The 72,089-nt window shown below is 39.3% G+C and overlaps 3 protein-coding genes across 3 annotated transcripts; all 3 read left to right on the top strand.

The window, feature by feature from the left end:
- The first annotated feature begins 12,577 nt into the window (after positions 1–12,577).
- On the top strand, positions 12,578–29,467 carry LOC115357386 (complement factor H-like). Its single transcript, XM_030048783.1, has 17 exons — positions 12,578–12,647; positions 12,895–13,077; positions 13,942–14,047; positions 14,200–14,276; positions 14,760–14,942; positions 18,397–18,579; positions 18,714–18,905; positions 19,963–20,124; positions 20,767–20,934; positions 22,212–22,394; positions 23,628–23,798; positions 24,239–24,433; positions 24,524–24,709; positions 27,498–27,680; positions 27,809–27,963; positions 29,017–29,060; positions 29,405–29,467. Exons 1-15 carry the CDS (start codon positions 12,578–12,580, stop codon positions 27,955–27,957), a joined length of 2,391 nt encoding a protein of 796 aa, XP_029904643.1. The 3' UTR covers positions 27,958–27,963; positions 29,017–29,060; positions 29,405–29,467.
- Positions 29,468–44,805: 15,338 nt separating this feature from the next.
- Positions 44,806–45,672, top strand: LOC115357385 (complement factor H-related protein 2-like). Its single transcript, XM_030048781.1, has 3 exons — positions 44,806–44,875; positions 45,189–45,368; positions 45,647–45,672. The coding sequence occupies exons 1-3, from the start codon at positions 44,806–44,808 to the stop codon at positions 45,670–45,672; spliced, it is 276 nt and encodes a 91-aa protein (XP_029904641.1).
- A 6,869-nt stretch (positions 45,673–52,541) lies between these two features.
- On the top strand, positions 52,542–63,809 carry LOC115358237 (complement factor H-like). Its single transcript, XM_030050116.1, has 12 exons — positions 52,542–52,670; positions 53,368–53,559; positions 53,791–53,979; positions 54,454–54,633; positions 57,151–57,256; positions 57,461–57,537; positions 58,852–59,043; positions 59,303–59,491; positions 61,094–61,243; positions 61,573–61,758; positions 62,846–63,025; positions 63,441–63,809. Exons 1-12 carry the CDS (start codon positions 52,601–52,603, stop codon positions 63,629–63,631), a joined length of 1,902 nt encoding a protein of 633 aa, XP_029905976.1. The 5' UTR covers positions 52,542–52,600; the 3' UTR covers positions 63,632–63,809.
- Positions 63,810–72,089: the final 8,280 nt, after the last annotated feature.

The following is a 72,089-nucleotide window of genomic DNA, read 5'->3' as shown; positions in this document are numbered from 1 at the left end:
CCCTCTCGTGTAATAATGGTTAAATATATGTTAAAAAATAGCATCCATGCAAGGCTCCTTAAAAATCATTATTTATCCTAATAAATATTCATTAAAATATAAATGGAAGTTCATAAACGGAATTTTATATTCAGTATTCAATTTCATCATCCTGAAAAACCCCGTTTTTTTTTTGTTTGTTTTTTTTTTCATTATTCGAGTCACGGGCATTGTTGAACAATGGAGGTTGCATTTCTGCCTTGATCCATCCAAGGGTACAGCACACTGGATGGATCAATGCAGTGTGACCTCCACAACAATACATCCAAAGATAAAATGGTGCTACAAAAGGTTAACTTCACAAAATCGAGCAGTAGTTTATAGTCACTGTTGCAAAATTCCTTCTTTGTCAGGTTAATTTGCATGGTGGAGGACACCTCCAGGTAAGCCCCAATTAAGCCTGCTGGCTTGTAGTTAAGGAAGCTACTGTAGTGCCGCAACAATTATCCAAACATAACATTTGCGCATGTGCAAATGTTTTCATCAGCTCAGTAGCCAACGTTCGTTTTAGCCAATGTTGTTATGGTTAAGGTTAGGTAAAAAACATTGCTAAGGTTAGGGAAAAAGTTACTTACCATGGTTAAGGTGTTATGGCCAAGAAAAGGTTCTTCATTATGGTTAAGGCTTGGATAAGGACAGGATTATGGCCAGGAAAATGTTCTTCATCATAGTTAAGGTTAAGGAAAGGATAGCGTTAAGGTTATCAAAAGGTTCATCATCATGGTTAAGGTTTGGAAAAGGCTGTGGTTAAGCTTAGGAACAATTAGCTAACATTTGCTAAAAACAAACATCACTGTTACTTAACACAGGAATTGTTGGAGTCCCCCGAGTGAAAGTCATGTCTTTGGTTGACTCATCCACCAACCCACCTTTGTCCATACTTGGAATTTGTCCATCTATGTCACATAAAATGCCAACATTTTGTCCTGGTGACCAAGCTGATAAAGCAAATATTATTCATATGTTATTCCACAGTCACTGAGCACAATATGCTGTGGACATTAAATCCTGAGTGTAGCTCCTCAGCTCGGTGACGAAGCTTCGATCCTAAAGTAAGTGATAAGTATTTCTTACAGACACACAAGGTATTCATCACATGAATCAAGAACAAAGTTATTAAGCGCACAGGGAGAGTCAGGCGCAGCAATCCTTCCATTCTCTTCCAGACTTCTTCCAACTAATGAAGAGTTATTACTGAGGTTACTCGACCACAGGAAAACCCCGTCACTGTCTCTCTCACTGAGGAATTAAAGTTAATTGACTGTACCGGGGATTAGGTGTAGGCCACGCTTTAAAACAGAATCAGTCTGCTGTTTGAGTTGCAAAGTCATCCCACATCCTCAAATTGGAGTATTACTTTCAAGCTAACATCACTGTCCTGTGCTGTTTTGTAACTTTTAACACCTCCCAGCTCCACTTAGGCAGCTGAACTATGTTTATTTCTTTTCTGCCGTTTGTCTTACATGATGCTTTAAAAAACACTTTCTCATTTCATACTTTTCCTTAAGGACAGTAATTCAGCAGTTAGCCTCACACAGTAATAATCAATAACTCATTCCAGCTTGGTATTTTATTCCCCAGTGTCATGCTGCCAACTGCTTTGCCATTGATAAAAGACTGTTGAATTAAAACGTTGTTACTGTCCACTGAAAGAGAGCAGAACATTAAACAAATTTTTCATAATTGTCAGTGAAACCAGGTGACTTAGGAAGACTCAGCTTTACCAAAGTGTGCTCTCTGTGCGTCTGATTCTGCCTAGTGAGGTCCACAAGCTGAATATTGGCTTTATTGCCCAATATGAGCCCTCAGGTGTGTAGTGATTTTGCAGACAGGATGTAATAGAGGTTATCTTACACATACAGCACACAAACTGCACATGGTTTTCAGGGCATGCAGCCAACCCAGTCACGCAGCAAATCGTGAATGTATTCTGATCACGGAGCAAATCATGAGGCCTGAGTGACTTGCTCAAGGGTGCATAGCTGTAATGTAGCATCTTCATAGGTGACAGGTCGACAGCCCGGCCTTCCAGAGACACAGTCAGGACTCAGGTGGTGACCCAGCTCATGGACATCAACATGTTTCCATTTTGCTTGTTCTGTCAGCTCTCTGACATCAGGAGAGATCAAACCAGCGACCTCTCCTTTACCTGTCTGCTTCTCCGATCACGAGGCCACCATCACCTCTGCTCCTCCGGGCATCAGTCGAGACACATTTTTGATTACATCTGCAAAAGGATTTTCAAACTTTGGCTTACAGCGACTATAATACATTGACCAATTTGAACTTGTCATGGCTCACACCAAAAACTCACATTTTTAAACTGAAGCCAATAGAATTTTGTGCCAACAGAAAATGTGTCTAATTTTGACCATTTTCATGTACAGAATGTATTTCTTGGCAGGCTGGAAATGTGACACAGGGTTACTGCCTGTCAAAGCATTTGGCATTGGGAAATAAAGTTAATTTGATTACAGCAGCTTTACATGCTGTAATGTTGAATTATTACCACTGACTGCTATTCATTTATTTATTTTGAACATAATGTATAAAGGACAACAGACAATGCAACAACAGCATAATAGAAGAAAAAAGTTTAAAAAGCACATGTTCAAAAGGGAGTAGGAAGAAGTTATAATATATATATATATCTGTACATACAGTACAGGCCAAAAGTTTGGACACACCTTCTCATTCAATGCGTTGTCTTTATTTTCATGACTTTTTACATTGTAGATTCTCACTGAAGGCATCAAAACTATGAATGAACACATGTGGAGTTATGTACTTAACAAAAAAAGGTGAAATAACTGAAAACATGTTTTATATTCTAGTTTCTTCAAAATAGCCACCCTTTGCTCTGATTACTGCTTTGCACACTCTTGGCATTCTCTCGATGAGCTTCAAGAGGTAGTCACCTGAAATGGTTTTCCAACAGTCTTGAAGGAGTTCCCAGAGGTGTTTAGCACTTGTTGGCCCCTTTGACTTCACTCTGCGGTCCAGCTCACCCCAAACCATCTCGATTGGGTTCAGGTCCGGTGACTGTGGAGGCCAGGTCATCTGCCGCAGCACTCCATCACTCCCCTTCTTGGTCAAATAGCCCTTACACAGCCTGGAGGTGTGTTTGGGGTCATTGTCCTGTTGAAAAATAAATGATCGTCCAACTAAACACAAACCGGATGGGATGGCATGTCGCTGCAGGATGCTGTGGTAGCCATGCTGGTTCAGTGTGCCTTCAATTTTGAATAAATCCCCAACAGTGTCACCAGCAAAACACCCCCACGCCATCACACCTCCTCCTCCATGCTTCACAGTGGGAACCAGGCATGTGGAATCCATCCGTTCACCTTTTCTGCGTCTCACAAAGACACGGCGGTTGGAACCAAAGATCTCAAATTTGGACTCAGACCAAAGCACAGATTTCCACTGGTCTAATGTCCATTCCTTGTGTTTCTTGGCCCAAACAAATCTCTTCTGCTTGTTGCCTCTCCTTAGCAGTGGTTTCCTAGCAGCTATTTGACCATGAAGGCCTGATTTGCGCAGTCTCCTCTTAACAGTTGTTCTAGAGATGGGTCTGCTGCTAGAACTCTGTGTGGCATTTATCTGGTCTCTGATCTGAGCTGCTGTTAACTTGCGATTTCTGAGGCTGGTGACTCGGATGAACTTGTCCTCAGAAGCAGAGGTGACTCTTGGTCTTCCTTTCCTGGGTCGGTCCTCATGTGTGCCAGTTTCGTTGTAGCGCTTGATGGTTTTTGCGACTCCACTTGGGGACACATTTAAAGCTTTTGCAATTTTCCGGACTGACTGACCTTCATTTCTTAAAGTAATGATGGCCACTCATTTTTCTTTAGTTAGCTGATTGGTTCTTGCCATAATATGAATTTTAACAGTTGTCCAATAGGGCTGTCGGCTGTGTAGTAACCTGACTTCTGCACAACACAACTGATGGTCCCAACCCCATTGATAAAGCAAGAAATTCCACTAATTAACCCTGATAAGGCACACCTGTGAAGTGAAAACCATTTCAGGTGACTACCTCTTGAAGCTCATCGAGAGAATGCCAAGAGTGCAAGGCAGTAATCAGAGCAAAGGGTGGCTATTTTGAAGAAACTAGAATATAAAACATGTTTTCAGTTATTTCACCTTTTTCTGTTAAGTACATAACTCCACATGTGTTCATTCATAGTTTTGATTCCTTCAGTGAGAATCTACAATGTAAATAGTCATGAAAATAAAGAAAACGCATTGAATGAGAAGGTGTGTCCAAACTTTTGGCCTGTACTGTATATAGTATATATATATATATATATATATATATATATATATATATATATATATATATATACATATTAAATAATATTAGTCCTAGTACTGACCCCTGGGGGACGCCACACTCAATGTATTGATAATCAGATTCGTTATCTCCAATCTTTACAAATTGTTGACTGCTCTTCAGGTAATTCCTCACCCAATTCGAAGCGGCCCCCCGAATCCCATAGTGTTCTTTCCTCTTGATCAGTAATTCGTGGTTCAGTGTGTCAAAAGCTCTTTTTTAAATCTATGAATACCCCAATGGCTATTTTCTTATTGTCTATGGAATTGGTAATTTCTTCTATGAGATTGGTTAAGGCTAGTGAATTTGACCGGTTTGGTCTGAATCCATATTGACTATCAGTGAGTAATTTGTGTTTACCTATGAATTTACCTAATCTATCATTAAATAGTTTTTCTAGGAATTTGGAGAATTGTGGGAGTAGTGGGACAGGCCTATAATTTGTAAAGAGGTGATTGTTGCCAGTTTTGTTTGGTATGATCTTTTCTGTTTTCATTTTTTTTAGGAAATTGTCCAACTTGGAATGATAGGTTACAGATGTGAGTTAGTGGTTTAGAAATACCCTCAATTACCCATTTTACTGTTTTCATGTTAATGTCATCACAATCAGTGGATGAAAGCGTGTGAGAGCCATGTGTGCTTTACAAACTTCTAGGCTCTTCCAGGCTGTCAGATCAGAAACTTAGACTGACAGAGAAAAGGTCTAGACTGGAGTTTGCCTGTCACAGGATTCTGAAGTCTGATATTTTTAGGCAGAAGTTAGCGATATTTTGGGCTGATATTTAATATCTTTAAATGGGAACATTTTCATGTCCTCCAGAATTGCGTTCTTGTCAGCTTGGAAAATCCGATAAAACAGTTAATGAAACCTATACTCCTGATAGAGGACCTTTTTGTTGTACTTGGTCATATTGGTTCTTATCTCTACCTAGCAAAGGGTTCTGTGCAGTTCCATAGAGAATTCTCCTTTCAAAAGTCACAGAGCTCTATAACGAAAAACTATATTTAATTTCACTGAGCCAAACAGATGTCTAAAATCCTTCACTTGTCTACTTTCATCACAGTTACGGCACCACTGGAGAAAGAAACTTTTAGACAGCAGTTCAGGACATGTATACCCATCGTAATGAAATCAAAGATGGCTGACAGACAACCTCAGCTTCTGTGCTGGTGCTTTACTTCTGAGTAATACGCTTTCTGCAGCCCCTGAAGTAGCTAAAACATTACAAGAAGCCATGCCTTACATGGTTCATAAATGTATTTCTTCAGTATTTATGAATGCATGATATAGGATAAACTAATTGTCTTTAGCTACATGTGAAAGTTTATTTCTAGGAGATGCAGTACATGTCAGCCTGGTGAGGGCAGACAAATAAAGGATTAGTGACGTTTGGTTAAGTCAGATTTAATGCAGCTTTTTCATGACACAACTGACTTTTGTAGGGTGAATTCTCTGTGGAACAGCACGGGACCCTTCATTAGAGACAAAAACTGACCAGAGATTACCCAAAGTTTGTGTATCGTCTGCAGTGAAACCCAGACTAAGGATATTTTTGGGCGGTTTTGTGGCTCTCTGAAGCAAGACAACCCACTATGTCTATTGAACAGTGAGGAGACTCTGAAACTGAGATTGCCTGTAAATGAACAAATCATTTCCAAAGGACAGAACTGAACAACTAATATTCACAAAGCCACACTCTGCATTGTCTACACTGCTTGGACAACATTGACCAGCCAATCAACAATCATTCTGAAAAATACCAAGCCGATTTATCAGCAAATCAACTTATCACTCACACATTGTTTTGACTGTTTGGCTGTATTCTTCCCTACTTGCTCTATTGACATCTGTCTCATTGCCCGTCTTCAAGCTATTTCGGACCACTCACTGTGATTGTGAAGGTGCTGCTCTGTCTGTCTACAGCCTCTGAATAAGTAATGTTCCCTGTGCCTTGATGGGCCGCATTTGGGCTTTTTGAAACAAGGGGCTGAACTCGGCAGCGACCTCCCGTTTCATCACTGAATCATTCATTATTCCTTTGTGAGCGAGGAGCTGCAGGAGGCTTAGCAGCAGAGGAGAGATGGATTGGCTTTGAGTCGGTCAGCCATGTGTTTTAGCAAGGCCTCGTTTCTTGACAGTCCACTGTAGGAAACATAAGGATCAAAGTCACAGAAGCACAGGAACGTAAATGAGTATCGACTCGGCAGAAAAACGACGACAGCCAAGACTAAGCTCGCCATGACAATCTGTCATCTTTACACATCAGCCTTTGCGATGTTTAACAGGAGGGAAGGATCTCTTGGTCGGCTCCAACACACCCATTTCATTAACCTGTGAATAAATGTGTCTACTTACTGTTTATCATCAACATTCAGCTAAAATCCTAAGGGAGGGCTGGCTGTTTGTTTGCTGTGGGCTTAAACATTCATGCTTATACTGTTGAATAAACAGATTGTCATAGCAGCCAAAGAAAAAATATACATGTTAAATGCTTCAGTAACAGCATCAAACACACCTACCATACCAAGAACCACTACTCCTCAACAGCATTACAACATTTGCTATATATTTTTAGGGATACAAAAATGTTTAGCTTTCATCTGACTCAGCCTCACTGAGTTTCATTCAAAAATGAGATTTCCACCATGTGCGGGAAAGTTACCCCAACAGTAGGGAAGTGTTTGATTGCACAGATTATGGTTCTTTTGGACAAACAATGTAAATCCTTACCAACGTCTGGATCAAGTATACTTTACACATATTGAATTGTGAACTGAGAGAATATTTTCCCCTAAATTGGGTATCACATTTGAAATTGCTCTTGCGTTTGCTTATTCGAAACTACATTTGCATTTTGTAATGAGGTTGCTGGATGTGATGATACCTTGAGAAATAATAATAATAATAATAATAATAAAACAGCAACAACATTGCTAATAGTAATAAAATAGGACCATTTCTCTCTTTGCCATGCACTGCTTGCTCAAAGTTCCTGTCGTCATCATCACATGTCCACTAAAACTGAGCAGAGAAACTGTGCTCCTGTAAATAGACATACACTATGAAGGTTAAAAAACAGCCATAGCCTCATATTCAATTTTTGTATCTTTCCCAAAGCGCATCCAAATCTAACAACTGTCCCCAGACAATATTCAGTTAATGTCAGGTCAATAAGAGGGGTACTGGAGATAATAAAACCAGCAGGTGACAAGTTGTGCTCTCATCTAACCATGCAAAATCACAAATGGGAAATCTGCTATCTAAAGTGTTCCTGTTTTTTTCTTTTCTTTTTTCTTTTTCCCCCCCTCAGTTTGCTGCTCTGCTGTCCGTATGGATCACTTCTGTCCTCTAGTGGAGAAAAATGACGAGGTTGCAGACACACCCAGACAAGTGCTTTGAAAATATACCAAATGCCAAATGCATACAGTATCATGTGTGAAAATAATGCCACTGCTGGATAGACTTGTGCAGATTATTCAGTAAATCTAATTCCGACACCAGTTGTCTGTTTGTCAAGCAGTAGGTTTACCTTTTAGGCATTTTGTAATTAATGCAAGAGTGTACTCTTTTGTGCAAACAGCAGCCTTTTTAAAGCAAGACCATCTGTGTTCCTGGGACACAGGCCCTGTCTGACCCTTTGGTAATCCATATGTAGGTGGATGTTTTTATCCTGTGCACCTTATCGTCAACACAAGTGCACTGCATACATCTTTAGGACGGTGGCCCCAGTGGGAATTGAATTAAGTGTGGGTGCCCCAATGGGATTTCAATCCCCAACCCCTTGCAGTGCTCTCGCCATGCTCTACCAGCTGAACAAGACAGGACCGTGAAAACCGGGAAAGCAACATCACTGTCAAACTGAATTACAGAAATTCAGTTGTGCAGCAATCTTTCCCCAGCATTGTTTTGTCCTCAATTGGCATGCAAGAGGGAAATAGAGCCATTCAATTGTTTTTGCAGCCAAATAAATTAATGGTCACACAGAAAAGCACATGATGCGACTACATGGTTTGCACAATAATTGCTGCTTAAATAGGAAATGTTTGTTTTTGACTCCTTGGCATTTTGACAGGAATTTTTTAACTGCATATGTGGCAATGAAAATAACTTGGCAGCTGATACAACCAAACACATTTGGAACTGTTATCATGAAGGTGCAATTAAATTTTGAGAGGCACATATGGAACAATATAATCCGATAAGGTTAGGACATACATACCAGAATAAAACATACAAAACCAGTCATGGTGGATGATATAATGGCTATGTCCTCCAAGATGTCCAGCATTTTAATACAGCATTTCCAAAATATGTTATTTTCATTGTTCAGTCTTACACTTCCTTTTAGACTGCAGTAACTTTTGAAGCTTGAACATATTACATGTCCTGTTTACAAGTTTTCAAGTTGCCAGTAACATCAAATGGCTGCATATTTAAGTTAATACAAAGATCTTAAAATGCAAATACGCACGAAAGCTAGAGAGCTGCTTCAGTGTGGTGCTTGATGTGCTGTGAGCTTGTTTTGCAATTTACTCAAAGTTGTAATCCATGAGTTCCCGGTTTCTTTTACTTTGTGGCTAAATGCTCATTGCAGTGGTGTTTCTGCGCTGCACATTCCAGAGATCACCTGCCAGGCACTTTGAGTTTCTGTAGGTGGTGCTCTTTTCTTTGTCTATTAGGCTATGGTGGCTATCACTACCCATGTTACCCTGTTCTTCTTATGTGTATTTCAAACAAACTGGAAATGTAAGACACATCATCTCCTGTGCAGAGGTTTTTTTCCCAAGGAAAAGCAACCAGAGACTAAGTGCTTATAAGCTGTAAATGTAAAAGCTGTCATAAACTGGATATAGACTGGAACACTGACAAATAGAGACAGTGGGCATCAAAATGAACCTGTATTTATTTGAAAATGTTGCAGATTGTTACTCTAACAGACAAGATAAACAGATTTGATAAGAAACTCTTATTCTTCTTTCTGCCTTTCTGTCTTTCTATTATTGTAGAGCTGACTTTACCATCTTATCTCAATTAATCGCAATCATATGAAATACCAGCAGATGGCACATTTCGGGTAGTAGGAATAAACACATTGCTTTATATTTGTCGCCCCTTAATGGTCTATAATTGCCCCGCATCAGAATATGCACAGCCTTTTGTTTTAACTCTCACATTATTTCCCATTTGTCCCATCAGCTGACTTCCTAAACTTGATTCAAGCATCTATTGCTGTGTAAGGCAAACACAACATACACTATATGGACAAAAGTATTGGGACTCACCTCTTAATCATTGAATTCAGGTGTTTCATTTGGTCCCATGGCCACAGGTGTATAAAATACAGCGGTTAGCCATGCAGTCTGCCTTTACAAACATTTGTGAAAGAATGGGTTGTTCATGGTGCTGTAATAATAAAGTAATAGGATGCCACTGCTGCAACAAGTCAGCTGGTGAGGTTTCTTTCCTCCTTGATATTCTACCATCAGCTGTAAGTGGTATTATTACAAAGTGGAAGCGTTTAGGAACCACAGCAACTCAGCCACCAGGTGGCAGCACCACATAAAGTTACAGAGCAGGGTTGTGTCAGATGGAAGCGGTGTAAAGCATGCAGCCACTGGACTCTGGAGCTGTGGAAATGTGTCCTGTGGAGCAACCAATCACGCGTCTCTATCTGGCGGTCTGATGGACGAGTCTAGGTTCGGTGAATACTAGGAGAACGTTCCCTGCCTGACTGCATTGTGTCAAGTGTAAAGTTTGGTGAAGGAGGGATAACGGTATTGGTTTGTTTTTCTAGGGTTAGCCTCGGCTTCAAGCTTTGTGTGAACAGTTTGGGGAGGGCCCTTTTCTGTTCCAGCATGACTGAGCCCCAGTGCACAAAGCAAGGTCAATAAAGGCATGGCTGGCTGAGTTTGGTGTGGAAGAACTTGACTGGCCCGCACAGAGCCCTGACCTCAACCCCATCCAATACCTTTGAGATGAACTAGAATGGAGATTGCAAGTCAGGCCCTCCTGTCCAACATCAGTGTCTGACCTCACAAATGCTCTTCTGGATGAATGGGCAAAAGTTCCTACAGACACACTCCAAAATCTGGTAGAAAGCCTTCCCGAAGAGTGGAAGCTGTTATAGAGGCAAAGGGGGACCAACTCCATATTAATACCTATGGATTTAGAATGGGAGATCATAAAAGGCCTGATAGGTGTCGGTAGCCCAATACTTTTGTCCATATAGTGTGTGTACACTATAAATCAATGTTAACTTGGATCATGCCAACATTCAATTGCATGACCAGTATAAATAGAAGTTAAAATAATAATAATAATAATAAAAACGAGGCTTTCATGGTGTTTCAGGAGGAAAAGACAAAACGGTGGCAAATCGTCCTCCAGTATCTGCAGGATGTGTTGGTCCTCAAGTTTATCATGTGTCTTCTGTGGAGCAAAACCTATTCTCTTCCTCAAGAGGTCAGTGTTGAGCAACTCACAGCACTCGCTTGGAGCTGTACACACCCGTTTTCCTGCTGTTCATGTGTATGTGTGTATCCATGTGTGTTACTTTGAGCTACACTGAGTTACTTTGATATATTAAGAGGGCAATGGTCAGTGTCACCGACTATGAATATGTGTTCCTGTCCACACCTAAATAAAAACAGACTGTAAATGTAATGTATTCTTTTAATTGCACTTTATTGATTTTTGAATATGCTGAATTTATTACTTAGTGGGTGGGTCAAATCACCCTGGCCTAAATAGCTGCAAGGAGAATTTCATTAACCTGTTTCACTTGAGAGTTTTTGTGCCACATGATGGTCTAAATTCTGTTTCAGAGGCATTTCCATCTTAACAAGAACAAAATTCTGCACTGAGTATTTTTTTTTTTTTTTTTTAAGATACAGAATATTAGCACTCAAAATATTTGTTGTCAGTAACTGCTGTCTAAAAACAAAGGCCTTTTTCAGTAAAACCTCATCTTTCTGCTCAGTCAGCAGTGCTTTGGCCAAGAAGGCTGCAAATCACACGTACACACTGTCGCTCAAAACACTCAGCAGTAATAATTTAATGATACAGCACGCTGATGTGACCAAATTAACTTAGAGTTTCAGTGCCATTTTTTTTAAAGATGGTAGATGGCTCTGTGTCATTTAGTATTAATCAAAAGAGAAGGCAGGGTTAGTTACTGTATAATTTTCCTGTAAGGCAGAAAGGCAATGAATAAGTTATTACCAAAGGAAAATTGTGGAATGCAGAAAGCAAAATATCAGCTGTGAACACATTTCAGACTGACTTTTTATTTGGAATCTGATTTGGTGACTTTCAAATGGCACAGGCACACATTTAGTTAACAACAATCAGTTTAATGAAACTGATATGAAGCCACATTGAGTAATAAAGGCAGACCCCACATTGCTCAATTGCTATATTTTTTGTTGTTTTTTTCCAAACAAACTCTGAATTGTTGCCATCACTGATAACTACGCACATATAGGCAACCTTTGTGGATTTCAGCCAAAATGGAAGTTGTCTCTCATTTCACAATATCAAATCAGATAGTTTTAATATAAATTTGATAAATTTCCCTGTTATTGGACGCCACACAGAGGGTGAGAGCCGGCGTTAACTTCTGGAGAACTACATTCCATTTTATTTGCTCAATTGACTGCTGCAAATGATTACCAGAAGGGGCAAAAAACAAATAAACCTTGCTCTGCTTACTTACTGGATGATAAACATGTCAAAGCCAGACTAAACAGAAGGCATGAATCACTGAAATACTCATTACAATGCAGTTATACACCAAAACAAAACAAAACAAAACAAAACAAACAAACAAAAAAATCCATGAAAAAGTCTTGTGTATTAGATTAGTGTCTGCCTGATTGGTTATTATCATTATTTTTTCCCTCATATCCAATATCCCATTAGCTTTTGTTGCATTATAATCCACTATTATGTGAGGCAGTACGTCCACAATGTGTCCAAACTCCCTCCTTCCCGTCTGCTCTGGAGCCAGTGTGTCATATAAGGTGTTGTGTGGTCACTTCCTCGTTTTATCTCTTCCCTGTTGGCTGGAGAGTGTTTTGGGGGACTGGAACAGACTTGCATAAATCATTGAGCAACTCTTTTCCCTGTGAAATCCACAGCTCCTGCGGTGCATTTCTCTCTCAAGAGTCAAGCTTTGCCCAGCTGTTTTGGCCAATGAAGATAAAATGCATCTAATAGCTCGAGGCTGCGCTCTACTTCTGTGGATGCATACACTGACCGTGGTGAAAAGTCAAGGTAAGGCCTTATTCTTGAACAAATGCTCACATTCACGTTTGAGTCTCAGTAATTTGTATTGCTATTGCTGTTTGAATATTTGTTTTCTGATGTTTCTGTTAAGAAAAGTGAATGAAAGTGACAAAGCGCATTTTAAATGTTATGTTTTGCACAAGCTGGAACATGACACCGTCCATGGTGATCTGACAAATTATTACTGAAAGTAATTTTTTTTTTTTTTTTTTTTGTCTTTACTCTTGTCCCACAGAGTGCACACGTGCCCAGTTTGTAAATGGGCCACTGTATGATGAAAATTTTGACACCACCAACCTGGAGGAGAAATATGATGGTGGAACACAAGTGCGAGTGAACTGCAATGTTGGCTTCACAGGATTTTTCAGAATAATGTGTGTAAGCGGTAACTGGATGCCTCGTGGGTCTAAATGTCAACGTAAGTTAACGTCTTATGCTGTTTGGAAACCAATATGTATTCATTACTTCATTACATCATTATAGTGATAAGTTGTAAACAATAATACAGCCTACATGATGTAACACATTAGTGCTTTGCCCATGTATTTGATTTAAGAAAATTTGAATAAGTGCATATTACTTAAACGTAAACTGCATTTTTATTTCAACATGTTAAAATGAAATGCTCATTACCGGAAAATGAGCGATATTCACGCTGATTTTGATCCTATTAACTTTTTTAAATTTTTATTTATATTTGTCACGAAAATTCTTGAGACCCTTTGTAGGTTAAATCAACAAGACGGACACCCAGCTTGATGAGTAATATTCTTTTACTTGCAAGGAGTGAGCAGCTTAATACAATGCTCAGCTTCCTCTCACTGCAGACCTTTGTCTTCAGCGAATACATTTATACACATTACACCATACACATTTATACACGTTACACCCTGACTTTCTGCTAGCAGTTCAGTGGTTAGTTTTACTTCCTCTTCTTTAGCGGGGCTTTCCTGTTGATGATCTTGCCTCGTTACATAATCACTTGCATAGTTTTACACAACACAACACATGCATTATATTTCATCTCCTTAAAGGAAATAATGATAATCCTCACATCTGATGCTTTTATAACAATATTTTACATTCTTATTTTTTTATTTTGATCCTTTGTTGTCTGTTTTGGATTGAAAATGCCATTATCCATCAGCGTTGCTCATATATCATACACAAGGTTAGGTTTAGGATGATGAAAGGAGGATTTAGTTTGTCAGTTTGTCGCAAGTTTAGCTTTATTGCTGCCATACTCGCTCATACTCACTCTCAGCTTATTTCGCATTTTCAGCAAGATCATGTGGTCATCCTGGTGAGGCCCAGTTCGCTGAATTTCACCTGGAGAAGGGAGACGATTTTGTCTTTGGGTCAGAAGTTGTATACACCTGTCAGAAGGGGTATGAAATTAATATATTTATGATAACAGCGTTGTGTGTCTCTGTGCTTGTTTCTGCACACTGAACAAAGCGTTTTTGTTTTTTTTTTAAAAAAAAAGGTGTGTTCCAATGGAACATCTCAATTTCCCATTTCTGTGTCATTCTCTTTTCAGTTACCAAATGGTCAGTAGGACAAACTACCGCCGGTGCATGGCAGAAGGCTGGGATGGTGTTGTCCCTGTCTGTGAGGGTAAGAACAGAGAGTGCAGGGCTGTATTCAGGTGGAGAAATCACTCTTTTTGTCTGTTTCATAGTTTGTTTCATCCACCAAGATATCTTGCAAACATTGCAGGTACAAGAAACAATCCCAAACAGGCAGGGTGATCAAAATAAATCCATGACCTTGCATTAGGCACTGCCAGGCACAGGAGATTACCATTATCTCACTGCCGTGTTCAGACTGCTGTTGTGTTGTGTAGTGTTAAGGTTTACTTTTTTGTTTTATCATTTCTTTTGACTGTGTTTTTATTGTGCCTGTTTACTTTATAGTAAACCTGCCCAAGCTGCCCAGGGACTAAACATTGCACATTTACATGTAGTTGTATGTATTAAAATATAGATTCAATGTCCACTTTCAAACAAATAGGCTAAAATGTGAACTTGTAATACTTACATTTTAATCCTTTTGAGTTTTTTTTGTTCATCCATGTTGCTATTTTTTAATTGATTGTAGCCCAGCAGTGCCCAGTGATTAATGTGGAAGATGGCGTCCAGGTGATCGGGGACCCTGAGGAGGCAACCTATGGCAATGTGCTCCGATTTCGCTGCACGTCAAACTCTTTAGTCCTGAATGGATCAGCAGAGATTCACTGTGATGAAACAGGAGAGTGGAGTGGCCCAGCTCCAACTTGTGACGGTAATGTGGGTTGCAGTAATCAAAAACAGAGAGAGCAGCAAAATAGAAGCAGGCGAAGATTTAAAAGGGGGCGATCATCTTATTTACCACTATTAATCACCTAGGAACAATCTAGTGACACTATAACAAGCATTACAAATCAATCAGTCACCCCCTATTCCTTTTACAGAAGCTCCAACACCAGTTACATGGTGCTGGAAATGCATTGTGAAATTTTGCTCAAATTGTGAAGCTCTTTGTATGTCGGCTTTGCTGTGTGAGAGCCATGGCTGCTGTAAGACACAGAGCTGGACTCAAACCTATGCCATGAGCTCATGATTTTGTTATTCAACTTGCACAGTTCAGCATAAACTGAAATCCTGATTGATTCTTAACAGATGGGATTTAGCATGAAATCACAGCAAGAGCACAGAGCTTTCCTATTGCCAAAAATAATATCAAGCAGACAGGAAATGCACATGGCACTTGTAGCAGCATTTCTCAAAGTGGAGGCATTACACGGGGGACATGCATGACCGTGGGGGAAATGTGGTGCGGAACTAACGTTTTGACATCTGAATCTTTTCCACGGTGGAACAATAAACAGATAATGCTTTCTCATTAGCAGCGGTGTTCATTCACACAGAGAGTCTGTTAGAATAAATGACAGATTTTTGACAGGAACAAAAAGAAAAACTGATGATGCTTCCAAGACAAACAAGACATAGGGCTCTATTTTAACGATCTAAGCGCATGGTCTGAGGACCATAGCACAAGTGTATTTGGTGTGTTTCCAAGTCCACTTTTGCTATATTAATGGCGGAAAAATTGTTACTGCGCCAGGCACATTGTTCAAAAGGGTTGTACTTAGTCTCTCCGTTAATCATGGGTGTGTTTTGGGTGTAACATGCAATAAGCCAATCACAATGCCATCTGTCATTCCCTTTAAAAGCCATAATGTGCTTGCACTTTTTGGCAGATTGTTATTATAATGGTGCATTTGCCAGGTTAGTTAGAACACTTCTTTGCAGAGGAAATGGATCTGCTCATGCACAAAGTAAAAGTGCACAAATAACACTGCACCACTGATGTCAGACCTGGTTTTTGCTGGTCAGTCGTACAATCATTTTCAACTGCCCCAAGATAGCAATGCACCAACAGTGTGCCTGACCACACCTCATTTTAAGACCATGCAAGTGCTTTTGCTGTTTACGCAATGTGGGCACCGGACAGATAAAAGACAACTGCACCGGTTGGAGACTAGCAGACATTGCAATCAATTTTATCGCCTGTCCCATCTCCTCACAAAGTGTGTGCAGATGAGCTGAGACAAGCACCTTCCTCACCCAGCAGACAAGATCATCACATTCACCCACACAGATGTGGGGCAGGCAAATTGATCGAGGAAACACTGATTCCTTTGAGAACCTGAGTGAATTTGCTGAAACCAGTGACTCTGGAGAGACCACAGTGATTCCATGCCTTCATCTCTCCCCGAGATGATTCTTTCAGAAACACTTCCCAAACAACAGTGCTCAGTATGATCGGGTGTGACTCAAGAGAGAACATCCACTCATAGGGCTCTAGTTTCGCAGACCTGGCGAGGCGGGGGTGTAGCGCAGATGCGCTTCGCCAACTGGGTGTGGCCAGGCAGATTTTCCAAGTTTGGCACGCCGTTCTCGGTGGCGCAAGTACTCCGCCGTCCCTCCTACCGGCGGAGGGGAGGAGAGAAGGCGTGGAGTAGGTTTGACACAGCCGATTCACATTTAACCAATCAAATGAGCCCCTGTCCTTGCCTTTAAAATGCGCTGCGTGAAGGCGTAATGAAAGTTTACACAGCTGACATGGAGGTCTATTGCCGCAGGCGGAGCGGAGCCCAGGAGACAGGCGCGGAGCGGAGACCGGCGATCAGTGCGGACACGTCACCAAAACCTCACAGGCAGGCTTCCGGAATGTCAGACACATGAACAATGCAATAAATACCGAAAAAAACACTATTCAATGCTACGATCACAATCAGCACATACATATATCTCCATATCAACTGTCCCGTCACAACTGATGTCAGATCAAAGGAGATTGGCACCGTTTGTGCTGATTGTGAGGTTTTGGTAATGTGCGCCAGTCAGCCAAACTTCCACTGCGCCAGCTCCGCTCCGCCTTGCGCTGAAAGTAGACGTGGTTTCAGATGGCGAGCTTTTGGCGCACCTCGGCGAAGCCTTTTGGCACGACACTGTCACTGCGCCAAGCTGAATCTGTCGGCACCTCCCCCCGCTGCGCCACCACTCCCATCTCGGCGCACGTCGGTCTGCGAAACTTGGAAACTGTCCGCCTCTCCCGTTTCGCCGGTCGAAACTAGCTCTGCGCGGGGTTCGCCTCACTGCGCCACCCGCGCTGCGCCGGGAAATTAGAGCCCATAGGGTGAGGTACAGATCTAAGCTCAACATTGAGCATTACTTGAGAGTGGCAGTGTAAATCCTGCAGCCCCTTTTTGAAAAGGTTTGCTCATTGCACCCACTGATGTACTGGCAAGACTTGTGTCCTCAGAAACCTCCTCATCTTTCTTGCCAAATATCTGCTTTTTCGGTACAGATTGCCTTCTCTCTATTTTTGAAAAAGCATTCAAAGTCTGATAGAGCCATATAGCAAAAAAGTTGAAGTGAAAGTTGCTTTCTTTTTGCACAACAGAAATCACAGATAGAAAGGAGTAAGGAATCCTCATTAGCTTGATGTTATTTCAAGTTAAATCTGACCTTTTTTGTCATTATTTCAATGGAGCTGGGTACATGGAAAGTTTTGCAAGTGGAGCATGGCAGAAAAAGCTTGAGCCTGGCTTAAAGGTGGTGCTTCACCCTCACATAGATCCTCTCACTGACCTCAGAGCTGACCAGTGAGTCTTCTACTCATCAACACTGAGCTGCTCCGCTGCAGCAATTTGAGTTTTTATGGGTTTAGGACCTTTTCACGCATCAGTTCACTGCTAGTGGTATCAACTTACATCATTATTTAACTGATGTCAGCATGTGAGAGTTTACATTTAAATTCCTTAAGTGTTTTTTTTTTTTTTTTTTTTTTTTTGCCACATAAATGATAATTATAAAATTCACATGCGTATTGAGTCATGACTGGACATTTTGCAGTAAATAAAACTGAACATCGGGAGGCTGGATGTACATTTGGCATTTTATAACATAATCCTACAGCATGTCTTATTTTCAAAATTGCTTATAATGTTCTGCTCCAACCCGGTCACCAGAAGAAAATGATGCAATTTTACCACTTTTGTTTGCTTTGTTTACTTTGTTAGCCGCCAAAACTACTTAGTTAAAGTTAGTAAAAGGTAATGGTTCAAATTAGGGAAATGTTTGCTGTCATTTTTCCTCCAGATGTTTAAATGTTACTATTTATGTGCCTCTTCATAATCAAATGACAATGTTATATTTATATATGTGGCCATGCATTTTTTCTTCAACAGAGATAATATGTGGACCACCAAGGATTGAACATGGCAGAGTGCGTGGAAATGCCAAGGAGTACAAAGAAAACGATGTCTTGCATTTTGAATGCGATGTCAACTACAAACCTACTCAAGGAATACTTCCAAAATGTACAAAAGTAGGCCCCAGAGCAGAGTGGAGGCCCACACCTCTGTGTGAACGTAAGTATCATGTACAGAGCTACTCAATGATTTATTTAGATCTGGTTTAAAATTAACAGCATGATGTCTTTATGATATTTCCTCTTGTTACAACAAACTAACATAATGCTTATTTGATTTCCCAACACATGCAGAGGTAAAATGTACAATACTGCAATCAATCAGTGGAACCAGGTATGAACCTGAATCCAGAAATGTGTTTTACCCTGGCGACAGACTAACAGTCATATGTGGAGAGGATTACTGGTTTTTCTCCACAAAAGAAACCTCCACAGAGGTTACCTGCCAGCAGGACGGAACGTGGACTCACGACCCAGTATGCTCAGGTACAGAACTGCAGGAGCTTGTGTCAAAGAAACATTTAGTGATTGTTACGTTTTAATGTGAGTGTCAATCAGCTCTCAACTGGGTGGGTGGGTCCAAAAACCACTGTGTACAGGCAGTCAGGATCAAACACTGTCAGCCTGATTTACGAAGGCTGTCGGTGCTACGGAAAAAAAAAGAGCTGCAACTATTACCAATTTAGTGAGTGAGTTACTAACAGCTGACATTTAAATGAGTTCTGTCACAATTTTGGTGCAACAAACCAACGAGAAAACTACAATCACAACAAACCTGATGGTAAGAGCCACGTCTTAAAGGTATAAAACAAATTAGATCTATTGCGTCTGACTAATCCAATCCAAAAGATTAAGTATTATTAGTACATCTTGTTCAAATATAGCCTACAGTAATTACACACCATTTATATTATAGATTTTATTTTAAACAATCCTTATGGTGAACAGGCCATCCATGAAAAATCTTGTATGCACCTGCCATCCTTATCTTTTATCCCCTCTACTTCTTCCTCCACATCCACATCCTCATCCTCATCCTCAGCCTAAGAAGTTAACAGTGTGCACAATCCAGGATTAAATAAACTGTTTTTCTTGTAGTAAATCAGGCGTTAGGAGCTATTTAGAGTAAAACCCTCTTTCATTTTTGCGCTGTCAGGCTGGCACACCATAAAATACATATTCTTCAGGTCTATAAGGAGCTAAATGTTTGTACCTTCAGTTGCATGTGCAATATCAATCTGTGCACTGTTAATGAATCAGAATTGTTGCTTTTTACAAAGTGCCATTACCGCCACCGCAAAACCTCAGTATATCAGGGGGTGTATTTCTTACTGTTTTCTGCTACACTTATCTTAGTTTGTTTATCATTTGGTTTTCCAAAAAAAAAAAAAAAAGAAAGAAAGTTTTTAACTGAGGAAAAGATTTGAAAGCGAAAAAAAAAAAAACATACACTATATGTTATACAGAGACTGTGCATCATATTGCTAAAATTATCACCAGTCACAGTGTACAATGCCTCATTGTTTTTTTTTTTTTCTTTCAGAGATAAAATGTCCCAGACTAAATATTGAACATGCTTCCACTCCTCGCAAGTGGAATTACAAGAACAAAGAAAAAGTCCGGTATGTCTGCAGGGGTGATTATGACGGAGACTTCACTATCACCTGTACAGCACGCGGTTGGCTGGGGGTTCAGACCTGCAGAGGTAAGGACCTGCACCAAGTATCGTTCATGTGTAATACTGAAACCCCTAATACAGGACATTTTGGGAGTTGTACTGGTTGGGCTATACCCTGATTTTCCATTGGATTTTCCATTGGAACAAAATAAAAAATGGCTGCTTCACCTTAACATAAATAAATAAATAAAAATGAAAATGTTTTTAACAACTGCTTTGAAAGAAAAAACTATTATCTATTATCTTTATTTTTGTTCATGATTGTTATTAATAGTAGTAGCAGTAGTAGTAGCAGTAACAGTAGTAGTAGTAGTAGCAGTAGTAGTCGGAGTAGTAGAAGTAGTAATAGTAGTAGTAGCAGTAGCAGTAGCAGTCGCAGTAGTAGTAGTAGCAGCAGTAGTAGTAGTAGCAGTAGTAGTAGTAGTAGTACTAGTGGTATGAATGACAAAGTCTCATTGGTTCTCCTCTGATCAGCTTTTAAAGCAGCTATTAATAATTAATCAAACAATTAGTGACAGAAGAAAAATCCTAAACTGAAAACTTTTTTCCACTTTCAAAATATAGACAAAACCATATCACTGTGTAATACAGAGGCTGTGTATCATATTGCTAAAATTATCACCAGTCAGATTGTACAATGCCTCATAATTGCATATTTTTTTCTTTCAGAGATAAAATGTCCCAAACTTGATGTTCAAAATGCTGAAATTGTTGGCTATGCAAAGTCAGAGTACACAAACCGAGAACGAGTCCAGTATACCTGTAAGGGTGATTATGAAGGAGACTTCACTCTCACCTGTAAAGCAAGTGGTTGGCATGGGGCTAAGAGCTGCAGAGGTAAGGACCTGCACCCTGCACCAAGTATGGCTCATGTGTAATACTGTAGTGTCTGATACAGGACATTTTGGCAGTCTTTGGTTGTACTGGTTGGAACAAAATCAAAGATGGCAGCCTCAGCTTCTTCAGTGAGGCTAAGGCTGAAGCTGATTGACTGCCAAAAAAGTCCAGCATCAGGGCAAACTGAATCCCTCACCAGCCGTTCACCAGCCAGTCAGAGTGTAGAATGCTTCCTAAGTGCATTTGAATGTTTTTAGAGATAACAACTGACAAACAAAACATAAAGAATGCTGAGATCATCGGTCCTGAAATGTCGGTACACAAATATAATGCACGAGTCCAGTATGCCTGCAGGGGTGATTGTGAAGGAGCCTTTACGATCACCTGTACAGAGCGTGGTTTGCACAGGATTCAGAGATCACCATACAAAAAATATGGCTTTTGACTGTGCAAAAGGATTAATGCTCCTGAGCACAGGTCATATGCTAAAATAAAAGAATTATTGGTAACACTTTCTATGAAGGTCTATTGTATAATTCATTATGAGCGCATAAAAATAATATGAACTGCTGTAACACATCATAAGAAATAATAAATGCTCAAATTCTGAAATGGAATGATACCTTTTAAACATCAATAATGTGTTAGAGGATGACTTTGTGAGCTTAAAGTAAAGTGTCAGCACTTCTGGAATAATGTCTAATAAACATCAGTAATGTGCTATAGGATGACTTTGTGAGCTCTAAGTAAAGTGACAGCATTGTGTAAGGTTATTAGCAATTATATGATACTATAATACTATAATACAATTAATTAATTTATTTTTATAACTGGTAGTTATAACATGGTATAGCACCCAGGACTTCAGATTCTTCCATAAAACACTGTTGTCACTTTGCCATGAAGGTATAAAACATTATGAATGATGAGCTTATAACACATTATATCCACCACTTATAATCATTTATAAACCTTGTTATAAGTTGTCATACATGATTATGAACATTTATAACATGTTGTATAACGCATTATAAATGCATTATAATGCCTTATGAATGCGCTCATAATGCATTATACAATAGACCTTCATAGAAAGTGTTAACAAATTATTTTATCCAAACCTATTGTTCAGATACAGTGCAATGCGGAAAGTAGTTATTTGTATTTATTTGGTCGGCAATGCAAACAATTGATGAATAGTTTCCACTCTGTGCAGTGTGTCTTGTGTTTTAATTTCATGTTTTACATAACAACTACATCTTTCTCTATAACCTTAGAAAAAACTTGCACCATACCACATGGCTACGATCTGATTCAAAATTTCAAAGAACAGGAATGGAGGAGGAAAACATTGCGTGCAACAAAAAGATATACCTGTAGAGAAGGATATAAAAGCACGGGTGGCAAGGGTGTTGCCACCTGCACAGCTAATGGATGGACGCCAGACCCCCTGTGTGAAGGTAGTGTATTCAAGGTCTGGGAAATAATAATAAATGATTTTTCTCAAACACGATGTGATATTCTTGATGATAAGAAATATACATATTGCAATAAAGGAGAAAGATCACCACAGTTCTCTGGCTTCTGTCTTTCAACCTTCTGCAAAGAGAGTTGTTATCTTATATACTGTAGTTAAAACAACATAAGCCGAGCATATGGAAACCATTATTTCTCCTATGCAAGACCACCAAAGCCCCCATCTATATTCTCCCCAAGCCAGAAGGTTAAAGGAGACCTATGCAGCCTGCTGGACTACAGCAATACAGAACCAAGATGCAAAATTCTGGTAATAATATGGTAAATGATAAATAAAAGTGACTTTACTTTTGCATAATTGGGTACAAATAGTGAAAAAGTACCTGGCTTTTGGCAACTTTTTTAATCACACTGCATTTCTTTAAAAAAAAAAAAACTATTGTATTATCTGTAAACTGCATTAGTTATTCTTTTAAGAAAACAATGTAATACATAGATGAGGCAAGACTGCAGCAGGACAATTCCAGGAAGATGTTTTAACAATTTTTTTAAGGCAAAAGATCCCTCATCAGAGCACAATACAATTTTTTTTTTTTTGTAATTTACTCTATAAGGACAACAAATTCTCATTACCAGGTTGGCAAATACCTCAGTTTTGTCACGCCGCATTCACATCTGATATACCAAAGTCGCCCTTCAGCATCAGGATGAGACTTTATCGCTTTTATCACAGGTGTAATGTGGTTAGGTTTAGGCAACAACACCAGTTGGTTATGGTTAGGGAAAGTTTGGGTTTAAGCATTAAAACCAGTTGGTTCAGGTTAGGAAAAGATCTGGTTTAAGCATAAAAAACAGTTGGTTAAGGTTAGGCAAAGGTTCAGTTATGGTAACAAAACTGAAATTGTACACATCTCTGTCCCCATCTCTGTCTCCCTGGAAGCGGGAATCAAATTCTTCCAGACTGTCTTTCTCTTCATATTACGTCACCATCCCTCATGTCTCATACTAAGGCCAAGGAGTGCCTTTGGTGCTGAAATCAGATGAAGAAGAGCATGACCAAGCCCTGGGATATGGCATCTGTCCCCCTGGGAATGGGATTTGAAACAAACACAAAAGACACAAAGATATTTTGTATTGTTATTGTTGTAGAACGGTGGTTTCTTTGTTTGAAGTGACGTTTGGAACAAATCTCATTCATATGTCTGTTGTTTTAACAGATAAAACCACCTGTTCAAAACCTCACGTTGAGCATGGATTTGTAGTTGGGCCATTTGCAGTTGGGACGTTCTACTATACCTGTAATGAAGGGTACAAGCCTTTCACCAAAGGCTGGTGGAGGGAAATCAAATGTCACGAGGGCGTGTGGTCTGAAAATCCACAATGCATTGGTAAGAGATCTTTAATATCCACAGGCCTTGTTATAAACAAGCATGAAATAAAACTAACCTGTACATCTCAAATATATCTTTCAATGGCTACAGTGGGTTATGAACTGAGAATTACTCGCTCCAGCTTCAACATCCATCTGGCATCATCTCAAACATCTATGTATATCATTAAGTTCATCATGATCCCTTAATATAATTACTGTAAACAAACTAATCCATGGTACGGATTATTAGTAGTCTCTGTCCTGCACCAGAGGCCATTATTAGTGCGAGTGAGGATATATGTGTTGGAACTGACTTTCCCATCATCCTGTCTATCCTTCACGCATCTGTCATTGAAAGAATCTCCATTGATGTTGTTTGTACATTGCCAGCCTTGCTTTTACAATATTGTTTGCCACAATACAGTGCTTCTAATTATTTTTTCATATGCACCTTAGATACTCAAAACTGTGGACAAATCCCTGAGATTGCTCATGCAGTGATCGAAAAACCTGCAACAGATGACTATAGAGACCAAGATTACGTCATAATTAATTGTGAGAAGGGATACAATTCTAAGTATGGATATATAACTTGTACGAGAGGACAGTGGGAGTTAAATGACCAAAAAACACCCGAAACCTTCTGCTCACGTAAGTCAACCTCCATCTAATTTGACTGGCTGTTGATACTTGAAAAGAAAATATAAAGTGTTAGCTGTTAACGATTTACATCTCTTACAGCTCGTGAAAAGTCCTGCAGTCCTCCACCTAAAGTTGAGAATGCAATCATTGTGAAGTCCAACGAGAACGAATACTTGTCTGACACACAAGTAACTTACCAGTGCCGTGATAAATACGCAATCAAAGGAGCAGATAGCATTACGTGCAAAAATGGAGAATGGGAAATGAATAACATCAAGTGCATACGTACGTATTAACAATTTCCACAAAGTATTTCACACCAACACAATGAAACAAAAGTCTTTGTTACCACAGTGGACATAACATATTTATGTCACATGACTACAGCATATATACATATTCTCAAAATACAGATACATACACTACTCACAAAAAGTTAGGGATATTTGGCTTTCGGGTGAAATTTACGGAAAATGTAAAAAGTTCACGATACAGTGATATTATATCATGAAAGTAGGGCATTTAAGTAGAAGCATGCACTGGTGATTTCCTCATCTCAAACAATTTCTTGAAACAAAAGCCAACAACAGTGGTGGGTATACCACAACAAAAAATGTCAATGTCTCAATAACTTGTCATGTGCCCTTGAGCATCAATTACAGCTTGACAACGACGTCTCATGCTGTTCACAAGTCGACTTATTGTCTGCTGAGGCATGGCATCCCACTCTTCTTGAAGGGCGGCCCTCAGGACATTGAGGTTCTGGGGTACAGAGCTCCGAGCCTCTACACGGCGACTCAGCTGATCCCATAGGTTTTCTATGGGATTCAGGTCTGGAGAAAGTGCAGGCCACTCCATTTGAGGTACCCCAGTCTCCAGCAACCGTTCCCTAATGATACGACCTCGATGAGCTTGAGCACTGTCGTCCATGAAGATGAAATTAGGCCTGTGTTGTTCATGCAGGGGCACAATGACTGGATTAATGATGTTATTCAGGTAGTATGGGCTTGTCACTGTACCATTAGGGCAGTTCTGTACTGACTAGACACACCTAACCACACTGTAACACCACCACCACCAAAGGCTCGTCTGGTGACAACAGTGGCTGATGCATAGGGCTCTCCTTGACGTCTCCAACATCATTGGCGGCCATCATTTCTGCTCAACATGAATCGGCTTTCATCAGAGACCAGCACTGAGGCCCACTGGTCCCTCGTCCAGCGTAAATGCTCCCTGGTCCATGCAAGACGATGACACCTGTGCCTGGTGGTGTGGTCAGGTACCCTTGCAGGTCGTCTAGCACACAGACCATGCTGATGTAAACGGTTTTGAATGGTCTGACGTGACACTTGGGTGCCTCTCACCTCCCTTAAACGTGCCTGGAGTTGAGTGGCATTCATCATCCGGTTCCGCAGGGCACTGTTCACAATGAAGCTGTCATCAGTGTGGGATGTGGCCAAAGGATATCCACTTCTATGCCTTTCTGTGACTCTTCCAGTCGCTCTGTATCTCTGTTGCAACCTGCTGATGACACTCTGTGACACTCTAAGCTCAGTGGCCACTTCCGTCTGAGAACATCCTGTTTGAAGCCTCGCAATGGCGAGGTGCTGCTGATCAATTGTTAGGTGTCGTCTTGGTCTCATGATGTCAAAATGTGAACAGCATGATGAGGAGGACTGTTTAAATACCAATTCTAATTGAACCAGGAAATTTATTGGTCGATTCATGGATCAAACACCTGTTGTGAATTTTGCCGTTAAACTCCTTGTTAGAGAACAGCAAATTGTGCAAAAAGTACTGAAACATTGAACAGTTGGACATGTGCATTCAAAAGTTTACAGAAGGTCACATTAAGTTCACCTGTAAAGGTTATAATGCATTTTAGGTTCATCCTGAAATTTCACCCGAAAGCCGAATATCCCTAACTTTTTGTGAGTAGTGCATAATGAACATGCTAATGCCTTCACTGTTGTCACTGAATAACACATGTGCACCGATATCAATTTTATGTGCAGCATTCAGTTTGGAATGATGAACAGCTTTTTGAATAAGAGTCTAACTGAGGTCTGTTTATCTCTTTCTGTTGAAATGGCAACAGAAACAATGACAAAGGGAGAAGTGTACTTTGTAAAAGCCTGCATAAAAATGTACAATCACAAGTCACAATGCTGGCTGGGAAAAAAACAATAAATAAAATAAAAATAGTCAATCTGAATGCTTTGATAATGCAAGAAAGTCCATGTGGGATGCAAAGATGGATTAAAAAATGAATGCCAAAAGTGAGATGACCAGATTTATAGGAACAAATCTACAAATACTTAACCCTGTAAACATATTCCAGAATCTTAAAGAGATTATAAAAAAAAAAAAAACATAAAACACAAACAATATTCTGTCTAGATTGCATTGAAATCATTCATGTGTAATGTACTATTATACCCTGGAAATACTAACCCTATCCAAAGACCCCAAAAGGTCTAATCTAACTTAAACTTATTTTCTTACTTTTTTTTTTTTTTTTACTTGAAGTCTGTAAATTAGGGATCCACTTCTGAAATATGTGCAATTTATTTAATAGAAGAAAGTATACATCTTCCATGTCACCCAGCATCATCATACCTGCCACACACACTTAACTCACCTACATTGTTATTTGGGAATACCAATGCCAATCAGAGAAGGGTACGATCCAGGATATTTCCTGGAAAATGGGGAGTTCAGGTGCACCCTGATCCAAAGTTGGAAAAAGGGAGCTCTGTGCTGTCTAACCATACTGAGTTACCTTGATAAACTAATTTAGTTTTACCATTTATATGTTCAATTTAATTTTTGAGTAACTTTTTGACACACAGGGTTGCTTGCAGGTAGCTGACCTATGCTGGCCTTGTCCATTCAACCTGTTTAACATGGTTTAAGAAGAGTTAAAGACTCTATTGTTAAGTCCTACATTTATTCCTAAGACTACTGAAAGCTTAATGGTGCAAATACATTTTCTAACCCTTTCATCTCAAAGAAAACTGCTACAAGTCTTTGATCGGATTTCTTAGACACTGAATTTTTCATACATTTCCAGAGCGCTGTGAGACTCCTAAAGCTGACCAGCAGACACTGATTATCGTGGCAGAGAAAGACAAATACGTCAATGGGGATGTCATAACATATGAATGCATCATACAAGGGGGAAAGTTTGATGGTAATGCTACATGTGTCAATGGCATGTGGACTGAACCAATTGAGTGTAAAGGTAAGGACTGGGGTAAGTGGAGCAGGCTTCAAAACTTTTTTCTTTTTTTTTCAGTAAGCCTTCCTTGAAGTTTTCATATTGGCCTGCCAATATAATGCCTTCTCTCACTCTGCTTTCTTGCTCTCTTGCTGGCTTGGAAGACACAGAAGTAAGCAGGGACAAGCCGGTGGAGCAGGACCAGGGACGGCAGGTCAAAGAGCCGGAGCCAAACCAGAAGTCTACAGACCAGAGCGACGTCCAGGCAACAGACACAGACACAACCAGCCAAACAGACCAAGGAGCAGTATGAGAGCGGGTTAGTAACCCGTTTACCTGGCACTTCAAGATTTGCTCCTGGAAAATTTTGACTGCATGATGGCATTTTAAGAGTAAAAGCTTCAGTACCGTGTGTTACGGTAACACTTAACAGTAAAAACAAGTTACCGCAAATTCAAAGATATTCATTCATGACCTCACACATAGACAGCAAAATGTTTACTAAGGTAAGTACATCATCATGAATTGTGATTGATTATGACTCATTGTTTGCAAAACCTCTTGACTGCTGAATCTAAACCAAGCCACTACAACACAGAGCACATCACCAATATCATTATTAATTATACATCAGTTATTCATGAATTCATCAAGTTTGTTGCCCTTCAAATAAAGTGGCGAACATTTGATCTTTGTCATGTTGTCAGGTACTTTCAGCATTTAGTTGTTCATTATGTCTGATTATTACAAAAGATAGGATGTCCCATTATGAATTATGAAGCAAGATGTTTTCCTGTCCAGTGTATGGTGACCACCACCTAAACCACAACGACTAAACACTGCATAGGTTAAAAAAAAAAAAAAGCTTAAATTGGGGGAAAATAAAGCAGAACAAACAACTTCTTAGATTTGTGTTTGTAACTGTTGCAAATACCTGCTGACATTACAGGCAATAAAGCGATCAGCTCTTTATTTGCAGGGTCACAACTATGATGAACTCATGAATAAATGATAATTAATTAGGAATGATTTCATGTTGAGCTCTGTGTTGTGGGTTGCATTTGGTTTAGTGGTCCAAATATTTTGGGGAAAACCCCATCAAGCTCAAAAAATCACAATTAATTAAGATCTACTTACCTTAGTTAATGTTGTAAGTCATGTTTTGTTCATGCATGAAGGTCATGGGAGGTCATGAATGAACATCTTCAAATTTGTGTTGATTCCTGATCATTCCTGCGATATTAATGCATAAAGTGATGCACTTTCATGCATGAATTCAAACATGAATCATGTCATGCACCCTTACCTTAAAGTGTGACCTGTGTTACAAATTGGGAGTCACAATGGTTGTATGTTTTTCTTCTTTTTCCAGTTTAACCTGTGTTGTATAAGGCTGACAGGTAATGACGTGCAAAGGTACGTTTATAGGAACTATTTGAAATAGCTCTCTTGGCACTGTGACCTATAATATCAGAAACAATGTATTATGGTTAAAAGAAGACAATCTTTGCAAGACACAAATTTCTGTAATCCACAATTATGCATGATTCAGTGGCCCCATTTAAAAAAGGAGTTGTCTGTATTCAAACCACTTTTCAGAATGACGAGATGACCAATTTTGACATGCTGCTGTTTGATATTTGCTCTCATAACAGTTGTATTGAAAACCCTTTGCAGGCTGTGTTGAACTGGATGCAGCATTTAAACCCACTGTATGTTGAGATTTAATTCTGATCAGAGGTATTTATTTTCTCCCACAGCTCTCACCCTGATACTGATGTTATTCCAATCCTGCAGAAGTCTCAATAAAAAACATTTAAGGCATAAAGAAAACTCTGTTTTTTGTTGTTGTTTTTTTTTTTCATTTAGCCATCACCCAGAGAGAAAGCAGACATTTTATCATAATGCAGGACTGTGTAAGTCTTAACAGCCTATTGACGGTTCAGCTGTGATCAGTGATGATATTTTTGTGACTACACAGGTTTCTGTACTTTAAGGCTTACAGTACAAACCTTACTGCACACCCCAAGAAATACAGTCAGGTCCATAAGTATTTGGACAGTGACATAATATTTATAATTTTGCCCTTGTACACCACCAACAGTGGATTTGAAATGGAGTAACCAAGATGTGATTAAAGCACAGACTTTAAGTTTTAGAGGTTTTAGGGGTTGAACTGAAATATGACATTAACCTTTTAGGAATTACAGCCAGTTTTATACATTGTCACCCCATTTCCAGAGGCTCAAAAGTAATTGGACACTTGACTAAAAAGCAGTTTCATGGCCAGGTGTGGCCTTTTCCCTCATTATTCCATGACAAATGAAGAAAATAAAAGGTCTGGAGTATATTCCAAGTGTTTGCATTTGCCTTTGGTTGTTGTTTATCAGAACCCACAACATGTCATCCAAAGAGATGTCTATGCAGGGGAAGGAGGCCATCATTAGGCTAAAAAAAAAAAAAAAAAAAAAGCTGGACCTGTACTAGACTGATGGAAAGTGAAAAGTCTAGAGAATGAAAGGAACAGCTGAGGATCCAAAGCAGAGCACATCATCTGTCCAGCATGGAGGAGGCAGTGTTATGGCATGGGCATGTATGGCTGCCAGTGGAACCGGGTTACTAGTTTTTATTGATGATGTGACTGCTGATGGAAGCCGTAGATGAATTCTGATTTATAGGGCTATACTGTCTGCTCAGATTCAGCCCAACTTCACAAAACTGACAGGATGGCGCCTCACAGTGCAGATGGACAATGACCCGAAACGTACTGTGAATGCAACCCAAGAGTTACTGAAAGCAAAGAGGTGGAATATTCTTCAGTTGGTCAAGTTAGTCCCCAGACCTCAACCCAGCTGAGCATGCGTTTCACTCGCTGAAGACCAAACTGAAGGTAGAAAGACCCACAAACAAGCAGTAACTGAAGGCAGCTGCAGTAAAGACTGCAAAGGATTTTCCTCCAAATATTGAATATAATCCTTAGAATTATAGTTATGTATGTTACAGTTTGTCCAATTACTTTTGAGCCTCTGACAAAGGGGTCACGATGTATAAAACTGGCTGTAATTCCTAAAAGGTTGATGCCATATTTTTGTTCAACCCATTAAATTAAAACTGAAAGTCTGCACTTCAATCACACACTGATTGAAATGTGACCACTGCATGTTATTGTTAGGTTAACTGACCTTTAAAATTATGGTTAAATCAACATTCAATTCCCGTTAACAGTCTGTTTGTAACTGACTGGACTTTGTGTTTGTGTGTGTGTATGTGTGTGTGTGGGTGTGTGTGTGTGGGTGAGTGGGTGGATGGGTGGGGTGGTTAAGATTAGCACAAATTAGCGCAATCTATTGGATCTTTTGAGGATAAAAAGGGACTCCTCCGCAGATAGTGATTCTGTTTGTGGACTAACGGGTTACAGCAAGTCAATATCCTGCACGGCCACCATGATTTTCTCTCTGCTGCTCTGGTCTCTTGTCCTGTGGATGAGCATGGATGCTTCTTTGTCACAGATTGGTAAGAATGAATACCTAATACTCTGAGAAAAGAAAAAAAAATGCCAGTTGGGTAGGACAATATTACTTGTTTCCAATGCACACTTATTTCAACAATTATTCTAAGTCAAGTGTCCCTTTCTTGAAACTGGAGTCCATTTAATGTGCTTTGTTTCAAGATCCTAAAAACCTATTTTGTTCCTAAAAACATAATTAAACATTAATACATTAAATGTATTAATGCATTTAATGTTTCAGCATGTTACATAATCACCATTTCATCAAAAAAATCAAGCTTCACATATCAACCCTGTTTTAGTTGCTCATCCATTAGAAAAACACACTCACATACAGTTGTCTTCACAGGTAATACTGTGTCCCCACCTTCACAACACACACACACACACACACACACACACACACACACATTCTTTTTTTTTTTTTAAACACATGCATTTTATAAATGATGAATTATAAAATTTATTGTTTAAAATTTTCACTTGGAAAAAAAGAGCCATTAGGCTGTAACTGATTATCTTCAACATCTATCCATGGTTCCCCATTTGCATTATTAATTATATGGTCTGTGTAAAACATTTGAGCTGTGTTTTTGCCTCCCTCCCCCTGGGAATAATACAGTCAAAAGTTTGGACACACCTTCTCATTTAATGTTTTTTCTTTATTTTCATGACTTTTACATTGTAGATTCTAACTGATGGCATCAAAACTATGAATGAACACATATGGAGTTATGTACTTAACAAAAAAAGGTGAAATAACTGAAAACATGTTTTATATTCTAGTTTCTTCAAAATAGCCACCCTTTGCTTTGATTACTGCTTTGCACACTCTTGGCATTCTCTCGATGAGCTTCAAGAGGTAGTCACCTGAAATGATTTTCCAACAGTCTTGAAGGAGTTCGCAGAGATGCTGAGCACTTGTTGGCCATTTTGCCTTCACTCTGTGGTCCATCTCATCCCAAACCATCTCGATTGGGTTTAGGTCAGGTGACTGCGGAGGCCAGGTCATCTGGCGCGGCACTCCATCACTCTCCTTCTTGGTCAAATAGCCCTTACACAGCCTGGAGGTGTGTTTGGGGTCATTGTCCTGGTGAAAAATAAATGATCGTCCAACTAAACGCAAACCGGATGGGATGGCATGTCGCTGCAGGATGCTGTGGTAGCCATGCTGATTCAGTGTGCCTTCAATTTTGAATAAATCTCCAACAGTGTCACCAGCAAAGCACCCCCACACCATCACACCTCCTCCTCCATGCTTCACGGTGGGAACCATGCATGTAGAGACCATCTGTTCACCTTTTCTGCGTCGCACAGAGACACGACAGGTGGAACCAAAGATCTCGAATTTGGACTCATTAGACCAAAGCACAGATTTCCACTGGTCTAATGTCCATTCCTTGTGTTTCTTGGCCCAAACAAATCTCTTCTGCTTGTTGCTTTTCCTTAGTAGTAGTTTCTTAGCAGCTATTTGACCATAAAGGCCTGATTTGTGCAGTCTCCACTGCACAGTTGATGTAGAGATGTGTCTGTGTGAGATGTGTGAGGGCATCCTTGAATTGTTCAAGGAAATCAAGGAAAAATGATTTGAAAGCATTCCTTTTGGGTATACTTGTGTCTTTGGTGATTTGTAAATTGTTTTTACCATATTAAGAAATAGGTAGGTAGGTAGATACTTTATTCATCCCGCAGGAAATTCACATTTTCTTCAGCAGTATCCACAGATTACAGATTAAGTAAATAAAAAAAATAGAAATAAAGAATAAGATTTTAGTATAACAGAATAAGAATAACCTAACAACAGAACAACAGAATAACCTAAGTACAACCCAGTGTGCAAAAAGCAATGTGCAACAAAAAAAAACAGAAAAAAACGTGTGCATGGGTGTATAAAATGTGCATAGAGGTAGGTCAATGTGCAAATTTAGAAGAAATATACAGTATACACATGATAAATAGCAGTAAGCAATATAAACACTATGAACAAGGATTATAAAAAGATAGGAATATGAACTTTATATATGAAATATGAAATTTCACTAGAAACTCTTCAACCTCTAGCACTTTATACAAATGAGACTATTCAAAAGCTTTTTCTGCATCAACCACCATTAGTGTTACATCTGTCTTTTATCTCTTTAAATATAATATAAACATGTTCAAGTAATGAATAATATTTGGCAAGATTTATGTCTGTTATTTATGGCTTTAGTAATATTTTTTTTTATCACAACTGATTAAACAAATCTAAAATCAGAGGGCCCATCACAATCTCTACCTGATTTTGGTATCACAGAAATAGTTGAAAGATACGTTATTTGTGGAAGCATGTGATTTTTTGGGGACAGAAATTACGTCTAAAATAAAATTTAAAAAAACAATTTTGACTTAAGTTGTTCCACCAACTGCTAAATTTGCTGCTGCTTGTTTAGCTTTAGTGCTCTCATATTAAGTCATACTAAGGTTTGTTCATGTGACTGGACAATGATGATGGTTGGTACAATCACCTGCTACATGTTTTATGAGCACCTGTTTCTGCAGCCGCATCTACAAATAGTTTGAACCCGACAGCGCCCACACTGTTTCATGAAGTAAACAGCTGAAATGAAATCAGAGAGTGCTAGGCTTTGTCAGGCTAAAATTTACCTTATCATTCTCTAATTGCCCATCTTTTAGCACCATGGGATTGTGCAAGTCCACCGCCACTTGAAAATGGAGACATCACGTCCACTGTGAAGCCGATTTACAGCGAGGATGAGACTGTTGAATACAGCTGTCATAAGAACTTCACTCTGGATGGTCAGACTCATAAAACCTGCAGCAATGGTGAATGGATTGGAGAGACAAGATGCCTCTGTAAGTTTCAATTCTCCCTCAGTATTTCTTAACTATTTCTTGGTATCAGTATGGATTTGTGTAATCAAACTGAAGGAATAACGGAGCTCAGTTACACTAAACATTTTCTCAAAGCCGATGTTTTCCAGTACAGAGTAGAGGTTAATATCTACGGCTGTAAATGTACCAATCGCCGCGGTGATTTCTTTTGCCCTGTTTGAATCAGTAGGACAAAACTGCGCCTTGTGTGTTGACAATCATGTTCAACTGAGGGGCGTAGCTAAATGAAAACTGATGTGTTCGAGACTGAAATGGAGATTATTCAAATGCAGCTGCTCAGCTTTTAACAAGAAATAAGAATAAGAGCTCAATTTTAGCTTCTCCCTTTTTAGAAACCATTTAAAGCACTGATGCTGCCTTTTAGAGCCTTGCATGGTCAAGCAACTTACATACAAAACCATACTCAATATAATGTATTATTACCATGATTGTTAGGATCACATGCAATAATTATTAATGCCATTGCAACTTCTGAATTCAATGTATAGTTGTTTCTGAAATGAGTCAAAATTTAAATCCAAAATGTCACTGTTTATCTAAAACAAAGTCAAACAAAAATCTATGTTAATCAGTTTTTGTTTTTGTTGTTTTTTCATCCCAAAAACAGCTACTTGCATAGACCCACACAACAGCACACGTGTACGCAACGGCACTAAGATAAAGGTTCAGTGCAGCCGTGGAATGATTGCTCAAGGAAGTCCACAGATTGAATGTTTAGAAACCGGGCAGTGGAGTGGTCCATATTCATGTACAGGTAAACCCTCTTGTGTGTCTCGCATCTTATTTTATGGACTCCAAGGAAAAGGTGATCTGTGACTATTGTATTATTTCATCCATGTTGCTATTTTTTATTGATTTCCTCGATGTAGCCCAGAAGTGCCCAGTGATTCATGTGGACGATGGCGTCCAGGTGATCGGGGACCCCGAGAATACAACCTATGGCAATGTGCTCCGATTTCACTGCACGTCAAGCTCTTTAGTCCTGTATGGATCATCAGAGATTCACTGTGATGAAACAGGAGAGTGGAGTGGCCCAGCTCCAACTTGTGACGGTACTGTGGGTTGCAGTAAACAAACAGAGAGAGCAGCAAAATAGAAGAAGGCAGGCTATACTGACAGCAATAAAGACTGCTTCTTCATTGCTTGTGTTCGCTTTGTCATGTCAGAGTGACGGTGTGAGGGTTTGCTGTGTCACAAGTACATCCCTGGAAGAGCAACAACTGATGGATTTGTTAAGATTTTTGACTGTCAGTTGACAGAAAATGGGCTGAAATGAAATGGCATAACTGTGTGGGCATTTTCACGGATGGTGAACAGATGCCTCTTCATAAACGAATGGCAAGGTTATATGTGTGTGTGTGTGTGTGTGTGTGTGCGTGTGTGTGCCCATGCATTTAATCTTCAACAGGGATAAAATGTACAGCACCAGCAATTGAACATGGCAGAGTGCGTGGAAATGCCAGGGAGTACAAAGAAAACGAAGTCCTGCATTTTGAATGTGATGTCAGCTACAAACCTACTCAAGGAATACTTCCAAAATGTACAAAAGTAGGCCTCAGAGCAGAGTGGAGGCCCACACCTCTGTGTGAATGTAAGTTTCATGAAAATTAACAGCATGATGTCTTTATATTTCCTCTTGTTACAACAAACTAACATAATGCTTATTTGATTTCCCAACAAATGCAGCGGTAACATGTACAATACTGCAATCAATCAGGGGAACCAGGTATGAACCTGAATCCAGAAATGTGTTTTACCCTGGCGACAGACTAACAGTCATATGTGGAGAGGATTACTGGTTTTTCTCCACAAAAGAAACCTCCACAGAGGTTACCTGCCAGGAAGACGCGACGTGGACTCACGACCCAGTATGCTCAGGTACAGAACTGCAGGAGCTTGTGTCAAAGAAACATTTAGTGATTGTTAGGTTTTAATGTGAGTGTCAATCAGTTCTTAACTGGGTGGGTGGGTCCAAAAACCACTGTGTACAGGTACTTAGGATCAAACATTGTCAGCCTGATTTACGAAGGCTGAAAAAAAAAAAAAAAAAAGAGCCGCAATTATTACCAATTTAGTGAGTGATTTACTAAGAGCTGACATTTAAATGAGTTCTATCACAATTTTGGTGCAACAAACCAACGAGAAAACTAGAATCACAACAAACCTGATGGCAAGAGCCACGTCTTAAATGTATTAAAAAAAATTTAGACTAATCAAATCCAAAAGATTAAACGTGCGCTCCACCAAATTTGTGATGCTAATCTAGCCATTGCTGTGTCTCTGCTCTGCAGGGTAACAGGATTTGGCAGACGTGTCAACAGCCACGATTGTAAGGTGTATGTTAGTCTCCTTGTAATATGAAATAAAACACATTGCAGTCAGGTAGAAGGCTGCCGGTACATTTAAAAATTGTTTTCATGTTTGCAAAATAACTTGCTTTCACAGGGCAGTGTGCACAATTCTGGATTAAATGAGCTGTTTTTCCTTTAGTAAGGTGTTAGGAGCTATTATAATAATTATAATAAACCCCTCTTTCATTTTTGTGCTGTCAGGCTGACATAAAATACATATTCGTCAGGTCTTTAAGGAGCTAAATGTTTGTACCTTCAGTTGCACATGCAGCATCAATCTGTGTACTGTTAATGAATCAGAATTGTTGCTTTTTACAAACACAGTGCCATTACCGCCACCGCAAACCTTTAGTAAATCAGGGGGTGTATTTCTTACTGTTTTCTGCTACACTTATCTTAGTTTGTTTATCATTTGGTTTTCAAAAAAAAAAAAAAAAAGAAAGAAAGTTTTTAACTGAGGAAAAGATTTGAAAGTGAAAAAAAAAAAAACATACACTATATGTTATACAGAGACTGTGCATCATATTGCTAAAATTATCACCAGTCACGGTGTACAATGCCTCATTGGTTTTTTTTTTTTCTTTCAGAGATAAAATGTCCCAGACTAAATATTGAACATGCTTCCACTCCTCGCAAGTGGAATTACAAGAACAGAGAACAAGTCCGGTATGTCTGCAGGGGTGATTATGACAGAGACTTCACTATCACCTGTACAGCACGTGGTTGGCTGGGGGTTCAGACCTGCAGAGGTAAGGACCTGCACCAAGTATCGTTCATGTGTAATACTGAAACCCCTAATACAGGACATTTTGGGAGTTGTACTGGTTGGGCTATACCCTGATTTTCCATTGGATTTTCCATTGGAACAAAATAAAAAATGGCTGCTTCACCTTAACATAAATAAATAAATAAAAATGAAAATGTTTTTAACAACTGCTTTGAAAGAAAAAACTATTATCTATTATCTTTATTTTTGTTCATGATTGTTATTATTAGTAATAGCAGTAGTAGTAGCAGTAACAGTACTAGTAGTAGTAGTAGTAGTTGTCGGACTAGTAGTAGTAATAGCAGTTGTAGTAGCAGTAGCAGTAGTAGTAATAGTAGTAGTAGCAGTAGCAGTAGTAGTCGCAGTAGTAGTAGTTGCAGTAGTAGTAGCAGCAGTAGTAGTAGTAGCAGTAGTAGTAGTAGTACTAGTGGTATGAATGACAAAGTCTCATTGGTTCTCCTCTGATCATCTGATCATCAGCTTTTAAGGCAGCTATTAATAATTAATAACTGGCAATTAGTGACTTGACAGAAGAAAAATCCTAAACTGAAAACTTTTTTTCCACTTTCAAAATACAATGCTTCATAATTGCGTATTTTTTTCTTTCAGAGATAAAATGTCCCAAACTAGATTTTCCAAATGCTTACATTGCTAGACGTGTAAAGTCAGAGTACAGGAACCGAGAACGAGTCCAGTATACCTGTAAGGGTGATTATGAAGGAGACTTCACTCTCACCTGTACAGCACGTGGTTGGCAGGGGGCTCAGAGCTGCAGAGGTAAGGACCTGCACCCTGCACCAAGTATGGCTCATGTGTAATACTGAAGTGTCTGATACGGGACATTTTGGCAGTCTTTGGTTGTACTGGTTGGAACAAAATCAAAGATGGCAGCCTCAGCTTCTTCAGTGAGGCTGAGGCTGAGGCTGATTGACTGCCAAAAGAGTCCAGCATCAGGGCAAACTGAATCCCTCACCAGCCGTTCACCAGCCAGTCAGAGTGTAGAATACTTCCTAAGTGCATTTGAATGTTTTTAGATGTGACAAACAAAACATAAAGAATGCTGAGATCATTGGTCCTGAAATGTGAAATGTCGGTACACAAATATAATGCACGAGTCCAGTATGCCTGCAGGGGTGATTGTGAAGGAGGCTTTACTATCACCTGTACAGAGCGTGGTTGGCACGGGATTCAAAGATGTACATCAGCATACAAAAAATATGGCTTTTGACTGCTCATTTTGTGCACTCATCCACTGTGCAAAAGGATTAATGCTCCTGAGCACAGGTCATATGCTAAAATAAAATAATTATTTTATCCAAACCTATTGTTCAGATACAGTGGAATGCGGAAAGTAGTTATTTGTATTTATTGGGTCATTAATGCAAACAATTGATTTTACATAACAACTACATCTTTCTCTATAACCTTAGAAAAAACTTGCACCATACCACATGGCTACGATCTGATTCAAAATTTCAGAGAACAGGACTGGAGGAGGAAAACATTGCGTGCAACACAAAGATATACCTGTAGAGAAGGATATAAAAGCACGGGTGGCAAGGGTGTTGCCACCTGCACAGCTAATGGATGGACGCCAGACCCCCTGTGTGAAGGTAGTGTATTCAAGATCTGGGAAATAATAATAAATGATTTTTCTCAAACACGATGTGATATTCTTGATGATAAGAAATATACATATTGCAATACAGGAGAAAGATCACCACAATTCTCTGGCTTCTGTCTTTCAACCTTTTGCAAAGAGAGTTGTTATTTTATACCGTATTTCACCAATTAATCGCCCGGGCATTTAATATGCCAAATCAACTTGGACCCCGGGCGTTTAAAAGAACCAGGTAGCTATTCGCTGCAGGCCTTTATTTATTTTTGCACAGACCTGCACCAGGCCATTATCGTGATGACAGTTACCGTCCAACATATTTATAGTTGGGCAATTTAAGATTACGGTGCACCCTTTTTTTCTAACATTAGCTAGCGCTCTTATTTTGACAAAAAAAAAAAATGCTGCACTGTTATTGTGCGGATAACTGTTTACTTCTGCAAAAATAAGGTGAGTAGCCTTTTTGGGTGCAGAGCCCAGGCGTTTATAAGAACCTGGCGGCTATTTGCGGCAGGGCAATTAATTGGTGAAATACGGTATACTGTAGGGCTGTAGCTAAAACAACATAAGCCGAGCATATGGAAACCATTATTTGTCCTATGCAAGACCACCAAAGCCCTCATCTATATTCTCCCCAAGCCAGAAGGTTAAAGGAGACCTATGCAGCCTGCTGGACTACAGCAATACAGAACCAAGATGCAAAATACTGGTAATAATATGGTAAATGATAAATAAAAGTGACTTTACTTTTGCATAATTAGGTACAAATCGTGAAAAAGTACCTGGCTTTTGGGAACTTTTTTAATTGCACTGCATTTCTTTAAAAAAAATACTGCATTATCTGTAAACTGCATTAGTTATTCTTTTAAGAAAACAATGTAATACATAGATGAGGCAAGACTGAAGCAGGACAATTCTGGGAGGATGTTTTCACAATTTTTTTAAGGCAAAAGATCCCTCATCAGAGCACAATACCATTTTCTATAATTTACTCTGTCAGGACAACAAATTCTTGTTACCAGGTTGTCAAATACCTCAGCTTTGTCACGCCCCTTTCGCATCTGATATATCAAAGTCAGCCTTCAGCATCAGGATGAGACACATCAGGCTTTGTCGTTTTTATCACGAGTATAACGTGGTTAGGTTTAGGCAACAACACCAGTTGGTTAAGGTTAGGGAAAGTTTTGGTGTCAGCATTAAAACCAGTTGGTTCAGGTTAGGAAAAGATATGGTTTAAGCATAAAAAACAGTTGGTTAAGGTTAGGCAAAGGTTCAGTTATGGTAACAAAACTGAAATTGTACACATCTCGGTCACAAATGAAAAGTCTCCCTGGAAGCGGTAGTCAAATTCTTGCAGACTGTCTTTCTCTTCATATTACGTCACCATCCCTCATGTCTCATACTAAGGCCAAGGAGTGCCTTTGGTGCTGAAATCAGATGAAGAAGAGCATGACCAAGCCCTGGGATATGGCATCTGACCCTCTGGGAATGGGATTTGACCAGTCAGGAAAATGATTTCCCAAAAACACTGATCAGGGCACTAAATGTTTCACGATCATTTTGTAGTCCAAGGCCAGTCTCAGTTACTACAGCCTTGATGAGACAAACACAAAAGACACAAAGATGTTTTGCATTGTTATTGTTGTAGAACGATGGTTTCTTTCTTTGTTTGAAGTGACGTTTGGAACAAATCTCATTCATATGTCTGTTGTTTTAACAGATAAAACCACCTGTTCAAAACCTCACGTTGAGCATGGATTTGCAGTTGGGCCATTTGCAGTTGGGATGTTCTACTATACCTGTAATGAAGGGTACAAACCTTTCACCAAAGGCTGGTGGAGGGAAATCAAATGTCACGAGGGCGTGTGGTCTGAAAATCCACAATGCATTGGTAAGAGATCTTTAATATCCACAGTCCTTGTTATAAACAAGCATGAAATAAAACTAACCTGTACATCTCAAATATATCTTTCAATGGCTACAGTGGGTTATGAACTGAGAATTACTCGCTCCAGCTTCAACATCCATCTGGCATCATCTCAAACATCTATATATATCATTAAGTTCATCATGATCCCTTAATATAATTACTGTAAACAAACTAATCCATGGAAGGGATTATTAGTAGTCTCTGTCTTGCACCAGTGGCCATTATTAGTGCGAGTGAAGATATATGTGTTGGAACTGACTTTCCCATCATCCTGTCAATCCTTCACGCATCTATCATTGAAAGAATCTCCATTTGATGTTGTTTGTACATTGCCAGCCTTGCTTTTAAAATATTGTATGCCACAATACAGTGCTTCTAATTATTTTTAATCATATGCACCCTAGATACTCAAAACTGTGGACAAATCCCTGAGATTGCTCATGCAGTGATCGAAAAACCTGCAACAGATGACTATAGAGACCAAGATTACATCATAATTAATTGTGAGAAGGGATACAATTCTAAGTATGGATATATAACTTGTACGAGAGGACAGTGGAAGTTTAATGATCAAGAAACGCCCAAAACCTTCTGCTCACGTAAGTCAACCTCCATCTAATTTGACTGGCTGTTGATACTTGAAAAGAAAGTGTTAGCTGTTAACGATTTACATCTCTTACAGCTCGTGAAAAGTCCTGCAGTCCTCCACCTAAAGTTGAGAATGCAATCATTGTGAAGTCCAACGAGAACGAATACTTGTCTGACACACAAGTAACTTACCAGTGCCGTGATACGTATGCAATTGAAGGAGCAGATAGCATTACGTGCAAAAATGGAGAATGGGAAATGAATCACATCAAGTGCATACGTACGTATTAACAATATCCACAAAGTATTTCACACCAACCCAATGAAACAAAAGTCTTTGTTACCACAGTGGACATAACGTATTTATGTCGCATCACTACAGCATATATACATATTCTCAAAATACAGATACATATAATGAACATGCTAATGCCTTCACTGTTGTCACTGAATAACACATGTGCACCGATATCAATTTTAAGTGCAGCATTCAGTGTGGAATGATGAACAGCTTTTTCAATAAGAGTCTAACTGAGGTCTGTTTGTCATTGTTTCTGTTGCTATTTCAACAGAAAAAGATAAAGGGAGAAGTGTACTTTGTAAAAGCCTGCATAAAAATGTGCAATCACAAGTCACAATGCTGGCTGGGAAATAAATAAATAAATAAATAAAAGAAAAGAAAAATAGTCAATCTGAATGCTTTGATAATGCAAGATTCCTGATAATTCCTGAGATATTAGTGTATAAATTGATGCATTTTCATGTATGAATTCAAGCATGAATCACGTCATGCACCCTTACCTTAAAGTGTGACCTGTGTTACAAATTGGGAGTCACAATGGTTGTATGTTTTTCGTCTTTATCTAGTTTAACCTGCGTTGTATAAAGCTGACAGATAATGACATGCACAGGTACGTTTACAAGAACTATTTGAAATAGCTTTCATGGCACTGTGACCTATAATATCAGAAGCAATACATTATGGTTAAGAAAAGACAATCTTTGCAAGGCACAAATTTCTGTAATGTACAGTTATGCATGATTCAGTTGCCCCATTAAAAAAAAGTAGTTGTCTGTATTCAAACCACTATTCAGAATGACAAGGTGACCAATTTTGACATGCTGCTGTTTGATATTTGTTCTCATAACAGTTGTATTGAAAACCCTTTGCAGGCTGTGTTGAACTGGATGCAGCATTTAAACCCACTGTATGCTGAGATTTAATTCTGATCAGAGGTATTTATTTTCTCCCACAGCTCTCACTCAGGGGACCCTGATACTGATGTTATTCCAATCCTGCAGAAGTCTCAATAAATTTTTTTTTTTTTTTTTTTTTTTTTTTTTTAAATTAAGGCACAAAGAAAACTGTGTTTGTTGCTTATTTTTCCATTTAGCCATCACCCAGAGAGAAAAAACAGAATCCATAGCAGCCATTTTATCATAATGCAGGACTATGTACGTCGTAACAGCCTATTGACGGGTCAGTCGTGATGATTTTTGTTTCTTATTTTTACAGGTTTCTGTACTGTCAGTAGAGTTCTCATATTCTGCCCGAACCCGACCCGACCCGACATTTTCAGGTCGGGCCGGGCCTAAAATTTACGTGAATTGGGCGGGTCGGGTCGGGCTTCAGGTTCTGTGGGGGATTTTTTTTTTTTTTTTTTAATAAAAAAATAGAATTATGTGTTGTGTTATTGATTATGACGTTTCATTTTTATGTGACTGGTGGAGAGAGTGAGAGACTGGATTGGATTTGGAGGCTAAACTTTCAGTGACAGACAGACAACCAGCTGTGCGAGCGCAGGGCAAACAAGTGAGAGAGAGTTGCAGCAGTAGCCTATCCCGCTGTGCCGGCAGACTCGGCAGCAGGGACGGTTTCTGCTATGGGCAGTGCAACTGCCCAGGGCGCAATCTACTTGGGGGCGCACGAGAAAAAAAAATCGCCAGTTTTCTAGACTACCCTATTGACCCGCACATGCACCGTCCGGCACCGCGCCCACCCGTCAGGTCTGCCGGATCTGACAGGTGAGCTGCCTGATGCTGGCCGGGGCGGCGGCCGGCTCGCCTGATACTGACTGATGGTGCCCTGGTGCCGCAGCCGACCGGCTCTGCTAAATAATGGCGAATTTGCCGTTTTTTTTTTTTTTCGGGCTTTATCGGGCTGTCGGGCCTAAAGTTAGGCTAATTAGTCGGGTCGGGTCGGGCCTCGGGCTGGCCCAGTCGGCCCCGGGTCGGGTTGGGTCTTAATTTTCAGCCCCGATGAGAACTCTGTCAGGCTTACAGTACAACCCTTACTGCACACTGTAAGAAATATCATAGGAATACTGCTGATAAACAAAAATGCCAGCAAGTGCAATAAAATCACAGTATACTGACTCTAGAGAGACACAGATACATATCATGGATTCCCTATGGAATACTAGGCTATTAAAAGAAAAATTAAGAAAACCTAGTTAATATAATATTAAAATAATAATAATAATAATAATAATAATAATAATAATAATGAAGGTGAAGGTAGGAGAGAAATTGCAGCATATCGAGTACATTAATTTTGATTGTATAATTGTTTTGTGTCTGTATGGCAGAAAAACGAGAGAGAAAACAATACTGATATTAAACAATAAGTAACTAAACAAATATATTAATATTCCTGTGTGTATGAATGGATGTATTGTTAAATTAAGAGGATGGTTATCACTGTGCTCTGGTTCGTGGCACTGGTCGAACGGTGTTTCCTGTTTTGAGTTGAAATGAGTCGAGAATGACAGCCAAATTTCATAAAAGACTGATCCATTATTGTTTTTGTGAGCAGTTTTTCTTTCTATTGAAATGTGTTGGGTAAGCAGCATGACACTACAATGTTTTAATATAGTACATAAGATGTTATGTGTGCCACAATAAACTTTTAATAAATAGTATACCCTGTATGAAGTTCACACTATTAATTATCATTTCATTGTTTGTAATTTGACAAAGTTTAGTTAACTATCACTTTACTGTTTTAAATGATGGTTATGGTGGACGGTTATGTATTATTCTACAATTATCACTTTGAATTGTAATCTGACAATTTCACATAGCTGTCAATATTTATTTACTTGCTAAATAGGCCTGGTTACCAAATCCTAAGTAGGCACACTCCTTAATGCCAGACGAATGATGAAATATGACCACTGCATGTTATTATTAGGTTAGAATGACAGTTAAATAAACATTCGATTCCCGTTAACTGTCTGTTTGAAGTTCATGTAATCAACTGGACTTTGTGTTCGTGTGTGTGTGTGTGTGTGTGTGTGTGTGTGTGTGTGTGTAGGTGGGGGGGGTGAGGGGGGCACAAACACTTGGTTATAGGAAGGTTTGGCGAGCTAGGTTACAATTAGCACAAATTAGCACAATCTGTTGCATTTTCAGGTGTTTTAGGACAAAAAGTGACTCATCCACAGAGAGTGATTCTATTTGTGGACTAACAGACTACAGCGTGTCAATATCCTGCATGGCCACCATGAATTTCTCTCTGCTCCTCTGGTCTCTTGTCCTGTGGATGAACATGGATGATTATTTGTCACAGATTGGTAAGAATGAATACCTAATACTCTGAGACAAAAAAAAAAATGCCAGTTTGGTTTCCAATGCACACTTATTTCAATAGTTATTCTAAGACAAATGTCCTTTTCTTGAAACTAGAGTCCACTTTATTTGCTTTGTTTCAAGATCTTGACTTTTGTTCCTAAAAACAGATTTTAACATCTGAAAATGAAATTAAATGAGTTGGACTGTTTGTCCCATCAGTCGCTTCACCTAATGCGATCAGTGATAATCAGAGAGTGCTAGGCTGTGTCAGGCTAAAATGATCTTATCATTCTCTAATTACCTATCTTCTTCTAGTACCATGGGATTGTGCAAGTCCACCACCACTTGAACATGGTGACATCACATCCACTGTGAAGCCGATTTACAGCGAGGATGAGACCGTTGAATACAGCTGTCATAAGAACTACACTCTGGACGGTCAGACCATTAAAACCTGCAGCAATGGTGAATGGATTGGAGAGATGAGATGCCTCCGTAAGTTTCCATTCTCCCTCAGTATTTCTTAACTATTTTTCGGTATCAGTATGGATTTGTGTAATCAAACTGAAGGAATAACGGAGCTCAGTTACACTAAATATTTATTCAAAGCCTATGTTTTCTACTACAGAGTAGAGGTTCATATCCACAGCTGTAAATGTACCAATCGCCACGGTGATTTCTTTTGCCCTGTTTGAATCAGTAGGACACACCTGCACCAGCTGAAATGCTGTGGTGATAGTTTGTAGTGTGTGTTGCTTTTTGTTTTCATCTAGTTCCACCTGCTGACACCCTGGGGTGATGTCTATGTGAATGAGATGTCATGTTTTAGGTATTCCTATTGGTGTAACCTACTCTTGTAGCAGATGCAACATACAGAGAGAGAGAGAGATGAATATGGAGAGTCAGAAAACGATACTTTGATAGAGAAAAATAGATCGATATTAAAGAATCTTTTCTGCATTATGTTCTGAAAAAGTGCATTGTGTCTTTAAGCCGCTGTATTCGATGTAACTGTGTAATTTAGGTGCCTGACCAGTCCTTGTGTGTTGACAATCATGTTCAGCTGAGGGGCACAGCTAAATGAAGAACTGATGTGCTTGAGACTGAAATGGAGATGATTATTCATGATTACTCAAATGCGGCTGCTCAGCTTTTAACAAGAATTAATAAGAGCTCACATATTGTGCCAATTTTATCCTCTCTGCACTGACCTCTAATACATTTTAGAAACCATTTAAAGCACTGATGCTGCCTTTTAGAGGCTTGCATGGTCAAGCATACAATACATACAAAACCATACTCAGTATACTGTATTATTACCATAATTGTTATGATTACATGCAATGATTATTAATGCCATTGCAACGTCTGACTTCAATGTATAGTTGTTTCTGAAACGAGTCAAAATTTATATCCAAAATGTCACTGTTTATCTAAAACAAAGTCAAACAAAAATGTACGTTAATCAGTTTTTGTTTTTGTTGTTTTTTCATCCCAAAAACAGCTACTTGCATAGACCCACACAACAGCACACGTGTACGCAACGGCACTAAGATAAAGGTTCAGTGCAGCCGTGGAATGATTCCTCAAGGAAGTCCACAGATTGAATGTTTAGAAACCGGGCAGTGGAGTGGTCCATATTCATGTACAGGTAAACCCTCTTGTTGTCTCGCATCTTATTTTATGGACTCCAAGGAAAAGGTGATCTGTGACTATTGTATTATTTCATCCATGTTGCTATTTTTTATTGATTTCCTCGATGTAGCCCAGAAGTGCCCAGTGATTCATGTGGAAGATGGCGTCCAGGTGATCGGGGACCCCGAGAATACAACCTATGGCAATGTGCTCCGATTTCGCTGCACGTCAAGCTCTTTAGTCCTGTATGGATCATCAGAGATTCACTGTGATGAAACAGGAGAGTGGAGTGGCCCAGCTCCAACTTGTGAAGGTACTGTGGGTTGCAGTAAACAAACAGAGAGAGCAGCAAAATAGAAGAAGGCAGGCTATACTGACAGCAATAAAGACTGCTTCTTCATTGCTTGTGTTCGCTTTGTCATGTCAGAGTGACGGTGTGAGGGTTTGCTGTTTCACAAGTACATCCTTGGAAGAGCAACGACTGATGAACTTGTTAAGATTTTTGACTGTCAGTTGACAGAAAATGGGCTGAAATGAAATGGCAGAACTGTGTGGGCATTTTCACGGATGGTGCACAGATGCCTCTTCATAAATGAATGGCAAGGTTATATTTGTGTGTGTGTGTGTGTGTGTGTGTGTGTGTGTGTGTGTGTGTGTGTGTGTGTGTGTGTGTGTGTGTGTGTGTGTGCGTGCGTGCGTGCGTGTGCGTGTGGTCATGCATTTATTCTTCAACAGAGATAATATGTGGACCACCAGCGATTGAACATGGCAGAGTGCGTGGAAATGCCAGGGAGTACAAAGAAAACGAAGTCCTGCATTTTGAATGCGATGTCAACTACAAACCTACTCAAGGAATACTTCCAAAATGTACAAAAGTAGGCCTCAGAGCAGAGTGGAGGCCCACACCTTTGTGTCAAAGTAAGTATCATGTACAGAGCTACTCAACCATTTATTTAGATCTGATTGAAAATTAACAGCATGATGTCTTTATGATATTTCCTCTTATTACAACAAACTAACATAATGCTTATTTGATTTCCCAACACATGCAGAGGTAAAATGTACAATACTGCAATCAATCAGGGGAACCACGTATGAACCTGGATACAGAAATGTGTTTTACCCTGGCGAGAGACTAACAGTCATATGTGGAGAGGATTACTGGTTTTCCTCCACAAAAGAAACCTCCACAGAGGTTACCTGCCAGGAGGACGCGACGTGGACTCACGACCCAGTATGCTCAGGTACAGAACTGCAGGAGCTTGTGTCAAAGAAACATTTAGTGATTGTTAGGTTTTAATGTGAGTGTCAATCAGTTCTCAACTGGGTGGGTGCGACCAAAAACCACTGTGTACAGGTACTTAGGATCAAACACTGTCAGCCTGATTTACGAAGGCTGTCGGTGCTAAGAAAAAAAAAAAAAAGAGCCGCAACTATTCCCAATTTAGTGAGTGATTTCTGAACAGTTGACATTTAAATGAGTTCTGTCACAATTTTGGTGCAACAAGCCAACGAGAAAGCTAGAATCACAACAAAACTGATGGCAAGAGCCACGTCTTAAATATATAAAACAGATTAGATCTATTGCTTCTGACTAATCCAATCCAAAAGATTAAACATGCGCTCCACCAAATTTGCGATGCTAATCTAGCCATTGCTGTGTCTCTGCTCTGCAGGGTAACAGGATTTGGCACATGTGTCAACAGCCACGATTGTAAGGTGTATGTTAGTCTCCTCATAATATGAAATAAAACACATTGCAGTCAGGTAGAAGGCTGTTTTCATGTTTGCAAAATAACTTGCTTTCACAGGGCAGTGTGCATAATTCTGGATTAAATGAGCTGTTTTTCATTTAATAAGGTGTTAGGAGCTATTATAATAATTATAATAAACCCCTCTTTCATTTTTGCGCTGTCAGGCTGACACACCATAAAATACATATTCTTCAGGTCTATAAGGAGCTAAATGTTTGTACCTTCAGTTGCACGTGCAACATCAATCTCTGCATTGTTAATGAATCAGAATTGTTGCTTTTTACAAACACAGTACCATTACCGCCACCGCAAACCCTTAGTAAATTACAGTTTTCTGCTACATTTATCTTAGTTAGTTTATTATTTGGTTTTCAAAAAAAGAAAAGAAAAGAGAGTTTTTAACTGAGGAAAACATTTGAAAGTGAAAAAAAAAAAACATATTTTAGACAGAGACTGTGCATCATATTGCTAAAATTATCACCAGTCACGGTGTACAATGCCTCATTGTTTTGTTTTGTTTTTCTTTCAGAGATAAAATGTCGCAGACTAAATATTGAACATGCTTACATTGCTCACAATTCAAAGTGGAATTACAAGAACAGAGAACAAGTCCGGTATGTCTGCAGGGGTAATTATAAAGGAGACTTCACTATCACCTGTACAGCACGTGGTTGGCAGGGGGTTCAGAGCTGCAGAGGTAAGGACCTGCACCCTGCACCAAGTATGGCTCATATGCATAATGCATATCATTAATTCTTAATGCATTAAGTGATGCATTTTCATGCATGAATTCAAGCATGAATCATGTCATGCACCCTTACTTTAAAGTGTGACCTGTTTTACAAATATGGAGTTACAATGGTTGTATGTTTTTCTTCTTTATCCAGTTTAACCTGCGTTGTATAAGGCTGACAGATAATGACATGCACAGGTACATTTATAGGAACTATTTGAAATAGCTCTCATGGCACTGTGACCTGTAATATCAGAAACAATGTATTATGGTTAAAAGAATGTATAGGACTGCAGCTGAAAGTTTTTAATTATGGTGAGATGCCACAGATGAAAATGATGATTTTGGCTAGACTGGTAAATTGTGAGGATTCTAATATTTTGCCTCCATAAATACAGTGGTTTACTAAACAACACACTTTGCCAGGCGCAAACTGCTGAATTCACAATTATGACCCTTTGCAGGCTGTGTTGAACTGGAGGCAGCTTTTAAACCCACTGTACGCTGACATTTAATTCTGATCAGAGGTATATAATTTCTCCCACAGCTCTCACTCAGGGGACCCTGATACTGATGTTATTCCAATCTTGCAGAAATCTCAATAAAAATTTAAGGCACAAAGAAAAATCTGTGTTGTTGTTTTGTTCCTACTGGTCATTTATCCATCACCCAGAGAGAAAAAACTGAATCCAAAACAGCCGCTTTATCATAATGCAGGACTGTATAAGTCATAATAGCCTATTGACGGGTCAGTCGTGATCAGTGATGAGGCTGTACTGTCAGGCTTACAGTACAAACCTTACTGCACACCCTAAGAAGTATCATAGGAATACTGCTGATATCATAAAAGATAAACAATAATGTCATCAAGTGCATCAAAATCTCTGTAAACTGACTCTAGAGGGACACAGATACATACCATAGATTCATCATGGATTACTAGGCTATTAAAAGAAAAATAAGAAAACCTAATTAATATAATATCAGAGTGATTTTTCTCCCTACATTGTCTTAGCTGTTGAACGGAAACTTGCAGTCCCTCAGATTTTAGTGTGAAGTTTTGCTCACTGGACACAGAAGCTGGAGAGTCTCCCCTGCTGCATATGTATTCTCATTATTTGAAATGAGCAAAAAGGCAACTATTATGGTGGAAAAAGTTAGATTCTCTTTTTGCAGTTAGTGATAATATGGAGCAGACAAAACATGGCCTTGTTTTCTGCTTGTTCTGTAGTGGTATTGCCCTCTCTCATTGTGATAAATGCACATTCACGATCATTCATTGACGAGATGGCTCCTGCTACTTTCACGGGAATTCAGACATTAGTGTAACATCTATGAAGTTTCAACATTGTGTGTGTGTGTGTGTGCGTGTGTGTGTTTGTTTGTTTGTTGTCAAGACATGCTCTCGTCCCTGTGGAGGAAAATTAGGAGTTGCTTCTTCTTAAGAGCATAAATTTCTCCGGAGGTTACAGAGGTTGAACGCCAAAATCTTGTAGGTCGGAAGTTTACAAGACATATTTCTTAAAGTCCAAATTCCTGTAAAAGCATCAGCCTCTTGTGTTGCTGTGGAAGTAAACAAAACAACGTGTCTCTGACAATCTCAAGACACATTTGAAGTTTACCGGTCTAGCAGCATAAAAGCCCATTTTCTTACCGGCTGTGTCCTCAAAGGGAAAACTAAATGGCTTCACTCAGTCTGGGTATTTCCATGCATACAAGCTAATAAGCATAATATTTGTTTGTTTGTTTGTTTGTTTGTTTGTCTCTTACTTCTTGTTGTAAAAGGCCACTCTCAAATACCTTGATGGGAGAAAAAAATACCCACAAAGGTGTTGTTGTGTTCTGTGTTGTTATTGTTGTAGAACTGTTGTTTGTTTCTTTCAAGCCATAGTAATAGACAGCAAAACATGTTGAACATGGATTTGCAGCTTGGCCATACAACGGGACATTCTGCTACACCTGTAATGACGGGAGCAAGCTTGTCACAAAAGGCTGGTGGAAGGAAGTCAAATGCATCAGTAATTGATCTTTAATTATTGATTATAACCAGCATGAAATAAAACTAACTTCTCAAATCTCAAATTATCTTAAAAATATAGTTAAATAGTAGCACTGACTTGTGAACTGAGAATTAGCTGCCTCAGTTTCAGCATTCAATCATCATTGTGTGTGTGTGTGTGTGTGTGTGTGTGTGTGTGTTTACAGGGGGTAAATATTTGACTTGCTCATTTACAGTCATGCATGATTCATTAGCCCAGTTTTTTTGAGTGAGGCCAGTTTTCAAAGCCTCTCTTAACCAGTGTTTCCATGCGGTGCACCTTGAGCAACACATCAGCACAGTAAAAAATAAACTGTATGTTCTTTCAGTGCCACCAGTATCACTTCTGCTGTGACTCAGCTGATGGATTTTTGCAATGGACTTTGTACTGCAGTATCATGCAGTACCGTAAATCTGAATTAGAGGTGCTTACTGTGTGTCACATTGTATCTAGTGGTGGTGAAATTTATAGATATACACACATACCGTATGTATACTGCTACGGTATATTTTTTCATATTTTCTGTTTTGTGCAAGTCCATGCTGCCTTCAAGCACAATCAGTCACTGAGTCGTTGTGTTTTTGCCAGATTGTCCAAGCGGTGCGTCCTTCCATACGCCACTAACACCATATTGTTGAAACACACGTGTGCAAAAACCCATGTGGGTTTGAGGTTTTATCTAGTTTACTATTTGGTGTGAGTATATATATTTGGTTTACAGAATTTGCTTTATTTATTTTATAGCAGTAGCTTTTTCATGAGCTTCTGTTGTATTTGTACTCGTACATTGTTGTCTCTGCCCTAAATTCCCTGCTGGGGGACAAACACACACACTGGGAACGGGTAATAGCGAAGAAGAAATTGCTCAGTTTCAGTGATTCAAGCTGCAGTGGCGAGCAGGCTTCAGCTAGGCTTACCTCGTCCTGTTAATGTTTTCTTGCACTTCAAACTGATTGATTGCTTTTTTCCTCTGACAAAGGAAATGTGTCTTAGTTGAAATTTAAAGGGGGCCACCCTTTTCAGGCCAAATATTTAAGTATTTCTAATGCATGTTTGTTCCTTATCCTAAATCAAGTCGAGCTGAGTCACAATAAAGATATTTGTTCTGGTTCTTGTTGTTTTTTTTGTTTTTGTTTTTGTTTTTGTTTTTTGTTTTTTGGCATTTCCCAACCATAGTGATGAGGTCAAACTGGATCAACACATAAGACATAAATGAAAGCATGACACATATTTGGCTAAAGAAAGCAAACCTTCTGGTAGGATAGCTAACAAATATTGTGTAAACTGACTATGTAAATAATGTGAACACACCAGAGACACTGCATGTAAACAGGGCCTGAGTCTTCAGCATTGCCTATCTGAAAAGTAGGTGCTGGTATGTTGCTATGTCTCATTTTTGTTCAACAGCTTTGCGCAATCCCAGTGGGCAATCCCATGTTTTGACCTTCGGTGTTGCCTCAGGACTGTCGCTGGGGACAAACACACAGTGAATCTGTTCAATAAACAGCACTTGTCAAAGGAATAAGCCTCAGTTAGACTCTTGTCACCACACAGCTGCTCGCCGCCATGCGATTGTCTGCAGTCCTTCTGTTTCTCCAGCTGTGGCTCCATGTGGATCTTACTTTATCACAGGAAAGTAAGTTGACCTCTTTTAATCTCTGTAGCGTTGTGATTCGGCTTTGCATATGTACATGCAGTATATTGCAATTTTTAAGAAGATATATCTTATTGGCATCACATTCTTTATTATAGAATAATCAGGTGGATTTCTTTGTTGTTGGTTGGTTGGTTGGTTTTCTCACTCAGCCGTATTTTCACCTTCCTCTCTATGTCCGTCTGCATATGTTGCACACAAGTGATTGTACTTGCTCTCTACTTTGTTGCTCATGTATGTTCACCATTCCTTCGTTGTTTGATGATAAGCACACTCTTCAAACTGGCTGTGTGTCAGGTCCAGCAATCACGTTTGTTATATAGAGTCACCTCAGTGACAGTTCAAGTCTAATGATTTCAGCAGTGCTCAATCTAGATTGCTATGAACCAAGGTCTGCTGTGTAGGGAGAAAGTTTTGTATTTTGCATCTGAGACAGATAGTTTCATTCGATCAAAAAGGATTTACATAGTCTAGCTGAGACGGCACACTGTTCTTTGTTGCAGCTGCCCTTCAGATTTTACGATGACAAGGGGATTTTTGGCACGTAATTCTTGTGTAGTGAAATAATCATTAGACATTCTTGTTCGCAGAAGTAGTGCCATCATTTGTGTGTACTTTCCAGATAATCTCCTTGTTTCTGTGGTGCACTGACTGCCCCTCCACGTTTGTTTTGACTCAGATGTGGGCTGCAGCCCTCCCACTGTAGAGGAAGGGGTTATAGTAAGTGGCCTTCCAGACAACAATGGATCCATATTCTATGACCATCTGCTCAAATTTAGCTGTGAAGGTCCCGGGAAATATCTGAATGGCAGCTCAGAGCTGGTATGTGGTACAGACGGAGAATGGAGCGGCTCATTTCCCCATTGTGAAGGTAAACACTTAAAGATTATAGTAATAGTATACAAATTAGAAACAAAGGAGACACTTTCATTAAAAGCACCTCACAATATGACGACTATGCAGTAGTGAAGATAGTGTTTGTCCATCGATAGTTGGGACATCAAGTTGTATTTTCATTTGAGAAAAGGCCAGCGGGACATTTTATTTACAGAGACATCTGTTCACAGCTATTTATTAACCATGCATGTTTTATTTTTGTCAGATGTCACTTGTACAGCTGAGACGATTCCCCGCCACTTGAATGTGACAGGACTACCAGCAGCCAATGAAACAATGAAGTATGGGCATAAATTAAAGTTTCAGTGTGCTGATAGATATTCCCTGGATGGGGTAAAAGAGGTGGAATGCTTGGAAACTGGGAAGTGGAATGCCCAATTTCCAGTTTGCACTGGTATGTTCTTTTTTGCCAAAGTAATATATAAAATATGATTTAAAACTATGCTGTTTGCTTACCCATATGTTTCAACTCAATTTACCAGGCTTTTTATTTGTAGAATAAGGTTTACCCATCTTTATAATGTCAACTCATAATGCACATCATAAACTGACAAATAATATAGCAGGAGGGATTTAAAAAGCAAATACATAAAAAAGCAGAAATATATGCTTAATTGAAATTACAAATGATTTTTAATATCTTTCCATTAATATTAGAGGTTGTTTGCCTTCTGACGACCACCATCTGGTTTCATGTTTCTAATCACAGAATGCTTGGGATTTTGTTGTCGTTGCAGTTGTTTGGTTTCGTTTCTTAATCTTATCAGCTTCATGCATGCCTAGGAGTCTTCCAACCTCTCTGTATATGTGCCACACAAATGATGGCGTTTTATGTGTAACTTCCTTTTTTCTCCCTATGTTTTGTTAGTGTGTTTGAAGCCCCCAGATATCCCCCATGCCAGTGTTTCTGAAGAGTCTAGAAAACGCGGGTACGAACAAGGCGATTTATTATATTACACTTGTGACACTGGCTATGTGTCAGGCCCAACCATCACATATATATGTTCGAGCAAGAGCTGGAAACCAGTCCGTGCTGGGGAATGTTCATGTGAGTTGGCAAGACAAACAGCATAACAGCTTCTGTTCTACATTTTGACAGTGAATGACTGACTGATTGTTTTCATTACTGGCATTCTGGCCTGGGAAATAACAGATTACATGTGACAGCACTGCAGTGACTTGGTTAAAATTGTCAAGCACAATTCATTAGATGTTGTAAAAGTAATTGCCATATAAAATGTTGAAAGAGTTGCAAGATGTAGAGGAAAAATTTAAACAAAGCCTAATTTCAAACAACTACAACTACTATCATTTGTTGTCAGTTTACAGCCAATTTTGTAGCACTTTGAACTATTCAGAATCCATAATTCTGTAAATCAAACACTGTCATCATCTATTACAACACACACTAGCATCAATCTATAAGTGCCTCCCAGATAGAGACCCCATACATAAAGATGATCTTTGCTGGTTCTCATACCTCTGTTTGGTGAAATGCACACACTTTACTCCACAAAGTCCTCAAACTCAGCACAGTCCTTAATTATAGACAGTCGCTCCCCACCAAATGTCTCAAAAAAGAAAGAAAGAAAAAAAAACAAACAGAAAACAGATTGTAGCTAAAGGCACAACTCCAACAACAAAGGAAAATTGAGTCAAAAACAAATATTTCTCCCAGCTTCTGAAACCAGAGCTTTACAGGTGATTTTAAATTTAGATTTTTTGTTTGTTTGTTTTTATAAGGAAATAAAATCAAATTTTGATATCTTCCTCAATTTTTGTTGAATGCTGTTCTTCGCTGGCAGCAGCCTTCGGGAGGAGTCTAGTCAAGCTGAGCTGATAAATATTAAATATGTTTTCTGTAAATCAGAGAGTCTGCAAGTCGCCCTTAGTCGATCTGCTTGACACTTTAATGAAGGTTATGATTTTGTAACTCTAGTTCTCTAAGCACAGTAAGAGCCCTCTACAGGACTCTTTAGGTAAAGCTCTCTCCAAACATATGCATGGATTCACACACTGAAAATTTGCATGAGCATATCCAGCCAATCAGGGCGTTGCCTACAAAATACATGCTACTGGATCACATAAAACATGCATCCTACAACCTCTTCAACAAGTGGTGCAGAAGTAGCAGGGTTGGTTCAGGATAGAGATGGGATTTATGGCTCTTTGAAAGGAGCCGGCTCTTGAGGATCCGTTCCTTTCAAAGAGCCATTCAAAAGACTGTCTCATTTTTATATTTATTTATTTTTAACCCATTAAGACCTAAACATTACACATGAGACTAACAGGGTGGTATCAGACTGTACTGGATGCTAAGAAGGTGTGGGTTAATATTTTGATCAGAATTCTATTGGTGGGATATCTGAGTTTGAATTATCCTGAAATAATGATAATTTCATTTGGCAATGGTCTGTGTGGACATTAGTAAACATTCCACAGGGTGGCGCGGCGCCACATCCCTCTGCTTTGACAATAAGATCACTATTTTGGATTTACCCTTTGTATTAAATGGGTGTGTGTGTGTAATAAACCTTGAGTTAAGGTTATCCATGCAATACCTAAAAAAGCTAAGCAGGGTACAATGAATTCCCATGTAAAACAGCTTTTACTTTTAGTGCAAAATAGAACAAGAACAAACCTTGCAATATGTAGTGCAAATTTTAGTCTTTCTTTAGAAATTCACGATAACGTGTATCAAATGAGAAAACAAGGAGATTATAAAAATATGCAACACTATCCAATACTTTTATAAAACTAAACAAGATTTCAACTTCAAATATTAGAATAGAACAATATCAGTGCAAATTTTAAGAACATTTTGGATTGAAAACTCACAATAATAATGCTAATGTTGTACACCTGAGCTGCTTTGACCAAAACAGGAGATCAGCTCCTTGACTTAGCTTACTTTCTGTAAACAATAAAATAAAGTGTAAACAAAAAAATGGCAGCTCTGAAATAATACCCATGCTTTATGATTTCTTCTACAGAGTGAATTAAAGCAAAAAACAAAGAAATTGGGAAGTGGCTCGTTCATTTCAAAGAGCCGGTTCACTCGTTCACTTCAAAGAGCCGTTCAAAAGAATCGACTCATTCGCGAACGACCCATCACTAGTTCAGGACTACGAGGATGACAGCTAGCTTCTTTTGCCTCATTGTTGCTAGCAGCAGAGGAATGAGATGGAGAGGAGAAAAGGCATAAAGCAGACTGGACTCTGCCCTGCCTGTTGATGTTAGCAACCAAGGTGCAGTTGTCAGTCCTCACAAACAGATGCCTCCCCAGAATCTGGGGCAGGAAGTGTTGGAGAACCAGCATCACCACCTGGAGTTCAGGCAGGTGTCGGTATTCCCTAGAAGACCACACACTGCCTACCGCTTTTCCCAGGCAGGTTCCCCCAACCCGTCAGGGACGTATCCATGAACACTAAAACATTTTTTGTCCGATAAAAAGTCCCCCAAAAAAGTTCAAACTCTGGGTAAATAAATCACCGTATTTGCAATTACTGACAAATGTTGGAACAAAAAGCAATCACACTAACATATTTTTTCCTTCCACTTCCAGTAAAGCCATGTGAGCTTCCTGATGATACTCCCAATGGCTATTACCAGATTATCCAGGGTGATGACTTTGTTTTTGGAACAACAATCAAATACTTTTGTAACAGCGGGTATGTAAATCATAGACTTGCATGCTATGGCGTTTTACACCATGGGAACAACTTGTAACATTTCTATGCGTGGTTTTGTCTGAGTGGAAAGTGGGTACAGCAAAAGACACCTATCTGGTGGTTTATCCCATCTCTAATACTGCCGTTGATTTTTTTTTCTCTCTTATCTCAGAATGGTAAGATTTATCTGTTTGTTTATTGCAGGTATCAGATGGTGAGCAAAGTTCAGACCAGGACATGTTTACTGAACAAATGGACCAATCACGTGCCCATATGTGAACGTAAGTTTCGGTAATGGAGCAGTTTTGGCCAAAGTTTCATCAATTGACTTTAACTGGTAAAGCTCATGGTTCAAATTCACAATACCTGAAAAATACATTGCCATTTTATTTATTTATTTATTGATTGATTGATTGATTGACAATGTCAGTATTTAGAAAAATAAAAGGTGTTTCCTTCTATTTTTATCCTAAAGTTTTTCTTAACTTTAAGACCACCTTTCACCTTTCTTAAAACTTCTACAGTGGAAAAAGTAAGCCTCTAATTTCATACATTTGAAGCTGAAACATTAATATTAATAGTAATATTTGCTGTAAAGCTTTATTTGGGGTAGGCCCAAGCAGGCCTGTGTCTCATGTCAGCTAAAGAGTTAGTAAATTTTAATTTTACAAATATACTTGTAGACTTAGCCAAATAACAGCAACTAATATGTAATTGCCCTTATTTTTGTCTCCAATTGCTTTGTAGTTGGAGATGGTTTGAGGTGTAGCTACAGAGGAACATCCAGAATAGACAGCATTAATATTGATAAACATGCTTATGCAAAAAAAAAAAAAAAAAAAAAAAAAACTTCCATCTGCAATGGTAATGGACACCTAAAGGTTATTAATTATAATTAATTTTGGCCAAATTTTGCTCATTTGAGAAATTCATAAATAGGAAAATCAAAGAAATCCATATTAAAGGAGTCTGGTGCTGAGAAAATGAAAGGAAGCCCTCACAAGAATTTCCTAAGTTTTCTTTTGCCATTTCCGAAGATCTATCTAAAAAAAAAAAAAAAAAAACCTTGATTTGTCCAGCTCCAGGTGTGTGAAAATGTGTACTTTCGCAGCCCCAAGTGGGAGCAACAGATTACTGTCTGAAGAAAATCATTCCCAAGAAATCCTATAAAGTTATGTTAATTGACAAAAAGTTTTCTTAGTGTGTCGTCATTGAGTCCAACTATCTATAATCTGTATTCTCATGGTAACAAAGTTTTGTACGTAAGTTCATCATTTTTTGTGGGACCAGAAGATTTCCCATCGGTAACTGTACCAACAGAAAGACAAAGCAAAGAAAATATCCAGAGGCTGAGTTAGTGGGGATGGCACGTTTGTCTCTGTTGAATTAAAAATTAGGTTGGATAAAAGGATGCATACAAATGTTTTCTAGTGCAGCTTTAGCTCTCTCAGCTGAGTGAACAGACGTTCTTGCTGGGTGGTATAGTGCCGTCATTTGTGTGACTTATGTGTGCTCTCTAGAAATCTTGTTTCTATGGTGGACTGACTGCCTCTCCATGGTTTTTCATTGTTTGTTTGTTTTGTGTTTTGACTCAGCTGTGAGCTGCAGCCCCCCCACTGTGCAGGAAGGGCTTATAGTAAGAGGTCTTCCAGACAATGATGGACCCATACTCTCTGACCGTTTCATCACTTTTAGCTGTGCAGACCGCAGCAAATATTTGAGTGGCAGTTCAGAACTCATATGTGGACAAGACGGAGAGTGGAGTGGCACATTTCCTTCCTGTGAAGGTATTCACTTCAGTGTCAAATTAATAGTATACAAAATTCATTCATACAGAAGGTGTGTTCATTCAAAGCACCTTATAGTATGAGTGCATGCATTAAGAGGGGTATCTCTAGTGGGAGGTGAACACCAAACCCCAGGCAGGGTCAGAACCTGTTTTTAAGCCTTGGAAAAATGCAGTGCATCTTCATTCAACGAGCCAGCATGATATTTTCACTCTGCACAGGTTTTTGTCACTGATCACATCGGTTGTTTTCTTTTCAGATATAACTTGTCAAGCTCAAAAACCACTCCCTCCCTTATATGTAACTGGACTACCGCCAGCCAATGAAAAAATGAAGTATGGACATAAACTGAGGTTTCTGTGTGACAGCAGATACACACTTTTCGGGGTTACTGAGGTGGAATGCTTGGAGACCGGGCAGTGGAGTGCCGCCTTTCCAACCTGCAGAGGTATGTTCTTTTTCACAGAAGTAAATTTCAAGCTGGAGAATTTGCTTGCCACCTTTCTATCCTGCATTTCACTAAGGAACATGGACTTTATTGTCATTGACCAGGCACACAATGAAATTGCAACTTCCCTGTAGTGCACATACATTTGTAAATTTTCTTTTTTTTTTTCTTATTGCTCTCTGTTTTATTCAATATATTTTTATTTATTTATTGTATATGTGCACTATAGGGAGGTTGCAATTTTGTTGTGTGCCTGGTCAGGAAATGACAATAAAGTCTATTCCATTCCATTCCATAAGGGTTCATGTCTATGTACGTTTTAACAAAAAATGAAAGCTTAAGTGTAGTTCATTTCTGTGAAGTTACTATATCCTGGCCAGTGGTCATGTCTACATTTTTATTTTAATTTGAAAATTACCGATTTGAATTCTCCAAGCTCATGTTTTGGCTAAATTTAACTACCATTAATTCAAATGATGTTAATATTGACAAAAACAACAAAAACTAATTCAAAAAGAAACTAAATCAGGATACATGGTTATTTCTTTAAATAGTAACAAGCAGGCCAAGTTGAACCAGTCAACAGCTTTTAATTAAAAAAAAAAAAAAAACTCACTCTTTTTGGTATGCTGATGTATTTGCCCAGTCTCTGTGTTTTGTTGTTTTTGTCTTCGAATATGGGTTTTTACAGCGATTTGTTTTACTGTTGGTATTACTATGTTAGTATTGTAAAACACCTAATGATTATATCTATGAACAACGTATTCTCATGAAACAGTTCATATGATATGATACGAAAAGTTACGCACAAATTTTTGTGCATATTCCTATGAATTTCCAGCAGCATGAGCAATCAGCGCGCATGCGCGAGCCCCGAAGCGAGAGCCTTAAGAAAAATGGCAGACATTCCTTTTATTCTCAGTGGAAAATGCAATATTTTAAGATAGCTTATGCATTCATATGCGTTCAAATGCGTTTTGGAAATCCAGGTGACAGTGAGGAAAATACTTCCAAGCAGAAGCTACATCAGCGATATTGGTAGCAGCGTCCATAGCAACAGCCATAGCAATGATAGAAACCTGAAAGAATCTTCGTAATAACTAACAAAGTAAACATCATATACATTAACTGAACGAAGATTTTGGAAATAAAATGCACATTTCCCGCTAGAAATGTTATCAAAACGCATTTGAATGCATAAGCTGTCTTAAAATATTGCATTTTCCACTGAAAATAAAAGGAATGTCCGCCATTTATTTTGTTTTCACAGAAAGACCAGCCTGCAGCGCATAGGTCACGTGATCACAACTTTCTGGCTCACAATTACGTGGGTTATATACGAATTATAGTGCAAAACTTTTCATAGGAATTTGTACGAATATTGAATGAGAACAGCCTGCTATGAAACATGATATAAAAACTTTGTTATTCTTCTTATTATTATTAGATTACGTGCAATTATTATTAATGCCACAGCAACTACTATATTTAATGTATAGCGGTTTCTGAAATGAGTCAAAACCTAAATCCAAAATGTCACTGTTCATCTAAAACAAAATGAATCAAAAATATTTGTTAATGATTTTTTTCCCCTCAAAACAGCAACTTGTGTAGACCCACGCGACCAACGCAGTCTTGTAGACAAAGGCTATAGGATAAAGGTTACATGCCGCCAAGGACTGATTCCTCAAGGAAGTCCAGAGATTGAATGTCTGGGAAACGGCCAGTGGAGTGGTCCCTATAGATGTAAAGGTAAATCCTCTTCTGTTGCAGTGTAATCTCAAAGGCCTTGCTTTTTCCCTGTTTACTCTGGGGCTTAACAGCTCTTAGACCTCTGATGGCACTGTAGCAGTTTAGTCTGGATGTGCAGCAACAGGCCTGAAAACTCCTGTTTTTGTATAATCTCAAAGTGAGTGTTATTTTAAAAGTCAAATTGCTAGCAGCTGTCACTCCATACTGACGTCACACACAGAACATATTTTTGACAGGCATTTGAAGTGGAGACAAAATACTGTATATATGATAGCGATATAGCAGCTGTTTCAAAGCCTGTGAATGTGTTCTTGTTGTCTACCTTCTAGTACCTGCAAACTGTGGACAGCCACCAGCAATTGAAAATGGAGACATCTGGTCTTCTACTTTTTTAAGATATTCGTGGGACCATGGGAGTACAATTCAATACAGATGTCACCATAACTACATTCCGCTTGGTCAGTCTCACAAAACCTGCAACAACGGTAACTGGATTGGAGAGATTAGGTGCTCCAGTAAGTTATCATTCTACCTGAGTTTCTCATATTTATTTTGCAACACTGAGTGTGGAAAAAAAAAAACCTGTAAATCACTTAGCTCCGAATTATCTCATATTCAGCGATTTCTGCTGTGCTCTATTACAACTCTGGACTGTATTATTATCCCTGAGATCATCTTTCCATCCACAGAGACAAACATCATTTGTGTATTGGGGCTGGCTGAGGTGGCGTAAGAGTTTCAGAGTAAACCAAGCATTGTCTCCCTACCTAAACTCATTTAAATGACATATTACCTTAATTTGACAGGCGGCCTCTCTGTGCTGTTATTTCTTTAACTCTCCTTTTCCTCAGCTCCACCTGCTTAGGGGATTGGGTTTATCCCTACAAAACTATGTATGTGCACTAGTGATTCATGAAATCAAATGCATGCACCATCTAACATCAATCAATCAATCAATCAATTGCTTTATTGTCATTGTCATAAATAACAATGAAATTTTGTTGGAGCAACACAGCCTAACATAGTAGTAGTAGTACAGCCTAAAAGCAGATCATGTCTCCTCAGTTGACAAATACATTTTCTATATGTGAATTCTCCTGACTGAAATTTTTGAATCTTAATCTACTGTTTTACAGGGTGACAAAGCTCTCCCTGAAAAGATTTTTTTTCTTTTGTGGTAGCTCTTTAAAAGACACTAGTTAAAAAAACAGGAGCACTGAGAGAGAGAGAGAGAGAGGGAGAGAGAGAGAGAGAGAGAGAGAGAGAGAGAGAGAGAGAGAGAGGTGATGATATGTGAGTCTTGTGGCATTAAGGTGATCTTTGTACACGGGCTTACAAGATTACGAGAACAAACATCACGGCATACTTTTGGAAGACCTGAGTGTTAATCTGTTTCCACCTCTGCAGCCAAGGTTCAAGAGTCAAGGCACACAAAGACATAAAATACATGACAGCGATATATTGTGTAATTACTAATGAAACCTCAGTTGTGTATTTTCCAAACCTTCCCCAAAAGCTCTACAATTGTAGGCGAAAATGTCATAGCTACAACTTTAAGGCCTATTAATTTATGTTCTCATTGTCTTGTTGTCCTTCTTCTAGAGCCTGTGGGCTGTGGAATGCCACCACCCCTTGAATTTGGAGATGTCCAGTCTTCTCTTCAAAGTAGTTACGACCATGGTGAGAGAGTTGAATACAGCTGTCAGAGTTACTACACTCTGGATGGTCAGACTCATAAAACCTGCAGCAATGGTCAATGGACTGGAGAGATGAGATGCATCCGTAAGTTGCCATCCTCCCTGAATATTTCTATTTTTTTTCTAATATGAGACACAATTTTGTGAAATCTAAATTCATCTTGATTTTAATTGTGTTTGCATGTGGCAGTTTGATTTAGTCATTCCTTTATTAAAAATTACAATGACAGACTTCAGGCTTGGTGGACATTACCTATGTGAAACCTATATATAATGGCATATCATCACATATCAATGTCATGTCAAATTTTGTAAACCTCAGCTGACACAGAGCCACCACCACCAATTTGGTCACAGTGACCAGAGGACGGTCCCTGTAAAATAGTGGCTGCTGACTTCTGAAATGGCCACAGTCTGCCTATAAATGGTTGTGTGTGCAGTGTGCTTTACAGTCATAAGTGACATTAACCGAGTCTTCTCTTGTCCATTATCTCCTGCAGGGCCCTGCACTGTGACACAGGATGATATGAGGAGAAAAAACATTGAACTGAGATATAAATCAGACCCTAAAATTTATTCACGACACCGAGATTTTGTAACATTCAGTTGTACCAGAGGAAGACATGACGGCAGGCTGGCAATGCGTCAGCAGTGTATTGACGGTGAGATGCTGCTGCCCTCTTGCCAGTAGGAGTGTGAGTTAACTGGAAGTGATGGCCAGCAGCTGGCAGGACAAACATGTAAATGGATAACCAGAGGAAAGAGTTTGACACGATATGTGCTGCTGCTTTGTACTGATCCTCTGTCTGCACTTCATCTGTCTCAATTTCAATAAAACACACACACTTGTCTTTTAAGTGTTTTTCTGACTCCACAATCAGAGAAAAGTGCACATTTTTCCAAGAAAATAGTGATATTAATACTTTAGAAATAACCATCATTAATGGGATATTGATAGTTAATTACAGTTAACAATGAAATAATAATGTATTGTTTACACCTTACATATTAAACTATATATCAATTTATTGTTCCACACATTCTAACTTTTACACACAATATTACTATATACTTACAATATTATTTGTTAATGATTACCAAATGATTTGTAAACCTTTAAGGAAGGGATACTCAACATCCGGCCCGCGGGCCACTTCCGGCCTGTGACGCAATTTTGACTGGCCCCCCAAGCAATCAATCAAAAATAAAAAATAAAATGATAAAATATAAAATAATAATATTGAAATTATTATTATTATTATTAAATTGTAATAAAGATATGATCTAGTTATCATTAATTATATCACTAGTGTATAATCAATAACTCATTTAAACAGGCAAGACTGCCCTTACTCAGAAAAGATTTGTGTTGAATGTGGGTCAAGTCATAAATGACTCTTTGTGAAGCAATTGACAGAGATGTTTACGGGTATCTTCAGTGTTAACCCACTTGACAGCAGACAGACATACAGAAAGCTATTCATTTACATTTCTTGTTCATGTAAAAAGTTGTTTGTGATGAATGTGCAAGTTGCACTTACAGAATTATTGAATATTGAGGAAAAATGTGGCAAATTCATTTGATTACAAACTGTGTCGGTAACATAATAGAAATGAAAAGCCAAGCCATAAAAGACTATCATTGTACTTACCTTTTGATATGTTTCGTGAAAATAAAACAAATGAAAGAGAGAAGTAATCAAGAATCATAAATGTTGTCATTTTATCAACTGGCCCCTGGCCCCTTGCCATTTTCCTAAAGTGGCCCCCAGGTTCAGGTATTTGAGTATCCCTGCTTTAAGAAGTCACTCTGCAATTATCAGTTTGAGATCTACTTGCTAAATAGGCTGCGTTAATAAATCCGAAATGGGTTGTTGTTAAGTAAAGATTAGATTCCCATTTACAGTCAGTCTGAAGGCCACCAGTGTTACAAAACACAAAATGTTTTGCAACTCTGAGTAATCATTTCACTAGAATTGGGTTGTTTTGTGTGCGTGCATGCGTGCGTGAAAGCGAACCTACACACACTCAGTCATAAGAAGGTTTAGCTTGTTAAGTTGGGGTGATTCTGTTTGTGGACTAACGGGCTACAGCGAGTCAATATCCTGCACGGCCACCATGATTTTCTCTCTGCTGCTCTGGTCTCTTGTCCTGTGGATGAACATGGATGCTTCTTTGTCACAGATTGGTAAGAATGAATACCTTATACTCTGAGAAAAAAAAAATGCCAGTTGGATAGGACAGTGTTACTTGTTTCCAATGCACACTCATTTCAACAATTATTCTAAGTCAAGTATTCTTTTCTTGAAACTAGAATCCACTTAATTTGCTTTGTTTCAAGATGTGAAAAACCTATTTTATTCCTAAAAACAGATTTTAACATCTGAAAATGAAACTAAATGAGTTTGGATACACAAGTGTTTTGGGAGTTTGTCACTTCACCTAATGTGAAAGTTGAGGATTAGCCGCAAAACCATCTGTGGGACTGCAGTAGATAGCCGTGTTCAGTGAGCATGTTAATTCTTTAGCATGCAGTAGACTACAATAGTAATCACTGGTGAGCAGACATTTCCTGCTTTACCCTAAAGCTGACAATATTATTTAGGGGAATTGACATAAAATGGACTTTCAATAACAGGTGGACACTTCTTGAAAGACTTAAAGCATGCAAAGGAATAAGATATCAAAGGAAGAGGATACTTTGAGCTGTACCAGTGGTATGTAAAGGATCTACACTTCCTGTTTTCAAGGCGGGCACCATCATCATTTTCTTGTCTAGCAACATCTGTGTAGCAGAGCGATTTGCTGAAAGAGCAGGTCACACTTCTGCACCATCTCTGGCATAATTTCTTTTGTTTGAAATCACTATGAAATCAGCGGCATTATCCAGACGTTATTGGAACTGTTGTTTTGTAATGGACTTCACTGATGATGAGTGAAATTTGTATTTAGGAGTTATGAATGTGATATTTGAATACTTGGTTGGATGCCTCTCATTCAGTCATTTTGTAAAGCTTTGACAAGGCGACATTATCACCTCCCTCTGACTTCCCAGTAAGCTCCCCACCCTGGTTTCAACAGGAGGCTCTTTCTTCTGCCTTCCTCACGCCACAAGCAGCTTTCTTCCTCTATTTCCCTGTGAAGCTGCATTATTGACAGCAGTTTCTAGACTGACTGAGCAGGTGATCCTCTGCACCCCTCCTCTGGAAACAACCATGTTTTCCAGCACTTATCCCTGCAGTATAGCCCATACTCTAATTTTACGCTAACACAGCCAGCTGATCTCATGAGTTCATTTTTGTTTGACTGTCCAAACCACCTGGCCATGCTCCAACTGAAGTGTTATTGGACACCACAAAACAGCCAGATCAGTCAGTTTTCTTTGATGAGCTACAGGTTAAGCTTAGGTGATGGTGTCAGTGCACTAGAACTGGAAAACTGAAACAACAGGACTTCAATATACACTTTCTGTCAGGTTTAGTGCACAAATGCAGATGCTGGAGGCAGTACAAGATGAAGGTGGTAAACGAAGGAGTGAAGGCAAGGACAGCAAATGAACAGCTGTGGCAAGTCAAGGCTGAGGTGGGCTGTGTGGCGTGGCCTGGGGAGACGCTGGAGCAGATGAAGGCAGGCAGGTAGGTCCTGGAGCACAAGGAGACAGGAATTAACAACAGGCAACAAAGTCATCAAATGCAACATCACCATTACGGAAATACTGTCAGCTAGATGTATAAACTGTAGCCGAGATCACGATCTCGCAAAGTGTGAGGGTGAGAGCCAGGTTCTTGTACGCCAGGTCTGCTGAGCAGATGAGAGGCAGGTGATCCTGCTCGATGGCAAGCAGGAGCAGGTGAGTTGGTAGAGAGAGAGAGAGAGAGAGTGAGACATGGCCATGCCACACATACAGACACATAGACACAAGGGAGGGGGAAACACAGGAAAAAACACAAGGAAAAACTGTGACCTGGCAGAAACCATAACAGTTTCCTTACAAAAACAGCAAGAATCGTGTACCAGACCGGTAATTTGACAGCCACATGCTGACCGACATGCTTGCCCACTTTCACTATCACATTTGCTGCTGGTTGTTTAGCTTTAGCGCTCCAATACTAAGTCATATGGTTTGTTCGTGTGATTGGACAATGATAATGGTTGGTACAATCACCTGCTACATGTTTTATGAAGGCCTGTTTCTGCAGCACGTCACTGTGTTTCATGAAGTGAACAGTTGAAATGAAATCAGAGAGTGCTCGGCTGTGTCAGGCTAAAATGATCTTATCGTTCTCTAATTGCTCATCTTCTTCTAGCACCATGGGATTGTGCAAGTCCACCACCACTTGAAAGTGGAGACATCACGTCCACTGTGAAGACGATTTACAGCCAGAATGAGACCGTTGAATACAGCTGTCATGAGAACTACACTCTGGATGGTCAGACTCATAAAACCTGCAGCAATGGTGCATGGATTGGAGAGACAAGATGCCTCCGTAAGTTTCCATTCCCCCTGAGTATATCAACTATTTTGCAATGTGATTATTTTGCAATAAAGATTTTCTGTAATTTAAAGTGATTTAAACACCACTACAAAACATCTGCAGTGGTATTACAATGTTAATATTATAAGCACTTAGTGACTTTGTAAGATGCTATACAAATCAAATTCAATGGTACTATTATTGCTATGATTACATGCAATGATTGTTAATGCCACAGCAATTACTGCATTTAATGTATAGCTGCTTCTGAAATGAGTCAAAACTTAAATCCAAAATGTCACTGTTCAGCAACTTGTATAGACCCACACAACGGCACACGTGTACACAACGGCACTAAGATAAAGGTTCCATGCCGCCGAGGACTGATTCCTCAAGGAAGTCCAGAGATTGAATGTCTGGAAAACGGTCAGTGGAGTGGTCCCTATGCATGTAAAGGTAAATCCTCTTCTGTTGCAGTGTAATCTCAAAGGCCTTGCTTTTGCCCTGTTTACTCTCGGGCTTAACAGCTCTTGAACCTCTGATGGCATGACATCTGTCTTTGATTTGTGAGCATTTTGGAGACATCCGGATCATAACATTGAGAAATGAACACAGTTTTTCCAATGCCTTGAAAATAATAAGTCACATTTGAGTTTTTGAACATCAAAAAATAAAAACTTCTGCTTAATTTGTGTAATCTGAAAGTAATTAGTGTAATTTTAAGCAAAACTGCTAAAAGCTAGGTGGTTAGCCATCTATAATGACCTGTCACACCATTCGGGTTCTTTGAGCATCATTAAATCTCACAGTATCAATGTTAACTCTCGCAAGAGTGAATGTGCTCCCGTTCACATTCATTAGTTGCTAAAAGAGCAGTTCAGTTCACCATCGATCAAGAATATGAGCAACTTCAATTAACACTGTTCTTATAACGCCTTCATGCACAACACTGCTTCTGTGGCTGACTTTTATTTAAACTGTTGTCCCCGGATTTTTCATACACAGGGATGTAGTGGAAGGTAAACAACACCTAAACTCAGTTAGCTCACATGTGTGAGAGAGACAGCGATGTGACTCTAACAACAAATGTTCCAGCAGTGATTGTTCAATCAGCCATTTCATCATTTGATAAATTTATTTAGGTATTTGCAGCATACCCTCTGTACACCCAGTGTGATAATTTCATCCCTTGCCAGCACAGGAGCATTAAGATTATTAACTAGTTTCCACCCATCTGTTGGATATTGTGGACTGTTAATAAATAGTAGGATAAAAAGTGACTCATCCACAGATAGTGATTTTGTTTATGGACTAACTTGCTATATAAGCAATATAAAAGAGATTTAAGTTACATGGAGAGGGGCTTTTAAGGAAAAAAACACCTGAAATTCTTTACTGTGGTGTGCACCGAGGTGTGCTCCTACTCTGTGTAAACAGTTTAAAAAGACAATTCATGGTCATAAAATTTATGTTCAAGACAAAGTTAATTAAGTTTAACAAATTAGTCATTGAAATGGTTTAAAAAGCAATTTCGTTTAAGATTAACAGATGTCACAGTGTAAATATGTTAAAAAAGTATGAATTCATTGTAACATTTTTGTTTATTGTGAAAGTTAATTAGAGTAAGAGGAAGTGGTGTATGTGCAATCATTGGATTTGGGTCACGGAGATGAAAAAGCTAACAGGAAATGAATTGATGATATGTTGGTGAAGTGTGTAGCAGAAATGTGTAGTTGTGTGTTTTTAAGATTATCTATCTGACAGTCTGTTGCTAAGACATTTTCTACATGTTTTCTGTGGACTAAAGAAGACACTTTGAGCCTGGAAGTGAGAGATTTTATTTGTCACATTGTAAAGTAGCTTGTATTAGCATATAGCTGTGTGAAGTAAGCAGTCATTAGCACATTGACTGGACTCATGGGCATGTTGCAGCTAGCCCAGCGCACATCAGAGCCTTGTTTTTTTCCACCGTTCCCGAGCTCGAAACCTTGAAGGATTTACAGTTATAGCTGTGAGCTGCCAAGACAACTTCCAGCGATCCACCGACCACCGCCTGCTGTTCGACGGACCCTGCCAAGGTTTGGACTTCGCTGCGCCGGTTTACCCTCGCCAGAGACAGTTTAAGTTGGAGATTGGACCCAAACCTCTCAACAAGGTACCTTATTTTATTTTTTTGCTCTTTTGAGTGAAGCGGCCATTCTGTTTTAGGCCTCCCCGCTACCAAGCTCCGCATCAGGCCTGCATCAGGTGTTACATTCAGTTTGCCGGCTCGTGTGTGTGTGTGTGTGTGTGTGTGTGTGTGTGCGTGCGTGCGTGCGTGCGTGGTGAGTGTGGGCCTACTGATTTCAGTTTTATTGTGCATATGATTTTGAATTCTGAATTTCAGAGAAGTCATTTGGTTATGTAGCTGATATATTGTTACAGTAATGTGATATTCTGATATTGAAAAAAGGGAAACAAAGTTCTGATTTTGTAAATTTGATACATTTTCTCAATAAAAAAAAAAAGTTCATTCTTTATTATTTCTAAAACTAAGATCGATCTATTTATCTATCTATCTATCTATCTACACTACTCACAAAAAGTTAGGGATATTTGGCTTTTGGGTGAAATTTATTTATTTATTTACGTGTTCGAGTCAGGGGAAGAATGCTGAGTGACAATTCAAAAGGAGTACTAGTGCTGTGCGAGTGCAGAGAAACAAACAGTGGCTCAAGTGTTCCAGCAGAGGTGTTACCTCCTGAAAGACTGAGAGCATGGCCAATCTTGGTTGTGCCGGGAAGTCCAGGCACTGAGGAACACTTTAACAGTAAATTGAATGCACTACTACAGGTTGAGGGAAAGTCCATGGATGACATACAGGCTTTATTCACAGGACCCCAGCCTGTCCCATCCTCCACTGAGTCCATCCTTCAAGCTGTTGGTGACCTGTTGGACAAAACAACCAAGCCATCTCAAGAGGATGGAGGCTACCGCCACCTGCGAATCTTTTTAGGTATCATTCCCACTCCAGCAGGAGAGGAACAATTTGACCATTGGTTGGAGCAAGCTTACCTGATGGTGGAAGAGAGTGATGGCTCTCCAAAAGATAAAAGGAGGAGGATAATGGAAAGCTTAAAGGGGCCAGCACTAGAAGTGATTAAAGCAGTGCATTTGTCTGACCCTGATGTTCCCCCCAAAAAGGGCTTACAAGCTCTCAAAAGCGCATTTGGACTGGCGGAGTCAGGAGATGATTTGTATTTCACTTTTAGACTGCAGCAACAACAACACGGAGAAAAACTCTCTGATTTCTTGAGGAGACTTTAGCGTAGCCTGTCAAAAGTAGTACAGAGAGGTGGCCTCCCAGCCAGTGGTATGGACAAAGCTCGACTTGATCAATTACTTGAAGGTGCAGTAGATTCTGATCTGATGTTACTTCAACTGCGTCTGAGAGAGAGGAAGGCTCATCCACCAACCTTCCTTGAACTATTGAGTGAAATTCGCACAGAAGAGGAATGTGAAGCCTCCAGAGCAAAACTAAAACATTCAGTGCACACAGTCCATGCCAAGGTTCAAGAGGAAAATAAATAGTCAGAAATAGAAGATCTGAGAGCCGAAATCAAGGAAGTGAAATCTGTGTTTGCAGCACTTGCCACGCGGCTGAAACAAAGCACAGAGGAAAAGAAAGAAAAACTGTCAGCTAGCTCAGGAACAGCTGCAGAGACAAGTCTGGATCCTGAAGTAGTAGCTCTAAGAAAACAAGTGAAACAATTACAACAAAAGTTGAACTCAAAGATGTCACGTCAGGGTGGAACTTCACCAACAGTAGTGACTGTAAACACTCCCAGTAAGCCCTCAACTGGTTCAGAAGGCTACTTCTGTTATCGCTGCAGAGAAAATGGACACATTGCAGGAAAATGCAAAAATCCTGAGAATCAAAACAAAGTGATAAAGAAGCTTATCCAAACTCTCCAAAAAGTAAAAACTAACAACAATCGGCCTACTGATGAGGCTGCAGCAGAGGAAACAGCTTGTACAGTCAGAAAGAGTGCAGTGGATACATTGGAGCCTGTGGGCATACCAGAGGGTATGAGTGGGCCCTCATCTTTGGAACCACTGAAAGTGAATGGGCACCTGTGTGATGCACTGCTGGACAGCGGTTCTCGGGTGAGCATCATCTTTGAATCTTGGTATAAGAGATATCTGTCCGATACTCCCATCCATCCTGTGAGCAGACTAGACATATGGGGGTTGAGTGAATCATGCTACCCCTACTTAGGTTACGTGTTGGTAGAAATGGAGTTTCCAAAGAAAGTGGCAGGAGCCCCAACCTCTTTGTCAGTTCTTGCTTTGATTTGCCCTGACCCACCAGGTCCAGATCAGACACCTGTGATAATAGGGACCAACGCTAAAGCCAGCCTGCCCAAGCGTTTGGCCGAGCTGACTGACCATACACCGGGAGTGTCCACGGCCCATGCCTTAAACATACACAGCATTGACCCTGGAAAAGAGAAAGAGACAGATATTGCTTAGTTGCCCAAAGACAATGATGAGGTAGGGATGGTAAAGTGGGAAGGCCTGGGACTTCTACTGTTATCCGCAGGGAGCAGCTGTAAAGCAGTTTGCAAAGCTGTGCTGGAGCAGCCACTGCCTGACAAAATCTTGATAGTGGAAGCCCCTACCAAAAAAACCCTC

Source organism: Myripristis murdjan, chromosome 4 (assembly GCF_902150065.1).
Source record: "Myripristis murdjan chromosome 4, fMyrMur1.1, whole genome shotgun sequence".
Taxonomy (NCBI): domain Eukaryota; kingdom Metazoa; phylum Chordata; class Actinopteri; order Holocentriformes; family Holocentridae; genus Myripristis; species Myripristis murdjan.
The sequence above is the reverse complement of the archived record's forward strand: the minus strand, read 5'-3'. Positions and strand labels throughout refer to the sequence as shown.

What these genes read in the sequence shown, in the direction of transcription:
- LOC115357386 (XM_030048783.1), top strand. Translation starts at nt 12,578, where the DNA reads ATGCATCTAATAGCTCGAGGCTGCGCTCTACTTCTGTGGATGCATACA. An exon ending in GCCCACACCTCTGTGTGAAC is followed by an intron (nt 18,580 to 18,713) that starts GTAAGTATCATG and finishes CAACACATGCAG; the next exon opens with AGGTAAAATGTACAATACTG. An exon ending in ACCCGAAACCTTCTGCTCAC is followed by an intron (nt 24,434 to 24,523) that starts GTAAGTCAACCT and finishes CATCTCTTACAG; the next exon opens with CTCGTGAAAAGTCCTGCAGT.
- LOC115357385 (XM_030048781.1), top strand. Translation starts at nt 44,806, where the DNA reads ATGAATTTCTCTCTGCTCCTCTGGTCTCTTGTCCTGTGGATGAACATG. An exon ending in TGATTATTTGTCACAGATTG is followed by an intron (nt 44,876 to 45,188) that starts GTAAGAATGAAT and finishes ATCTTCTTCTAG; the next exon opens with TACCATGGGATTGTGCAAGT. An exon ending in TGGAGAGATGAGATGCCTCC is followed by an intron (nt 45,369 to 45,646) that starts GTAAGTTTCCAT and finishes GTTTTCATCTAG; the next exon opens with TTCCACCTGCTGACACCCTG.
- LOC115358237 (XM_030050116.1), top strand. Translation starts at nt 52,601, where the DNA reads ATGCGATTGTCTGCAGTCCTTCTGTTTCTCCAGCTGTGGCTCCATGTG. An exon ending in CTCATTTCCCCATTGTGAAG is followed by an intron (nt 53,560 to 53,790) that starts GTAAACACTTAA and finishes TATTTTTGTCAG; the next exon opens with ATGTCACTTGTACAGCTGAG. An exon ending in TCACGTGCCCATATGTGAAC is followed by an intron (nt 57,538 to 58,851) that starts GTAAGTTTCGGT and finishes GTTTTGACTCAG; the next exon opens with CTGTGAGCTGCAGCCCCCCC.